General features: G+C 44.5%; 9 protein-coding genes across 9 annotated transcripts; all 9 read right to left on the reverse strand.

Annotated features, from left to right (window-relative positions):
- Window positions 1–447: 447 nt before the first annotated feature.
- On the reverse strand, window positions 448–1,386 carry LOC102446860 (olfactory receptor 8U9-like). Its single transcript, XM_006130342.2, has one exon. It carries the CDS (start codon window positions 1,384–1,386, stop codon window positions 448–450), a length of 939 nt encoding a protein of 312 aa, XP_006130404.1.
- A 10,185-nt stretch (window positions 1,387–11,571) lies between these two features.
- LOC102446621 (olfactory receptor 8U9-like) lies at window positions 11,572–12,510 on the reverse strand. Its single transcript, XM_006130341.2, has one exon. The coding sequence runs from the start codon at window positions 12,508–12,510 to the stop codon at window positions 11,572–11,574; it is 939 nt and encodes a 312-aa protein (XP_006130403.2).
- Window positions 12,511–16,813: 4,303 nt separating this feature from the next.
- LOC142829342 (olfactory receptor 8U9-like) lies at window positions 16,814–17,745 on the reverse strand. Its single transcript, XM_075928832.1, is given in 2 exon segments — window positions 16,814–16,986; window positions 16,989–17,745. Coding segments are annotated over 2 exon segments (930 nt in total).
- Window positions 17,746–23,738: 5,993 nt separating this feature from the next.
- On the reverse strand, window positions 23,739–24,500 carry LOC142829343 (olfactory receptor 5AS1-like). Its single transcript, XM_075928833.1, has one exon. The coding sequence runs from the start codon at window positions 24,498–24,500 to the stop codon at window positions 23,739–23,741; it is 762 nt and encodes a 253-aa protein (XP_075784948.1).
- Window positions 24,501–31,416: 6,916 nt separating this feature from the next.
- On the reverse strand, window positions 31,417–32,352 carry LOC142829344 (olfactory receptor 5G9-like). Its single transcript, XM_075928834.1, has one exon. It carries the CDS (start codon window positions 32,350–32,352, stop codon window positions 31,417–31,419), a length of 936 nt encoding a protein of 311 aa, XP_075784949.1.
- A 7,014-nt stretch (window positions 32,353–39,366) lies between these two features.
- On the reverse strand, window positions 39,367–40,170 carry LOC142829345 (olfactory receptor 5AP2-like). The gene has a single exon (XM_075928835.1). It carries the CDS (start codon window positions 40,168–40,170, stop codon window positions 39,367–39,369), a length of 804 nt encoding a protein of 267 aa, XP_075784950.1.
- A 6,712-nt stretch (window positions 40,171–46,882) lies between these two features.
- LOC102445679 (olfactory receptor 5AR1-like) lies at window positions 46,883–47,821 on the reverse strand. The gene has a single exon (XM_006130337.2). It carries the CDS (start codon window positions 47,819–47,821, stop codon window positions 46,883–46,885), a length of 939 nt encoding a protein of 312 aa, XP_006130399.2.
- A 5,447-nt stretch (window positions 47,822–53,268) lies between these two features.
- On the reverse strand, window positions 53,269–56,932 carry LOC142829346 (olfactory receptor 5AR1-like). The gene is made up of 2 exons (XM_075928836.1): window positions 56,024–56,932; window positions 53,269–53,328 (listed from the first exon to the last, which is right to left on the reverse strand). Exons 1-2 carry the CDS (start codon window positions 56,930–56,932, stop codon window positions 53,269–53,271), a joined length of 969 nt encoding a protein of 322 aa, XP_075784951.1.
- A 9,922-nt stretch (window positions 56,933–66,854) lies between these two features.
- LOC102445176 (olfactory receptor 5AR1-like) lies at window positions 66,855–67,793 on the reverse strand. Its single transcript, XM_025188317.2, has one exon. The coding sequence runs from the start codon at window positions 67,791–67,793 to the stop codon at window positions 66,855–66,857; it is 939 nt and encodes a 312-aa protein (XP_025044102.2).
- Window positions 67,794–71,108: the final 3,315 nt, after the last annotated feature.

Genomic DNA, 71,108 nt, shown 5'->3' on the forward strand with positions numbered 1-71,108 from the left:
AGATGAAGGAGGATCATTGAAATCTCCTTTCTCCTCCTACTGCATAAACCAGGTGACGGTCTCTACCACAACCCCATGGAGCAAATGTAGAGCTTCAGGGTAGAGGGAAGATGTGTCAAACTCACACAGTTCATATTTGCAATAACATTATGAAGCCAAACCAGCTACAAAAATAGGGAGCTAGATTTGATGCTGCCTTCATCTTTCCCAGTTCAAACAGCTCCATGCTTCCAAAGCATGTCCCATATATACTCACACATGTCAAACAGGTGCCTCCCTAAATTTTGCTGGAGCAAAAGTCTAATGAAGCCTTATTGGAATAATAACAACAATATAATAATTAACAATACCACGATAGGTTCTGCAGAAATACATTGCAATTGGCTGGCAATTGAATTAACCTCATTCGCTCCCCTGATCACTAAAATAGAACTCAGTGAAATAGATTTACAGATGGCTTAGGTGTTTATTCACTGCTTTCCTCAGGGCATCTTTAACCTCCCTGTTCCTCAGGCTGTAGACAAGGGGGTTCAACATGGGGATCATCACTGTGTAGAACACTGAGGCTATTTTATCTGTAGTCAGGGAATAGCTAGAGGAGGGACGTAAATACAGAAAGAATTGACAGCCATGGAACATGCCCACCGCGCACAAGTGGGAAGCGCAGGTGGAGAAGGTTTTGCGCCGGCCCTCGGCGGAGCTGATCTTCAGGATGGTGGAGACGATACAGACGTAGGAGAGGAGGATTGTCACAAAGCTGGTCGCTACCACGTAGCATATGGAGGCAAACATCGCAATCTCACTGATGCTGGTGTCAGAGCAAGAGAGGGGCAGAAGCGGAGGGACGTCACAGCAGAAATGATTGATGATGTTGGAGCTGCAGAATGACAGCTGGAACGTACAACATGTTTGTATCATTGCATCTGCCAACCCCACAGCGCATACCCCAGCCACGAGCTGGTTACAAAGCTGCCTGGACATGGTGATGCTATAGAGCAGCGGGTTACAGATGGCCACATAACGGTCATATGCCATCACAGCCAGCAAGAGACACTCTACATCTGAAAAAGTGACTAGGAGGTATATTTGGACAGTGCAGGCCAGGTGCGAAATGCTTTTCCTCTCTGCTAAGAAATTCTGCAGCATCTTAGGGACGATTGTCGAGGAATAGCAGAGATCACAGAAAGACAAACTCCGGAGGAAAAAGTACATGGGGGTGTGGAGTCGGTGATCAATCGTGATTAAGAAGATCATCCCCCCGTTCCCTACTATGGTGACAACATAAATCAATAGGAAGAGCCAAAACAGGGGGACCTCCAGCTCCAGACGATCAGTCAGTCCTGAGAGAATGAACTCAGTCACCACTGAGTGATTTCCCTCTTCCATCTTCTCTGAGCCGAGATCAGACAGTGACAGGGATGTGGGCAGGTGGATGGCTCAGGCAACTTATCCTTTCCCTGTAATGAAGTAAGTGAAGAAAAGTGGAGATCAGTTTCTTAACAGACACCAGCACCATTTCGGGAGATGCATTACTCCGTAGAGCCAGATGTTCACAACTCTTCCATTTCCTGTGAGCAGAGATCCAACAGCTACAGGGGCACATTGATGTTCTGTAGTAACGAAGAAAAGGACGAGAGATCAGTTTCTTAATGGACGCTGGTACCAAATCGGGGAAGAGTTAATTCTATGCAGCCAGAGGTTCACGGCTCGTCTTTCCAGTTGTTCCATGCAATGGACACACTGTACAAATACAAGGACATGCAGATGAACACCCTCCCACAAAGAACAAGCCTGTTCACTAATCTGAGCAGCAATCAGTAATTCATCTCACTGCTGTTTCTCATTTCAGAGTGAAACGAGAGCCAATCTTTCTCTCTTTTTGGCATGGGAGCTCTGTGGCTCAACATGTCCGTTCAGGGTAAAGCTTGTGCGCTGTGCTCAGTAAGCTTTTTGGTATCTAATAATGTCATTTACATTAATCTGTATGGAAATCCAAAGACATAAAGCAATGCACTGGCTTCCAGCTGTTTTTCACTGTCAAAGAGGTCGCTCCTTTACCTCAAATGGTAGGGATGAGGTTCTTAGAACTGGAGTTCTTGAACTCAAACCTGATGATCACCATGGTGTGTGTCTGTGTACTGTCTATGTCTGTAGTGCAGGACAACAGCATGGACCTGCTGAGGAGAGACAAGTGACGTTGTTTTCTCATCGACAGAAACTGACAGATTAGAGAATTTGGGCGCTTTTATACTGAGATTTGTGATCTATGAGACGTTATCCCATTAGCAACTGGGAATTCTGAGCTCAGAGAGAAACAACATCTAATTATTGTGCCCAGCGACTTGTAGTGTAGCTCATGCTTTGGGGATTAATTTGCCCCCCTCTTTCCTCCTGTGTTATTAAATGATGCAATTTCTTCAGAGAGATGGAGTTTGTAGTTTGGGATAAGTTATTCCTGCAGTTTTCAGTCCACCCTGGTTTCTGAGTAGAACCTATCAAGAAATTGTTAACTTGGTTTTTTGATGGTGGATACTGAAAGTTCATGACTGAAAACTTGATATTATGATACAAAATTAACACAAAGTCCCTCATATTATCACTCTCCTCTATAGACCAGACTCCCACATTACTGAGTGCCAGCCCACTGCTCCATCAAATAGAACATTTTTGCTTCTGATGGCATGTGAGAAAGCGGTATCCAACCCCTCATTCTATGCTGTCGAGTATCAGAGGGGTAGCCGTGTTAGTCTGAATCTGCAAAAGCGGTGAGGAGTCCTGTGGCACCTTATAGACTAACTGAAGTGTTGGAGCATAAGCTTTCGTGGGCAAAGACCCATTTCGTCTTGACATGCATCTGACGAAGTGGGTCTTTGCCCACGAAAGCTTATGCTCCAACACTTCAGTTAGTCTATAACGCGCCATAGGACTTCTCGACGCTCATTCTATGCTGTAATGCAACCTTCTTCAGATTCACCATATAGGTCTCAGAAATAGCTTCCAATACTGGTATTTGAACTACTCAAGAGAACTTAGTGAATTCCCTCTTTGAAGATACACTTCAAATTGCATACAGAGCCATCGTATGATCCCTTGTTTTGGTTGCACATATAAAGGCCTGTCTCAAATGTGAGGCTGTCGCAATTGACTCCTTTACTTTTAGTCCATTTGCTGCTGCTTAAATTAAAGGCAAGAACCACAAGCAAATTAGAGGCATAAGAAATCATTTTGTAATTGTGAATGTCTGTACAATTATTCTCACCCTTCTGCACGATTATGGTTAATTTTGTACAAAGTATGCCTTGTAAGGTGTCCTTTGAATACTCATAACCCGCTGATCATCATTGTCCTTGTGAATTGTGTGCTGCAACATGGAGTGTAAAGTTACAAGATTCTACTCTAAAACATTAGTGAGATGTTTTGAGATTAGAGAAGCCAGAACAAAGCAGTTGCTCAGAGACAAAAGGCAAATTGATGCCCTTATCCATGTGTCAAGAAAATCAAATGAGCGCCAACTGGTCTTTTCCATCATTAGCTTCTCTGAGGTCTTGCTTATGCTGAAAAATTAGACCAACTGACTTCTGACTGACAAAGGAGGAGAATTTTTCAAACCCCATGAGGGAGAGTTATTTATCCCTTGGCCTCAATAGAACCTCTCAGTGATGTGGATGTAGATTTCATATATGTGAAAAAGCATCTAAACTATGGTACTGCTGTAGCACCAGAACTGAGTCATTAGAGAGGATTTGGTGTAGACGTTCCCTGTTACTTTTCTCCCTTCCCCAACAGTTCTTTGTTGTTATTGGTTAATGTCTTGAGAAAAGTTAATATTTCTCCTCTTAGAAAGGCATGACAGGGCTTGTGGATGAGGGGGAAGAGGTAGGTGTTTTACACCTTGATTTCAGTAAAGTATTTGATACAGTCTAGCGTGACAGTATCATTAATAAACTAGGTAACCACAACCTAGTTGGGGCAATACTAAGGTGGGTGCATAACTGTTCCCAGAAATTAGTTATCAAAGGGTCATTAGAAGGGATTCTTCCACTCTACTTTGTGCTGAGTAGGCCTCAACTGAACTACTGTATCCCGTTCTGGGCACCAAGTTTCAGGAAAGAGGTGGACAAATTGGAGATGATCCAGAGAAGGTCAACAAAAATGAGTGAGGCCTGGTCTACTCTAGGGGATACATTCACATTAAGGGTACGTCTAAACTACATGCCTCTGTCGTCAGAGGCATGTCGATTTGTTGTTTTGGCAAAGGCAAATGAAGCCGCGATTTAAATGATCGCGGCTTCATTTACATTTACATGGCTGCCGCGCTGAGCCGACAAACAGCTGATCAGCTGTTTGTCCGCTCAGCGCGCTAGTCTGGACACTCCCCTGCCGACATCAAAGCCCTTTGTCGGCAGCCCCGGTAAACTTCATCCCACGAGGAATAACGGAGCTGCCGACAAAGGGCTTTGATGTCGGCAGGGGAGCGTCCAGACTAGCGCGCTGAGTGGACAAACAGCTGATCAGCTGTTTGTTAGCTCAGCGCGGCAGCCATGTAAATGTAAATGAAGCAGCGATCATTTAAATTGCGGCTTCATTTGCCTTTGCCAATGTGTCTAATCTACATGCCTCTGCCGACAGAGGCATGTAGTCTAGACACAGCCTAAGATATGCAACTTCAGCTACTATCTTAATTGCCAGAGGGGTAGCCATGTTAGTCTGAATCTGCAAAAGCAGCGAGGAGTCCTGTGGCACCTTATAGACTAAGAGAAGTGTTGGAGCATAAGCTTTCGTGGGCAAAGACCACTACACACATGTATTTGCCACAATGGAATGACTCCCAATCATACAAAGACTGTCCCCTGAAGACACCACCTTATATACAGGTACAACAAGTCACACTGATGTTGTCAGGTTACCATCCTCTGACGTTATCAGGTGACCACCCATCACCCTGTACTTCATGATTTGATTAGATCATCTCTATCCATCATGCTGCCATTTTAGACCCTTTCTTTAACCTGAGTCTGTATCTGTGGGGAGTGGGTACCAAGGTCTTTAATGAGCTAGTGATTCCATGTGCTTTCCACTTATGACCAATACCAATTATTGTTCTGCAGTCAGTACCTAGCACCAATTAGTGTTTCGTGCTCTCAGCCCTGTTCTTGCCAAGTTCTGTGAGCTGAGGCCTGCCTCTTGCTCACAGCTTAGCTCTGCTTTATGTTAGCCATGTTTTGTCCATTGTTAGCTAGGCCTCATCTCCTCAGGCCAGGCCTGCATGGGCTTATGTTTTAGGCCTTTACCTTACTACATCGGGGTGGTGAAACACTGGAATAATTTGCCAAGGGAGGCTGTGGAATCTCCATTATTGGAAATTTGTAACAGCAGGTTGGACAAACACTTGTCAGGGATGGTGCTTGGTCCTGCCACAAGTGCAGGGCAGAGGACTCGGTGACTTCTTGGGTTTCCTTCTATTTCGGGTGTTCTATGATTCTGTGAATGGCTCACTTCCATTCCAGTGAAAGTCCAAAACACTCTCAAACAGCTGACCCTTTTGCCTATGACTTGGTGGCATCACTTTGTGATTCCTGCCTACAATGGGCTGAGAAGGATGCAAGCGGGACCAGGTCAGAACCCAAAAATCCAACACGGAGAGTTGAGCCTTTCCCTGTGGGGTAACCATGCCAACGGTACCCTTCATGTCCCTGGAGCTGCTGCCTGAGGTAGAAGGTGTTAAATGTGGCTTTGATGGCTTTGAGATTTGCTCCCTGGAGCATCTTTGCTCCCAGGAGACCTGCTGTGCAGAGCCCGTGCAATTAGTGTTTTTACCACGTCTTTTCTTGTGGAAATTGGACACAGAGGGCCAGAGCATCAGCTGGCATGGAGCGTTGTCTCCCTCATGAGGGCTTTTTAATATGATACTAGAATGTGATGAATGTGTCCCAGTAAATTTGTTGGTCAGCTCTCCAAACTTCTGCCTACGTAATTTCCCAGTGTTGGCGTAGATATCCCAGCCCAGACTCATCTGGTATAACTCCAGATAAATGCCAGTAATTTTAGCAAAGCAATAATGGAGTATCACTGCTATAGCTGAGGTTATAGAATCATAGAATACTAGGACTGGAAGGGACCTCAAGAGGTCATCAAGTCCAGTCCCCTGCCCTCATGGCAGGACCAAATACTGTCTTGACCATCCCTGTTAGACATTTATCTAACCTACTCTTAAATATCTCCACAGATGGGGATTCCACAACCTCCCTGGGCAATTTATTCCAGTGTTTGACTACCCTGACAGTTAGGAACTTTTTCCTAATGTCCAACCTAAATCTCCCTTGCTGCAGTTTAAGCCCATTGCTTCTTGTTCTATCCTCAGAGGCCAAGATGAACAAGTTTTCTCCCCCCTCCTTATGACGCCCTTTTAGATATCTGAAAACTGCTATCATGTCCCCCCTCAATCTTCTCTTTTCTAAACTAAACAAACCTAATTCCTTCAGCGTTCCCTCATAGGTCATGTTCTCTAGACCTTTCATCATTCTTGTTGCTCTTCTCTGGACCCTCTCCAATTTCGACACATCTTTCTTGAAATGCGGTGCCCAGAACTGGACACAATACTCCAACTGAGGCCTAACTAGTGCAGAGTAGAGCAAAAGAATGACTTCTCATGTCTTGCTCACAACACACCTGTTAATGCATCCCAGAATTATGTTTGCTTTTTTTGCAACAGCATCACACTGCTGACTCATATTCAGCTTGTGGTCCACTATAACCCCTAGATCCCTTTCTGCCATACTCCTTTCTAGACAGTCGCTTCCCATTCTGTATGTGTCAGAATAAGACTGACCCACAACATACCCAAGGTAATATGCGCCAGGCCCTGGTACATAGGATTTGGGGCCTGCTCTCAAAACCACTACTCCAAACGAAGAAATTTTGGGCAAATCTTTTAAACACCATAAATCTCAGGTGCTCTATTAGGACAATAGATTATATTAAATTAACACTCAGCTGTAACATGTTCTGAGAGCTATAGACTATAAATGCTGGGTGTCACTGTGACTATTTCACACTTTCAGGTCTGGTCCAATGTCACACACAATTCTTCTCCACGGTGCCTTCTCCCCTTCACCTGGTTTCATCTAGACATTAGTCTAGACATCAAGACTAGCCATCAAGAGATCACACCTGGGCTTTACCTCTGGCAGCTTTGTGAACATGCTGCTTTTCAACACAACACCACAGAGCACTAACCTCTAGGTCACAGGGCCTACTGATGCTGAATGGAATGTGTGTCTTGTACTGTCCAGCACCTCCTGCACAACACCCACTCGTATAAAGTCTGTACTTTTATTATGAGGAAATGGCCTGTGCCAATCCCGTTCCCAAGTGGAGGTTCCCAAATATTTCAGTACAAAACCAGAAGAGCCTCAATAATAACAATAATGAGACAGAAAACTGAAAATTTGTTAAAAAGGAATAAAAGTTAAAATGCAATTCATGCCTAGCTTAGGAAAGATTTCTCTTACCACCTGCTTTTGCAATTTTACTAGCTGGATGCCTTCCAGCCAGACTCCTTTCCTTTATTTTCCTTCAGATGTGTAGATGTGATGAGCAGAAAGAAAGGGATGAAGAGGAGCTTGGGCATTTGCCTTTGCCTGTTATAGTCCTATTTCTGTTGGGCAAGGATCATCTCTAGCTGGGAGTTCAAGGGACAAAAGTCTGAGGGGACAGAAAACCCCACCAGTATATCAAAATGTAGATTTCCTACTTATACCATTCTTCCTGCCCAAGAATGGTCCTGTAACCAGCTGCGATATAATTTGATTTGATTGACACTTAGCTGTGACATCAGTTTGCCTTTTGTCTATGAGGAACTCAGTAATGTTATACAGTAGGATCTTATTATTTTACATACACGTATTACACCATGACAATGATGATCAGCAGATTATGATCCTTATATAAAGAATGAGGGGCTCTGTTGCCGCTCTTACATATTGGTTTTACACTACTATCTCTATACTGTCACGAGTAGGAAAGTTTGTCCAGTAGGTAGAGACTTAGTCTAGCACTCCATAATTTGAAGCTTAGTTCCCAGCTCAACTGCCTACCTTTAGTGCATTCACGAAGGAAGATATTTACTTTTTCGGTCCTTCAGTTCTTCATCTGTATAATGGAGATAATGCTGCACTAGCTAATATGGAAATTCTGACAATCAATACAATACTCATTTTGAGGTGCTCAGAAGTACTTCATTGACAAGAGCCATATAAGAACTTACAAACTTTTATGACCCCTGTTATAAAGCAGGCAAATAAAATTACCTCCATTCAGAGATAGGGAGGAAAAGGAGGCAGAGAGAATGTAAGACCCAGATTTTCAAATGTGTCCAAAGGCACCCTGAATTAGTGACAACTTTTGAAAACTCTGCTTCTGGGTGGTTGAAATTAGATGAGGTAACTACATATTATACAGACTGTCAGATTTTTTTAAATATTTCAAACAATTTCTAAATTCTCATAGGAATATATTTAATTACTCAGCATTAAATAATGAGAGTGAAAAAGTTGCTAAAACAAATGGTCATTTTATTTAATTTTGCACGTATGCGTAATCAAATTATGTGGCACCCCAGGAGAGAAATATCAAACCACCTTTAGTGTAAACGTCAACAGATAGTGGATCACCATGTCAATTCTTTAATATTGCCTACAGAAGCTGCGATCATCCAATGTGAGAGTTTTGAGGGTCTGCTCCTTCATCCAGTGTGTAGCAAGATGTAGAAAGGGCTTGGAAATTCATAAGCTCCATAACCTATTTTCCTTATTGTCAACATTTGGTGCAGTGACCAAGACACAAAGGAGTCGAGAAATGGGTGCATTTTTTTTGGATTAATCATTTATTGTCAAACCAATGATGCTTTGGTTCACTTTAAACAATTCACAAATTCTCCTAGTAACTTTGTCTCAAAACCATGTGCGTGTATCTGGGGAGGAATTTAGCTGCTGGTCACATGACAGTCAAAGGTAGGAGGCAGTGATACACCCTCCCTTTTTACATTTTTACCCAATTGTTACAGTTTTCACATGTGAGGTGGGAGATCCAGTTCCAATACCTGTTTTTGTCCAATTCCGGGTGAAAGATGTGTACTAGGGCAGGGGTGAGGAACCTCAGGCCCAGGAGCCATCGGCTTGCCTGGATCCAGCCCCTGAGGCTCAGTGCCCCTCCAGCATTGGGGAGTTTGTACTGGCACTCCAGCCTCTCTGCTTCCCCCCTGAGGGCTGGAGCTCACAACATCTACTAGCCTGCCCCCACAAGCTCTGGTGTGTGAGGGGAATGAGGAAAGTGTCTTTCTCCTCTTTAGTCGGGGGCCACAGTGAGGGTTTTATTCCACTTCTCACTTGGGTGCAGCCCTTGACTGCTTTTTCTGTGGGTCAGTGGCCCCCAGCTCAAGAAAGTTTCCCCACCCCTACACTACGGTTTCCTGCCTCTCCATAATGAACCACAGCCACTGACTTCTGTATTGTTTCAGTCTGGGTTGCTCTCAGTCTCTCTTTTCATATATGTTCTGCTGAGGATAAGTAATAGACTACTCTTTGGAACAGAGCCATGAAGATGAGCATCTCCCCTGTTGGGTGGGTACCCCTAGCAACCAGTCTACAGAATCGCTCTCTCTTTCTGGACCTGTGGTTCTTCCTGTTGGTCAACCAAAAGTCAACAGGTCCAATGGGAGAGACTGGAGCTAGGTCTAAAGAACTGATTAACCCGGCACTGCTGCAATAAATGAAGCGGTGTTAATTTAGCAAGTCTGGAGAAGACAAGCCAGGTCAATGGGAGAGCACTTGCCTACCGATGTCTGTACCCCACTCCCCTCAGAGACTGTTTTCCCTCATGGATTTTTCTTGGGGCTTGTCTATACTAATGTTATCAGGAGATGTAAGTTACATTATTTCAGTTAAGTAACTCCCCTGTGGACATAGCATGTTATGGACACCACTGTCAATCAAACTAAGTTGAACCAACTTGAAGTAGCATAACTTAGCTCACGTAATAGCACTGTCATCAACTAGTCCTGAGAATGGGCTCTGTTCAATCCTGGATCAGTCACCAGTGCATTGTCCGGCAATGTGGGAGTCCCTCTGTCTTAACAGATTAGACAGAGGGGGACTGACCTGTATCTCCCACATCCCATGTGAGTGCTCTAACCACTGGACTAACGTTTACAAGAAAAAGAGCAGCAGCACCGTCTCTTCCAGTCCCATCCATTTTGCTCATGAAATCTTCTTTCTCCTAACAATGCATGGACAGAAACCAGGTGATAATATTTTTCACTGCTTTTACATTGAGCAAGACCCAGGAAGGAAAAGAAATACTCCATTTCCTGGTTGTGTAAAACGTCGCCTTTGCTTTTAATGGAGATTTTGGTCCATGTTTACCAATTGTGTAGGGAATTTTCAGACATGGTTCAGATTGAAATGAATATTTCCTAACCCCCCATGAACTCAAAAATCAGCTTTTGGTCCAGCTCTGTCCATTTCTCACTTACAGCCCTCTGAGCTGTACAATTCCCACAGTCCCTATTCTTCAGAGGCTAGGAATCTTTCCTAAAAGGCTGAGAGCCAGAACTCAGAGTGAACCTTCTAGTGAGGAACAAGTATCAAGTTTCTGTCTGAAATGTATGCTGTAGAGAAAACTCACCTTCTTGTGCTAGTTGGGATTCAGTTCAGTGTAGACTCTCAGGGTGTGTCTAGACTACATGGTTCCATCAACGGAGCCATGTAGATGAGTTTGCTAGACATAGCAAAATGAAACGGCGATTTAAATAATCGCCACTCCATTTACATCAAAATGGCCACCACGCTGTGCTGATCACATGTTTGTCGGCACAGAGTGGTAGTCTAGACAGGGATCACCCGACCCCGGAGCCCTTTGTTGTCAGATCCTGTAAGCCTTATGTTTCACGAGACATAAAGGATCTGACAACAAAGGGCTCTGGGGTCAACTGATCCTCGCCAAGACTACTGCGCTGTGCCGACAAACTGCTGATTGGCACAGCTAGACACACCCTCAAAGAGAAAACACGGACACCGCACTTCTTAGAAATGGTCCCCTTTATCTTACATCTTTTGTTTTCCCCTTAAAATAAAGGCCATGGTGAATGAAATCGCCTTTCTCCTAACAGTGCAGGGACAGAAACCAGGTGACAATCTCTACCACAGCCTCCCCCTGGAGCAAGTGAAGGACCACAAAACACCAGGAGGATGTGCCAAACTCTCTTTGTTTCAACCACAGAAATCACACACTTAAAGAGGAAGCTAGATTTGATGCTGCCCCCTTCTTTGCCAGGACAAACAGCTCCTTGCTTTCAAAGCACATCACATATATACATACACATGTGAAACAGGCACCTCCTTGAATGTTGCTGGGGCAGAAGTCTAATGAGGCCTTGTTGAAATACAAACAAATAAATAATAATAATATAATATTTAACAATACCACAACAGGCTCCCCTGAAATGCATTGCTGGGAATTGAATTGACCTGGTTTGCCCCCCTCCTCACTCAAATCAAATCCAATGTAAAAAATTCACAGATGGCTTAGGAATTTATTGATTACTTTCTTCAGGGCATCCTTCACCTCCCTGTTCCTCAGGCTGTAGATGAGGGGGTTCAAAAAGGGGATCACCACAGTGTAAAACACCGAGGCTATTTTGTCTGTGGTCAGGGAATAGCTGGAGGAGGGACGTAAATACATGAAGAGTTGAATGCCATGAAACATGCCCACTGTGATCAAGTGACAAGTGCAGGTGGAGAAGGTTTTGCGCCGGCCCTCGGCAGAGCTGATCTTCAGGATGGTGGAGATGATACAGACATAGGAGAGGAGGATGGTGACTAAACTGGTGGCTACAATGTAGCATATGGAGGCAAACATCGCAGTCTCACTGATGCTGGTGTCAGAGCAGGAGAGTGGCAGCAATGGGGGGATGTCACAGCAGAAATGGTTGATGATGTTGGAGCGGCAGAATGACAGCTGAAATATACAACATGATTGTATCATTGCATCCACCAACCCCATAGCGCACACCACAGCCACCAGCTGGTTACAACGCTGCCTGGACATGATGATGCTATAGAGCAGTGGGTTACAGATGGCCACATAACGGTCATACGCCATCACAGCCAGCAAGAGACACTCAGTATCTGAAAAAGAGACAAGGAGGTATATTTGCATAGCACAGGCAGCGTGAGAAATGCTTTTTCTCTCTGCTAAGAAATCCTGCAGCATCTTAGGGACAATTACTGAGGAATAGCAGAGATCACAGAAAGACAAACTCCGGAGGAAAAAGTACATGGGGGTGTGGAGTCGGGGATCAATCGTGATTAACAAGGTCATCCCCCCATTCCCTACTATGGTGACAACATAAATCAGTAGGAACAACACAAACAGGGGGACCTGCAGCTCCGGATGGTCTGTCAGTCCTGAGAGAATGAATTCAGTCACCACCGAGTGATTTCCCTCTTCCATCTTGTCTGAGTTGAGATCTGGCAGCTACAGGGATGTGGGCAAGTCAACAGCTTGTGTAACTTATCCCTTCTCTGTAAAAAAATAAATGAAGAATGGAGATCAGTTTCTTAATGGACATTAGTACAAGATTGGTGAAGGGCTTAGTCCACAGAGCCAGGTATTCACAGCTGGACAATCCTGTTGTTCTATACAATGCACACACTGTACACATACTGTGACACACAGATTAATCCTGCTCCCCATATGAACACTGCTGCCAAATACGCCCTAGAACACACTGGTAGGAGCTGAGGCTGAAGCGGAGGCTTCTGTTGCTGGAGGTTTTGATGTTAAAACCTGCTGATTACTGTGGTGTCTGTGTGTGTGACTGTGATGGAGGACAACAGCACGTATAGCCTGACAGGTGGGAGATGCGGAAGCATTTCCCCATCGACAGAATCTGCCTTTTTGGAGCATTTGCGGAGGGGGGGGGGTTTATAGGGGGATCTGGGATCTATGGGACATGATCCCTGGAGCAACTGGGAATACCTGAGCTCAGAGACACAACTAATTAATGCACTCAGTGAACTGACGTGTAGCTCATACCCTGGGAATTTATTTGCCTCCTCTGTTATTAAATGATGCAGTTTCTACGAGAGTTATGGAATATGATTTTAGGGCTAATTTCATCCCACAGTTTACAGTACTGAGTAGAACTGATCAACAAATGTTGATTTGTTTTGTTGTTTCTGGACACCAAAAGCTATTGACTGATGTGACATATGCAGTGCCCAGCTGGAGGCCATATCCCAAAACCCTACCTCATTCATGAACCCCCTCCTGCACCTCAAGCCCCGCCCTAGTCCTGAGCACTATTGCATCCAAAAGCCCTCGCAGAGCCTGCACCCAGAACCTCCTGTGGCACTGCAACTGCCTGCCCCAAGCTCAGCTCAGAGCCCCTCTCGCACTCCAGACCCCTGAATACAAGACCAGAGCCTGCACCCCCAACTCTCTGCTCCAACCAGCCTGGTGAATGTGAGGGAGGATTTGGGAGGGAGGATGGAGTGAACGGGGCAAGGCCTTACAGAAGAGGCACAAAAGAATGGGGCAAGGGTGTTTGGGTTTGAGGTAGATCTTGGATTGCACGTAAATTCAAAAAAAGATCTTGTGCTTGAAAAGGTTGGAGACCACTCCTCTAGACTCTGAGAAGTCAACGCTCCAGATCCCTAGTCAGTGTAGCGCCATTCAACTGCAGGTTGGCTGAATGGAACTTCAGCACCCTGGACGGCTCAGTGCAGGCAGGGACCAGGGGAGTAGATGCACAATTCTGGTTGGGTCTATTTGCCAGGAGGTAAAGGCTCAATGTGAGCTGGGACCCTGAGGAAGTGGCCCAGGGAACTCCATGCAGCTTAGTTACATTGAGATGATCTGTGGCTGCAATTGTTAGGATCCCTGGGCTGGGACCTGGAGGAGTGGAAAGGCCACCGAGGAAGTGGCCAGCAGCAAAAAGCAGCTGAACAACTTGTGGCCCAGCTGGAGAGCTAGGGCCAGCAGGACACAGGGAGGCAAAAATGTTGCTTCCATGGATGACACCTCTAGCTCCATGGGCTGGGATGGTTTGGAGACAATAGACACAGCCAAGCAAACCAGGTGTGTCTGAGTGGTAGGTGCCAGCTGTTGAAGATCCCCAACATCATAAAAAGGCTCCCTTGGTGACTGTTTTCACAGTAAATCCTTTTCTCTACCCAAAGCCAGGTCAAGCTTGGGAAAAGAGATTGGGAATTATCTCCCAGGCCCTGGGATACTACACCTTAGGGAGGTGCTCCACTCAACCCTGCTTCATTCCTTGATAGATACCACTCAGGTATCTATTTGGACAATGGATTGTATTAACACTCCGCTGTAATGTGTTCTGAGCACTATAGATTATAAATGCTGGGTGCAACTGTGATTATTTCACACAGTCAGGTCTGTACCGATGTCACACATGTTTCTTCTCCATAATGTCTTTACCTCTTCACCCGGATGAATATAGACATCGGTATAGACATCAAGCTTATACAAAGAGCTCACACTTGGGCTCTATCTCTGTCAGCATCATGAACATGCTGCTTTACAACCCAACAGCACAAAGAACTAATCTCTAGGTCGTGGGGCCTAGTAATGCTGAATGAAACGTGTCATTTATTGTCCAGCACCTTCCAGGACACCAGCTCATATAAATTCTGTCATTTCATTATGAGAAAATGGCAGGTGCACATCCTGTTCCCAAGTAGCATTCCCCAAATATTTCAGTGCACAACAAGGACTTCACCAAAGCAATAATAGATATTTATTGAGCATCACAGCTTCTTCCAGTCCCATCCATGTTGTCAGTCTAGCCTGGCAGTGTCTTTGCTTTTACATCGAAGAATAGCCAGGAAGGAAAAGACATGTGTAAAGTGTTCCTTTCTCATTGTGTAAAGTGGTTCCTTTGATTCTAAAGACTCAATGTTCTTGAGTCAATGTTTTCAATTTGCCAAATGTTTAGGGAATTTTCAGACATAACATGTTTTCTTCCTCCCCAAAGGAAATTGGCTAAATGTTTAGGGAATTTTCCGATATGGATCAATTTTGAGATGAATATCTTCTAAGCCCCTGTGAACTAAACAACTCAGCTCTGTCCATTTCTCTCTCTCAATTGCATGAGTCGTTCCATTCCCACAATCCCTACTCCAGAGTCTATGAATCTTTCGATCAAGCTAAGAGCAAGAACCACAGAGAACCTGCTGATAAAGGACAGATTTTCTGTTATGTTTTAACTTTTTTAAAATTTGTTTTCTAGAGAAAACTCCCCCTTTCTTTCTTAGTTTGGATTTAGTTCAGTGTGGAGTGTCAAAGACAAAGCACAGACACAGCATGCTCTCTTGAAAATGTTCACCTTGCTTTTACCTCTTTTGTTGTCTCCTTAACTTACAATAAAGGCCATAGAATCATAGAATACTAGGACTGGAAGGGATCTCAAGAGGCCATTGAGTCCAGTCTCCTGCCCTCAAGGCAGGACCAACTACTGTCTAGACCATCCCTGATAGACATTTATCTAACCTACTCTTAAATATCTCCACAGATGGAGATTCCACAGCCTCCCAGGGCAATTTATTCCAGTGTTTGACCACCCTGACAGTTAGGAACTTTTTTCTAATGTCCAACCTAAACCTCCCTTGCTGCAGTTTAAGCCCATTGCCTCTTGTTCTATCCTCTGAGGCAAAGATGAACAAGTTTTCTCTCTCCTCCTTATGACACCCTTTTAGATATCTGAAAACTGCTATCATGTCCCCCACCGCCTCAGTTTTCTCTTTTCTAAATTAAACAAACCCAATTCCTTCAACCTTCTCTCATAGGTCATGTTCTCTAGACCTTTAATCATTCTCGTTGCTCTTCTCTGGACCCTCTCCAATTTCTCCACAACTTTCTTGAAATGCGATGCTCAGAACTGAACATAATACTCCAACTGAGGCCTAACCAACGCAGAGTAGAGCGGAAGAATGACTTCTCGTGTCTTGCTCACAACACACCTGTTCATGCATCCAAGAATCATGTTTGCTTTCTTTGCAACAGCATCACACTGCTGACTCATATTCAACTTGTGGTCCACTATAACCCCTAGATCCCTTTCTGCCGTACTCCTTCCCAGACAGTCGCTTCCCATTCTGTATATATGAAACTGATTGTTCCTTCCTAAGTGGAGCACACTGTGACTGAAAACATCTTTCCCTTCTTAGTGCATGGACAGAACCCAGGTGATAATCTCTACCACTACCACATGGAGCACAGGAAAGGCTGCACAGTAGCAGGAGGATGTGCAGAACTCCTTTTGTTTCAGCCACGGAAATCACACAGTTCACACTTGCAATTGCCTAATGAAAACAAACCAGCTATCAAAAGGAGGAAGCCTGATTTGATGCTGCCCTCTTCTTTCCCAATACAAACAGCTCTTTGCTTTCAAAGCACATCACAAGTATAATCATACATGTCAAACAGGCACCTCCTTGAATGTTGCTGGGGCAGAAGTCTAATGAGGACTTATAATAACGAGATCTCCTGATGAAGTGTGTCTTTGCCCACAAAAGCTTATGCTCCAATAAATCTGTTAGTCTATAAGGTGCCACAGGACTTCTCATTGTTTTTACAGTTTCAGACTAACATGGCTACCCCTCTGATACTTGTAACAATATAGTAATTAACAATAGTACGACAGGTTCTGCCAGAATACATTGCAATGGGCTGGGATTGAGCTGACCTGGTTTTCTCCCCTCCTCACTAAAACAGAAGTTAGTGAAAAAATTCATGGATGGCTTAGGAGTTTATTGATTACTTTCCTCAGGGCATCCTTCACCTCCCTGTTCCTCAGGCTGTAGATGAGGGGGTTCAAAAAGGGGATCACCACAGTGTAAAACACTAAGGCCATTTTGTCCGTGGTCAGGGAATAGCTGGAGGAGGGACGTAAATACAAGAAGAGCTGCCATGAAACATGCCCACCGTGATTAAGTGACAAGTGCAGGTGGAGAATGTTTTGCGCTGGCCCTCGGCAGAGCTGATCTTCAGGATGGTGGAGACGATACAGACATAGGAGAGGAGGATGGTGACTAAGCTGGTCGCTACAACGTAGCACATGGAGGCAAACATTAGAATCTCATTGGTGTGAGTTTCAGAGCAGGAGAGCGCCAGCACTGGGGGGATGTCACAGCAGAAATGGTTGATGACATTGGAATTGCAGAATGACAGACTGAATGTACATGTTTGTAGCAGTGCATCCATGAACCCCACCGCACACATCCCAGACACCAGTAGGTTACAACGCTGCCTGGACATGGTGATGCTATAGAGCAGTGGGTTACAGATGGCCACATAACAGTCATACGCCATCACAGCCAGCAAGAGACACTCAGTATCTGAAAAAGAGACAAGGAGGTATATTTGCACAGCACAGGCAGAGTAAGAAATGCTTTTCCTCTCGGTTAAGAAATCCAGTAACAACTTAGGGACAATTACTGTGGAATAGCAGAGATCACATAAAGACAAACTCTGGAGGAAAAAGTACATGGGGGTGTGGAGTCGGGGGTCAAAAGTGATTAACAAGATCATCCCCCCATTTCCCACCAGCGTTGTAACATAAATCAGTAGGAACAACAGAAACAGGGGGAGCTGCAGCTCCAGACGATCTGTCAGTCCTGAGAGAATGAACTCAGTCACCTCCGAGTGATTTCCCTCTTCCATCTCTTCTGAGCTGAGATCAGGCAGCTCTAGGGATGTCAGTAGGTGGATCACTCTGATAACTTATCCCTTGTCTGTAATGATATAAGGGAAGAAAAATGGAGATCAATTTCTTAATAGACACCAGTACCATTTTGAAGAATGTATTACTCAAGAGAGCCAGATGTTCACAGCTGGACATCCCAGCTATTCCATGCAATGCACACACTGAACACATACAACGACATGCAGGTTAATTATACCCCCAGTACAAATACTCCTGTTCACTAGTCCTAGCCAGATGTTGACAGATGGCCATGCCAGGTCTTCTATTCAGTGTCCACACTGTACACATACAAGGAAACCCTGGTTAGTCACATACACCCACACAAACATCCTTGTTCGCAAATCCTACCAGCAAACAGCAACTTGTGACTCTGCTTTGAGACAACCAAGGTGAAATCATCTCAGTGTGATGTGATTATGCCTTAGCTCAAGAAGGGATAAGAGCAAAGGAGTGTCAATCTCTCTACTCTCTTTGGGCAAGGAGTGCTCAGTGACTCGGCATGTTGGTTTGGGGTAAAGCTTGTGTGCTCTGCTACTTAAGCTTTATCACATCGAAAATGGCATTTGCATTAGGCTGTATGAAAACCCAAATATGCCCTAAAACACACTGGCTTCAGTGACTAGGTAACTGTCTGTTTTTCTAACCAAAAAGTCATTCCTTTAGCATATGAGCTAGGAGCTGGAGCTGCGGCTTCTATTGCTGGAGGTCTTGAATGCAGTACTTGCTGATCACCCTGGTGTATGGATGAGTGTGGCTGTGATGCAGGACAATCACACGTACCTGTTGACAGGAGAGAGATGCGGTGGCGTTTCTCCATTGACAGAAACTGCCAGTTTGGCACATTCGTGGGGTTTTATGTAGAGATCTGTGGTCTAGCCATGATCGCAGCTCGGAAGCAACTGGGAATATCTGAGCTCAGAGAGACATGGCACCTAATTAATGCCCTCAGTGAACTGAAGTGTCACTCATGCCCTGTGGATTAATTTGGCCCACTCTTTCCTCCTCTGGGATGAAATGATGCAATTTCCTCAGTGATCTGGTGCATGATGTTAGGGCTAATTTCATCCTGCTATTTACAACGTAAACTGTGTACTGAGTGAAACTGATAATGAAAGTGTTGATTGGTTTTCTTGTTTGTGGATCCTGAAAGCTTCTGACTGATGCTGAAATATCACAGGATGCCTCAGTATCCACATATCCTCGTTCTCTTCCCTGGGCTGGGCTGTCTCTCTCTCTCTCATGTGCTAATCACCAGGGTATTCTATGTTCTTCCCTTGCTAGGTCATGCCCCAAAACAAGAAAGATAGGTGCTTCATGGAGACCATAGACCCTTCTGATCTCCATTGTGAATTGGGTGCTGCTCTGAAAATATGGACACCAACCATGTTTCCTCTCATGTTTGCCATCTATCTGCAGACTGGATTTTGTTATGCGCTAATATCAAGGGGCTGTGCCTGTGTGTGCCACCAGTGCAAACAGAAAACCAAGATATGATATATAATATGAATAATATATAATATTAAAAGCTCATTTGTATGGAAGAAAAAAAGAATAGTAAAACAAGCAATCGTTAATGTGTATGGCTTAAGATTTTTATTTAATATGGAGCCCATGTGTTTTATCATCCTTTTGCGCAACTCAAGCTGTAAAGACACCAAAATGTGGCAGGCTGTAAATACCTGAATAAATAAAGCCAAGTCACATGGCCATTAATTGAGAGCATTGAAACATGGAACCGAGGCCCAAGTTAATGACCTACTCCTAGCACAGAGCATTAAATCTTCAAGGAAAGCTGCCCTCGAAAAATGAACCATCTGCCAGTACACTAGCATACTATGGACATTTTCAGTTCACAAAACTATCCCTCTTGCAGGAGTACTATCTGCACACAGAGGTCAACTTTAAGATTCTAAATGAATCGGAGTCATCTAGACATAGTCATGCTCTCGTGGCAAATATTCATACAATATGCCCTGCAATCCGAGCTGCCTGGCTTCAGCCAGGTACATGGCGCAGGGAGCCGGGTACGTGGCCTGTGTGGGGTGTTTGCATGCCGTGAGCCAGTTCCACCACCCCGCGACCGCGGGAACCATGAGCTGCAGCTGTAGTGTGGCCACGCTGGAAGTGACAGGAGGGAAAAGGGGCAAGGCCTGGGGGATGGCAAAGGGATTATGTTGGGGGGACATGGGAACATTGGGATGGAGGGTGGGAGGTTTAAAAATGGAGAAACAGTTGGGGAAGGAAGGACACGGAGTGCGAAGAAGGCATGGAAGGTATTGGGAAGCAGGGGAGGGAGTCTTACAACCGGCAGAAGTACCGCTGAAGAAAGGGGTGAACGGGCAGACTGTCACTGGGAGAAAATGGGGAGAGGAAGCAGTCCAGGGTGGGGTATGTGATTATAGCCCGAGGGCTGGCGTGTTTTAGCGGGAAGCCCCGTCAGCTGGACAGGACCGCAGATAGTTCCTGTCCTTAGAGCCCTGAGCTGGGGCCCGTGAGTGAGGGTGGGTCCAGGCTCTCCTCTCCCCTCCACCAATAGCGGGAGCACTGTATCAATTGATATCTCGGCAGGTGTTGTACCGACTGCTACAAGAGTCGGTAAGGAGTTGCAAACAAGATTTGAGCAGGGACTCATGAATCGAGACTAAAGGGGGGCGAGGGGGAATAAACACACTTGTTAACAGTCCCACATAGGCTGTGTCTAGACTGGCAAGTTTTTCCGCAAAATCATCTGCTTTTGCGGAAAAACTTGCCAGCTGTCTACACTGGCCGCTTGAATTTCCGCAATAGCACTGGCGATCTCATGTAAGATTGTCAGGGCTTTTGCGGAAATACTATGCTGCTCCAATTTGGGCAAAAGTCTTTTTCCGAAAAACTTTTGCGCAAAAGGGCCAGTGTAGACAGCAGAGATTTGTTTTCTGCAAAAAAGCCCCGATCGTGAAAATGGCGATCAGGGCTTTTTTGCGGAAACGTGCGTCTAGATTGTCCACGGATGCTTTTCCACAAAAAGTGCTTTTGTGGAAAAGCGTCCTGCCAATGTAGACGCGCTTTTCCGAAAATGCTTTTAACGGAAAACTTTTCCGTTAAAAGCATTTCCGGAAAATCATGCCAGTGTAGACGTAACCATAGGTTACAGCTACATAGCAGGGCCAAAAGCAAATTAAGCTTTACAACTTAAGCAATGTCAATTGCATAGCTGAAATTGAAAGAGCTTAATTTTGCTTTTGGCACTGTCTACACAGCAGGAAGTCAAAGTAAGAACACTTTTCCATCAATTTCCCTTACTGCTCATGAAATGGGGGTTCCAGGAATCAGAGGAAGAAGTCTTCCATCTTGCCATTATTTCAGAATAAAGGCTTGTAGTGTAAATGTGCTCTTTGTTATTTCAGAATAACGTTAGTTATTCCAAAATAAGGCTGCTGTGTAGACATACCCATATAGAACAGTACAAATAAGGAATAAAGTGACACAGACAGCAACCTTCCTCCCCTCCCCCACACACAAAGCCACAAGTGATAGCACTGAAAATGCAAAGGGAAGTGAAACACCAACTGGATGGCTCTGGGATTTTGCACCCATGTTTAGAACCCACCATTTGCGAGTTCAGTGGAGCTTTATGGTAACAGGCAAAGATTTCACATTCTGTGTCACCAACACAAAAACTCAGAGTAAACCGACTCGTTCCGGTTTTACAAGCTCTGGGGAACATACACACCTGGCTTTGGAGTTTGCAGACAGAGCGTTGCTTCAAAGATCTTGTAAATAAGGATTTAATCCTACAAAGCTCTTTGGCCCCCCCACCGAACCTGGTGCTGCTGGCTATTTCTGAGTGAACAAGAGTTCTCTGAAAGGCCAATATTCAACCAGATACCAAAGTTCTGGCCTTAACGGTTTCCAACACATCACTGTTCCTCTATTGCCATGTGAAAGAAATATATGCCAGTAGGTAGAACATTCATGTAGCACTCTGTAATTTGGAGCTCAGTTCCTGACACAACTGGACACCTTGTGTGACCTTAAAGCAAGGCATTTACTTTCTCGGTGCTTCAGTTCATCATCTGTAAAATGGAGGTAATACTGTTCTTCCTAATATGCACGTTCTGAGGAGACGTGCAATCAAGTTTGCAAGGTGCTTACAGGCACTACATTGATGAGGCCCATTGAAAGACCTGCAAACAGTTCTGAACCCTACAATGAAGCTGGCAAATCTGGTTACTCCCATTCACCGATGGGCAAAGGGAGGCAGAAAGAATTTAAGACCCACATTCCCATAGCTGTCCATAGGCTCCCTGAATTAGAGAGTATTTTTGGAAAATACTGCCTCTGGAGAGTTCTGCTGAAGAGAGGCAGCTACATATCGTACAGACCAGCCTATTTTCTTATTTCAAACCGGTCCTACACTCTGAAAGGAGTATTTTGAATTGTATCATCATTCAATAGGGAAAGTAAAAATAAAATTGCTAATAACACTGATTCCTTAAAAAATATATTCACAGTGAATGAAATCATATGGGAGCCTGGCATCGAAGTATCTATGGGTATGCCTACACTACCACCCTAGTTCGAACTAGGGTGGTTAATGTAGGCAACCGAAGTTCCACGAGGAATAACGGTAGTTCGGAATAGGAAGCCTAATCTGAACTACCTAGTCCGTGCCGCGTGTAGCCGCAGGCACGGAGTCCGAACTAGCCGGCATTTAAAAATGGCGGCGCCCGGCAAGATGCAAATGAAGCCCGGGAAATTCAAATCCTGGGCTTCATTTGCAACTTCGGTTGCCTACATTAACCACCCTAGTTCGAACTAGGGTGGTAGTGTAGACATACCCTATCTACCTTTACTGTTAGTATCAGCAAATACTGGAGCATCTTATCAGATCCTGAATGTTCCCTGTAGAACCTAAAATCACTAATGGAGTGGTGAGGATCCACTCTCTTATGGTACGTCTGCACAGCAACATTATTTCCAAATAACTTAGTCCATGACTACAGAGCAGGCAGTTATTTCAAAATAAGGGCTTGCTGTCTGGCTGCGTCTAGACTGGCAAGTCTTTCCGCAAAAGCAGACGCTTTGCGCAAAAACTTGCCAGCTGTCTACACTGGCCGCTTGATTTTGCACAAAAGCACTGACGTTCTACTGTCTGAAATCAGTGCTTCTTGCACAAATGCTTTGACGTTCCCGTTCGGGCAAAAGCCCTTTTCTGGAAATGTTTTTGCACAAGAGGGCCAGTGTAGACAGCTAAAAACTCTTTTGCGCAAAAAAGCCCTGATGGCGAAAATGGCGATCGGGGCTTTCTTTCGCAAAACCGCGTCTAGATTGGCACGGATGCTTTTCCGCAAAAAGTGCTTTTGCGGAAAAGCGTCCGTGCCAATCTAGATGCTCTTTTCTGCAAATGCTTTTAACAGAAAAACGTTTCCGTTAAAAGCATTTGCGGAAAATCATGCCAGTCTAGACATAGCCACTGTGTTACGTCAAAATAATGTCAGTTATTCCAAAATAACATTGCTGTTGAGACATACCCTCAGATTTGTGTTGAGTTGAACAGAATGTGTTTTTCCATCTTGTTCTAAGCACCCGACCAGGCAGCTGCAGAAATCATACACTTCAAACTTACAACTGCAAACCCAAACTAACCCCACTACAAAGAAGTGGGGGGAAAGATTTCCTGTTCCCCTCTTCTTTCCCAATGTAAACAGCTCCATGCTTTAAAAAGCACATCACATAGTTTTATACATGTAAAACAGGTGCTTCATTGAATTTTGCTGGGACAGGAGCTTAAAAAAACTGTGATCTTATAGAGAGCCTGAAGGCTTTGTTGGGATACAAACAAATGAATAATAATGACAATGTAATAAAGGGTCACCATTGGCTGTGCAAAATGCCATCACAATGGGTTGGGAACTGAATTCACCTGATTCAACTCCCCATTAATAAGGCTGTACTGCGTTAATCAGATTCAAGACTTGGCACGGAGTTCATTGATTGCTTTCTTTAGGGCATCCTTCACCTCCCTGTTCCTCAGACTATAGATGAGAGGGTTCAACATGGGGAGGACCACCGTGTAAAACACAGAGGCTATATTGTCTGCCTCCATAGAGGTGAAAGTGGGATGGAAACACACGAAGAGTTGAGAGCCATAAAACATAATGACCGCAGTCAAGTGACAAGCGCAAGTGGAGAAGGCTTTCCGCCGGCTCTCGGCAGAGCGGATCTTCAGGATGGTATAGATGATACAGACATAGGAGAGGAGGACACTCACAGTGCTGCTCACCACAATAGAGTCAATGAAGGTGAACAGCACAATCTCGTTGATACGCGCGTCAGAGCAGGAGAGTGCCAGCAGTGGGAGAATATCACAGAAGAAACGATCAATGACATTGGAGCGGCAGAATGACAACCGAAATGTCAAACAAGTGTGTATCATTGCATCTACCAGCCCCACAGCACACACCCCAACCAAAAGCAGGTTACAACGCTGCGTGGACATGGTGACCATATAGAGCAGCGGGTTACAGATGGCCACATAACGGTCATACGCCATCACAGCTAGCAACAGACACTCAATGTCTGCCAGAGAGGTAAACAAATACATTTGCACATAGCAGCCAGTGTAAGAAATGCTCTTCCTCTCCGCAAAAAAATTCAGTAGCATCTTAGGGGCAATTGTCGAGGAATAAAAAAGATCACAAGCAGACAAGATACTGAGGAAAAAGTACATAGGGGTGTGGAGTCGTTTGTCAGTTATGATTAACAAGATCATCCCCCCATTCCCTACCAAAGTGAGAGCATAAATCAGTAGGAGCAACACAAACAGGGGGACCTGCAGCTCTGGACGATCTGTCAGTCCTGAGAGAATGAACTCAGTCACCACTGAGTGATTTCCCTCTTCCATCTTCTCTGAGCAGAGATCAGGCAGCTAAAGGGATGTGGGCAAGTGGATGAAGCAGGAAACCTACCCCTTTGCTATAGTGAAGTAAATGAAGAAAATGGAGATCAGTTTCTTAATGCACACCAATTCAGGATGAAGAAAGGTCTTAGTCCACAGAACCAGATGTTCACAGCTGGTTGTGTCAATTGTTCCATACAATGCACACACTGTACAGATAAAAACATACACAGGCTAATCAGGCCGGACTCACCTACATTCCTGTTCAGTAATCCAAGCAACAGCGACTTCTGAAACTACTTTGAGAGTATAAGTGTGAAAAACATCTCAGTCTGATGAGATTATTCCTTTGACCCTCATTTACTCTCACCCCTCCTTGAGCAATCTTCCCTCTGGGGGGAAAGTGAGCTCTGTGCCTTGGAATATTGTGAAGCCTTTCATCCTCTGATATTGGCATTTACATTCATTTGCGTTGAAACCCAGAGATATAAAGGAACACACTGGCTTCTCTGACTACAGAATTGCCTAATTTTTTCCAAACAAAGGGGTTGTTCTTTTTTGTCAAGGGTTAGGAGTCGGGCTGCTCTTTTTAGTGCTGGATATTTTGAGTTCAGTACCTGCTGATCTCCATGCTGTATGTGTGCGTGTGTAGCTGCGATGCGGGACAACAGCTCCCACCTCCTGAGGAGAGAGAGACGTGGTGATGTTTTCCCATCCACAGTAACTACCAGTTCGGAGCATTCGAGAAGTTTTATAGTGCGATCTGTGATCTAGGGCACATGCTCCCTGAAGCATCTGGGAATACCTGTGTCCAGAGAGACACAACAGCTCATTAATGTGCTCAGTGGTCCAAAGTCACTTCCAGTGTAGCTCATACCCTGGAGATTAACTGGCCCATTCTTTCCTCCTGTGACATGGAAAGATGCAATCATAGAATACTAGGACTGGAAGGGACCTCGAGAGGTCATCGAGTCCAGTCCTCTGCCCTCATGGCAGGACCAAATACTGTCTAGACAATCCCTGATAGACATTTATCGAACCTGCTCTTAAATATCTCCAGAGATGGGGATTCCACAACCTCCCTGGGCAATTTATTCCAGTGTTTGACCACCCTGACAGTTAGGAACTTTTTCCTAATGTCCAACCTAAACCTCCCTTGCTGCAGTTTAAGCCCATTGCTTCTTGTTCTATCCCCAGCAATGTCTATAAGAGTTACAGTATATGAGGTTAGGGGTGTTTTTCAGAGAAAGCTGCTAATGTACTGAGCTGATCCACAAAGGGTTGATATTATTGTTGTTGTTGGAGGAAACCAAAATCTCAATAACATTGCGGGGTCTTTGGATACCCCATCCCACCATTCTCTTTCATGGCTCTGGGTTTTTCCACCAATGTTTAGAGCCCATGATTTTGACTTCAGTGGAACTCTGTGGAAACAGGCTACGTTTTCACATTGTGTGTCACCAACACAAAAACTCAGAGCAAACCAGCTCACTACGTTTTTACAAGCCCTGGAGAACATTCACGCCTGGCTTTGGAGCTTGCAGACAGATCCTTGCTTGAAAGAGTTTGTAAATAAGGATTTTATCGTACAAAGCACTGTGGCCCCCCCATCGAACCTACTGCTGCTGGCTACTTTTGAGTGAACGGGAGTTCTCTGAAGGGCCAAAATTAACCAGATAACAAAACTCCGGCCTTAATGGTTTCCAAGACACCACTGTTCCTCTATTGCCATGCGAAGGAAAGATATGCCAGTAGGTAGAACATTAGTGTAGCACTGTGTAATTTGGGGCTTAGTTCCTGATACAACTAATCACCTTGTGTGACTGTAGTCCCCTTACTAAAGGGGCCGCTGACTTTTTCTGGGAGGATTCTGTGTGCTGCAATCTAGCCCTAGAGACTACACTCCCATGAGCCCTTGAGGAAAATCGGTAAAGGGGCTTGTCTGGGCATGTTGGGAAAGGTGGGGTCTCTATTTTGGAACAGAGGAGCCAGGCTGCTGTGGAGGAGCCTTAGGCAGTCCAGGAAGCTGTTGTGTTGCAGCTACAGCGTGGGATTGAGAGTCTGCGGGGCTTGGATCTAGCAGGCTGCTTAAGGGCTGCTGATTGCCCTAGAGGGGAAAGACTCTGGCTGTGCCTGTGGCTGAGAAGGACTACACAAAAACCAACACACAGGAGGAGGCTGTAAGTAAATGGGCTCTTTGGGAAAGTGCTGCCTGGGACAGACCTCAGAGATACAGATTAAGTCTGGGTCCAAAGAGAGGCAGAGTGTCCAGCTCAGGGAACTAGAGCTGCTGGCATTTAGTGGAGCGTGCTCCAGTGCCAGAGGGATTTTGCAGGTGGCTGCTCAGCTTGGACTAACACACACAGGACCCACACAGTGCTGTCTCCATATCCAGCTATAGCCCTTCAAGCACGCCCACGCAACCAAGTGTCTGGGACTCTGAGTCCAGAGGGGTGCACACTCTGGGGTGGGATAAATGGTGGCAATGCAAATGCCAGCTAGATAAGTTCCTGTTATTTCTGTGTGCTTTGTTAATTGATTTTATTCACTGTTAATCTGTTAAATCCTGTTTCTTTAACTTATTAAGTAAAGATGTGTTCATTCTATGTAATCAAGTAGATGTATATTATTTATAAGTGTTGTTCTGGAGTTAGATCCAGATTACTGCTGCAATAATTTTATTCCTGGAGGCTCCCAAGGCACACGATTAAGAGGCTACGTCTACACTTTCAAGTAGGAATAAGAGAGCCTCCGGAAAAGGGCTTTATTCCGGAGGATCGCGCCAGTCTAGATGCTTTTTTCCGGCTTTTCCCCAAGCTGGAAAAAAAGCGGCGGACATGTTTATTTAAATCCGTGGGGGATATTTAAATCCCCCGCGGATTTCCGTATTCTGACTTACCTGCTTTGCATGACTTTTCCAGAATTAGGGGCCAGTGTAGACGTAGCCAGAGTATACAGGGCCAGCCAGGTGGAGACACCACCATTGTATAACTTAGGGAGCAAGGGACTACAGCAAGGAGTGGACAGGGAATCCCCAAATAAACAACATCGCCACTGGGGTACTCAGGATCTCCTTTTATGTAAAAACCATCAGGTGTCCCGGCACACGTGTGAGTGTGACCTGCTCCTGAGTAACCCGAGGAGGAAAAAGGGGATTACATGACCTTAAAGCAAGTCATTTACTTTCTCAGCACTTCAGTTAATCATCGGTATAATGGAAGTAATACTATACATCCTAACATGGAAGTTGCGAGGACACATGCAATCAAGTTCATGAGGTGCTTACAGGTACTACATTGATGAGGGCCATTGAAAGAGCCGCAAACAATTCTGAACCCTACAATGAAGCTGGTAAGTCTGGTTACTCCCATTCATAGATGGGCAAAGAGAGGCAGAAAGAATTTAAGATGCACAGTTCCATAGTTGTCGATAGGCACCCTGAATTAGTGAGTATTTTTGAAAATGCTGCCTCTGGAGAGTTCTGCTGAGGAGAGGCAGCTACTCATTATGCAGACTGGCCAATTTTCTTATTTCAAACCATTCCAGCATTCTAAAAGGAGTATTTTGAATTGTATCGTCACTGAACACAGGAAATAAAAATAAAATTGCTAATAACACCTCTTCTTTAAAAAATATATTTACAGTGAATGAAATTTTATGGGAGCCTGGGAGTGAAGTATCTATCTTGCTTTACTGTTACTAACGGCAAATACTGTCCTTGTTTCCCACCCGCCTCCTTTTTTTCTTACCCCTTCGCCCCTATTTATTTTGGGTCTGCTCATCCTAAACTCAAAACGCTGGTCATCTGAAGGAGTGAGCTGTGCCTACGAAAGCTCATGATGCCATCTACATGTTTTATTAGTCTATAAAGTGATACCAGACCAGTTTTTGTTTTTTAAGTTTATTCTGTACAGACTAACTCAGCTATCCCCGGAGCAAATACTGGAACATCTTATCAGATCTTTAATGTTGCCTGTAGAAGCTAAAATCACCAAGTTTAGGGGAGGTGAGGATCTACTCTCTCAACGTAGATCTAAACAGAAACATTATTTCAAAATAAATAATGTTATTTCAAAAGAACTTAGTCCACAGCTACACAGCAGGCAGTTATTTCGAAATAATATTGAAATATTGTCAAGCTGGAGGACTTCTTACTCTGACTCCTGTAACCCTCATTGTGCAAGGTGTGAGGGAAGTCGGAGGAACAGGGCTCTGTGTCGAGATAAATGCTGTGCAGATGCTCCCAATTCTGAAATAAGCTATTTTGAAAAAAGCTATGCAACTGACATAGCTAAATTTGCATAGCTTATTTCCAGTTAAGCTGTGCTGTGTAGATGTACCTTTAGCCACTTAGTATCCTGCTAGAGAAATGACCTTGGAATTCAAAGGCTCCACACTTTAGCTTCATGACCATCTCATCAACAGAGCATCATATGTATGTTTCATATGTATAAAAATATGTGATGTGCTTTGAAAGCATGGAGCTGTTTATATTGGGAAAGAACAGGAGAGCAGGAAATATTTTCCCCCACATCTTTAGTTGGATACTGCTGTACGTCAGACTACAGTACGTCAACTGGGATTAGAGAAGCTTAGATCAGCTTTCTCCATTAGCACAGACCAGCCCTGAGAAAGATCCAGGACTGGACATAGCCCAGATGCCACAACACCGTTTGGCAATGTGAGAGACCTAGTCTCAAATATTTTCTCTCCATCAGACAGAGGAGAGATTGACTTGTGTCAGCCCATATAAGTGCTCTAATTACTGGTCTACAAAGGAAACAGAAATATCACCACCTCTTCCACTCCTATCCATTTGGTCAATACGGGTACTTTGTCTTTCCTTTTGCATTGAAAAGTGTCCGGGAAAGGGAGAAAAGATTCCAAAGGATATTTTCTTCAGTTTTATCAATTTCCTAAACATTTAGGGACCGTCTACACAGCAGGACAAAAGTTGAATTAAGCTATGTAACTTCAGCTACATCAATTGCATTGCTGAAGTCAGAATAGCTTAATTCCATTTTGGCGCTGTCCACACAATAGGAGGTCGAAGGAATAACTCTCTTCCTTCAACTTCCCTTACTCCTTGAAAAAAGAGGGTTACCATGAGTTGGAGTATGAAGTCCTCCAGCTCAATATTTTTTCAAAATAATGGCTTGCTGAGTAGAAGCACATTGGCTGTGTCTAGACTGCATCCCTTTTCCGTAAAAGGGATGCAAATTAGACACATCACAATTGCAAATGAAGTGGGGATTTAAATCCCCCTGCTTCATTTGCATAAACATGAACATGTTCATTTGCATAAACATGGCTGCCGCTTTTTTCCGGCTCAGAGCTTTGCCGGAAAAAAGCGCCAGTCTAGACGGGAATCTTTCGGAAAATAAAGCCTTTTCTGAAAGATCCCTTATTCCTCTAAAAAAAAGGAATAAGGGATCTTTCGGAAAAGGCTTTATTTTCTGAAAGATCCCCATCTAGACTGGCGCTTTTTTCCGGCAAACCTCCGAGCTGGAAAAAAGCAGCAGCCATGTTTATGCAAATGAAGTGGGGGGGGGGAAATTAAATCCCCGCTTCATTTGCAATTGCGATGTGTCTAATTTGCATCCTTTTATGGAAAAGGGATGCAAGCTAGACACAGCCACTGTGTTATTCCAAAATAATGTTGCTGTGGAGCTGTGGCCTGAGGGAATATTCAGATCTGGGTTGGGATGAACAGAATTTTCTTTTTCATTGTTTTTCTAGGCACCTGATCAGGTAGCCGCAGAAATCATACACTTTACACTTACAACTACGAAACCAAACAAACCAAAGATGTGGGGGAAAAGGTTTCCTGCTCCCTTGTTCTTTCCCAATACAAACAGCTCCATGATTTCAAAGCACATCACAAATTTTTATACACATGAAACAGGCGCTTCCTTGAATTTTGCTGGGGCAGTAGATTAAGACCCCCCTGATATTAGAGAAAGCCTGAAGGCTTTCTTGGGATGCAAACAAATGAATATGTTGCAAAAAAAAGCAAATATGATTCTAGGTTGTATCAACAGGTGTGTTGTAAGCAAAACTCGTGAAGTCATTCTGCCGCTCTACTCTGCACTAGTTAGGCCTCAGCTGGAGTACTGTGTCCAGTTCTGGGCGCCACATTTCAAGAAAGAGGTGGAGAAATTGGAAAGGGTACAGAGAAGAGCGACAAGAATGATTAAAGGTTTAGAGAACATGACCTATGAAGCCAGGCTTCATGAACTGGGCTTGTTTAGTTTGGAAAAAAGAAGATTAAGGGGGGACATGATAGCGGTTTTCAAATATCTAAAAGGGTGTCACAAGGAGGAAGGAGAAAATTTGTTCCTCTTGGTTTCTGAGGACAGGACAAGGAGTAATGGGCTTAAAGTGCAGCAGGGGAGGTTTAGATTGGACATTAGGAAAAAATTCCTAACTGTCAGGGTGGTCAAATATTGGAATAAATTGCCAAGGGAGGTGGTGGAATCTCCCTCTCTGGAGATATTTAAGAACAGGTTAGATAGACATCTGTCAGGGATGGTGTAGATGGAGCTTGGTCCTGCCTTGAGGGCGGGGGGCTGGACTCGAAGACCTCTCGAGGTCCCTTCCAGTCCTATGATTCTATGATTCTATGAATATGAATGGTAATGTAATAAAGAGCCACCACTGCCTCTGTAAAATGCCATCATAATGGGCTGGGAATTGAATTCACCTGTTTCTGTTCTCTATTACTAAGGCAGTACAGAGTTTTCCGGACTCAAGACTTCATTTGGAGTTCCTTAACTGCTTTCCTCAAGGCGACCTTCACTTCCCTGTTCCTTAGGCTGTAGATGAGGGGGTTCAAAAAGGGGATCACTATCGTGTAAAACACGGAGGCTATTTTGTCTAATTCCATGTAGCTGAACATGGGATGGAAACCCACAAAGAGTTGAGAGCCATAAAACATGACCACCACAGTCACGTGGGAAACGCAGGTGGAAAAAGCTTTGTGCCGGCCCTCGGAAGAGTGGATCCGCAGGATGGTGGAGATGATACAGATATAGGAGAAGAGGACACTCCCAGTGCTGCTCACCAAAATAGTGTCAATGAAGGCATACAGCACAATGTAATTGAGGCTGGTGTCTGAGCAGGAGAGTGCCAGAACTGGGAAAATATCACAGAAGAAATGATCGATGACATTGGAGTGGCAGAACGACAACCGAAATGTCATACACGTGTGTATCAATGCATCCACCATCCCCACAGCACACACCCCAGCCACCAGCCGGTTACAGCGCTGCCTGGACATGGTGACTGTATAGAGCAGTGGGTTACAGATGGCCACATAACGGTCATACGCCATCACAGCCAGCAAGAGACACTCAATATCTGCCAAACAGATAAACAAATACATTTGCACATAACAGCCAGTGTAAGAAATGCTTTTCCTGTCCGCAAAAAAAATCTGCAGCATTTTAGGGGCAATTGTGGAGGAATAGCAGACATCACAAGCAGACAAGATACTGAGGAAAAAGTACATGGGGGTGTGGAGTTGGTGGTCAATTGTGATTAACAAGATCATTCCCCCGTTTCCCACCAGGGTGATAACATAAATCAGTAGGAACAACACAAACAGGGGAACCTGCAGTTCTGGATGATCTGTCAGTCCTGAGAGAATGAACTCAGTCACCACCGAGTGATTTCCCTCTTCCATATCCTCTGGGCAGAGATTGGGTAGCTACAGGGAAGCAGACAGGAGGATGACTTGGGGAAACGGTCTCTTTGCTGTAATGAAGTAAATGAAGAAAAGAGTGATCAGTTTCTTAATGGGCACCGGTTCAGGATCAAGAAAGGTCTTAGTCCACTGAGACCAATGTTCACAGCTGGTCGTGTCAATTGTTCCATAAAATGCACACACTGTAGAATAAAAACACACACCCCTAATTATCCCACCATCATCACCATTCCTGTTCCCTAATCCAAGAAACTAAACAGTGTCTTGTTCAAACTGCTGTTGGAGAATCAGGGTGCAAAACATATGAGTCTGATATGATCATTCCTCTGCTGAAAGTCGGGTGAGAGTAAATGAGGGTCAATCTTCCCTCTATGGAGAAAGTGAGCTCTGTGCCTTGGAATATCGGTTTGAGTTGAAGCATCCTCAGAGTGCTGATTAAACCTTTTATCGTCTGATCTCAGCATTTATGTTCATTTCCATTGAAACCCAGAGATATAAAGGAACACACTGGCTTCTCTGACTACAGAATTGCCTAGTTTTTCCCAAACAAAGGTGTTGTCCTTTTCGGTCAAGGGCCAGGAGTTGGGCTGCTCCTTTTAGTGCTGGAGATTTTGAATTCAGTACCTGCTGATCTCCAGGCTTCATGTGAATGTGTGTGTGGCTGGGATGCAGGACAAAAGCTTGCACCTCCTGAAAAGGGACCGAGACGGGGGTGTTTTTCCATTCACAGCAACTATGAGCATTCGGTGCCTTCGGGAAGTTTTATACTGCCATCTGTGATGTAGGGGACATGGTCCCTGAAGCACCTGGGAATACCTGTGTCCAGAGAGACACAACACCTCATTAATGTGCTCAGTGGTCCAAAGGCAACTTCAGTGTAGCTCATAGCCTGGAGATTAATTGGCCCACTCTTTCCTTCTGTGATATGGAATGATGCAATGCATATCAGAGTTACAGTGTTTGAGGTTAGGGGGATATTTCAGTTAAAGCTGTTAATGTACCAAACTGATCCACAAAGGGTTGATTTGTTTTGTTGTTGGAGGAAAGCAAAATTACAGTAACATTGCAGGGGTCCCTCGGATACCCCATCCCACCATTCTCTTTCATGGATCCCAGGCAGGATTCCATCCCCCATGATATAGGATGATTTCCCTTCCTGCTGAACTTCCCTGGAATGTCACCCATGTCCCACAGCCACAATTTAGGGAGGAGAGGAGTTTGGTAGTTTGATGGACAACTGCTAAATTACCTAGAGCAGGTAATTCAATGAAAAAATTAGTGGAAATAAAAATTTAATTTCTCATCAATGAAAATGTTACAAGAAAAAAAGCTTTTCAGCGAGCCTTATCAAGAAGCTGGGAATAAAAGGAACAGGGAGTTAGATAGGTCTGAAATATACTGATTGCTGGCAGCTTTAGCTGGTATCTTCTCAGTCATTCCTGGTTTTGGAATGACCTCATTGCTCTGACCCCCAGTAGGAGGAATGTTGGAATGTAAAACCTGTAAGACATTATCTATCTATCTATCTATCTATCTATCTATCTATCTATCTATCTATCTATCTATCTATCTATCTATCTATCTATCTATCTATCTATCACATGCCAATAACCAGGGTATTCTATGTTCTTCCCTTGCTAGGTCACTGTAGTATATATTATATCCAGGTTTTTTATTTGTACTAGTGGTCACTGTAGTGACCTAGCAAGGGAAGAACATAGAATACCCTGGTTATTGGCATGTGATAGATAGATAGATAGATAGATAGATAGATAGATAGATAGATAGATAGATAGATAGATAGATAGATAGATAGATAGATAGATAGATAGGAACTCCCTGTTCCTTTTATTCCCAGCTTCTTGATAATGCAGGAAAGTTAGGTGCTTTATGGAGACCATAGGGTGACCAGAGTCACTCAGGAGCAAAGCGCGACCTTCAAGTCTCCATTGTGAATTGGATGTTTCTCTGAAAACCTGGACACCAGCCATGTTCCCTCTAATGTTTGCCATTTATCTGCAGACTGGATTTTGTTATGCACCAATACAAAAATCCACTAGTACAAATAAAAAACCTGGATATAATATATAATATTCAAAACTCATTGGCTTCTATCGATCTATCTATCTATCTATCTGGTATTTATGCCCGTCCTTTGCTGAATTCCTCCCCAAAGTAGGAAAGATAGGCGCTTGATGGAGATCACATGATGACCAGAGGAGCTGAGGAAGTGACCTCAGCTATCTGCTCTCCATTGTTAATTGGATGTTTCTCTGTACATCTGGAAATGACCAATGTTCCTCACCATTGTTTTGCCAGTCATGTTGAGACTCAAATTTTGTTTCATGCAACATCAATATCAATGTACTCTATTGTTTGCCACTAGTAGAAACAAAAATTAATTCTATCTATCTATCTATCTATCTATCTATCTATCTATCTATCTATCTATGATCATTGTTGTGGCTAAGAGGAAGAAAGAAAGAATGTTAATACAAGAGATAGTGAACAAGCTTTGTGTCAAAAAAATTAATGAATATGAACTCAAATCAAAAGAAAAGTAGCAACTCAAGCTAGTAAACATCACACAATGTGTCATACTAGAATCAGATGTGTAAGTAAATTCAAGTCACCATGGTTCCTATGTGACAGCACACAAAATATGCTCCAGATGTCCAATTTAATCACCTACTCCTACCACAGAGCACTAAATCTGCAGGGAATGCTGCTTGGCTCCACTAATTAGGTGTGCTAGACAGACACACACCTTACAGGTAACTATGGAAATGACTTTTGTGAATGGAATCATTGTTAAAAAAATAGGGTGCTTGAAAACAATGGGTCTGGTTTTGACAGAGGAGATGAAGGTCTTGAATTTTCCAGGCTGATATACCAGAAGTAGCCTTCAACTTTATTTCATATCAAACAAATATTCAAAAATAGAAAAATAGAAAATTGGGACAACCTTGTTCAATCCTGGGATCTCACCTGGGACCCTTCATGGCCAGGATTTTCATCTTGTGAAATGGCCCAGTAATTACACCAACTGCTCCCGGGCGTCCTGTGCACTTAAATATTAATAGTTATACTGCGGGTCCCAGGACAGGGTAGTTTCTGAAATAAAGATGAGCCCTTCCTTCCTGCATAGAGGTTTTCCTAGGGGAAGCCACCTCTCCCGTCCTCGCAGCCTTGTAAGTCTTGGGAAGAGGCAATGTGCATTCTTCCCGGCTTTGTAGTGATATCACCCAGGGAGAGAGGGCCTCCTAACACTGGGTATGCTGCTCAGCTTGTGCCCACTAAGAATGCTGGATCTGTTAACATGGATGCGATACCTCACACTGAGAGCCCCAGGAAGCACTGGGGAATAATTAGTTCAAATTATTCTGGGAAGCAATTATTCTGAAATACCAGTACCAGGGTGTCCACACTACCGTTATTTCAAAATAACTATTTTGAAATTAGTGCTATCCTTGAGAAAAAAAACAGGAGTACAGATTTCAAAATATGTGGCCCGTTATTTTGAAATAATAGCTTGGATGCTCTGCTCATTAATTCGACCTAAGGGAAGGAGGAGTTCAAATAAAGCCCTAGTGTAGAACAGGGCATAGAGACCAACAAAAATATAGTCTCATGAGCTCTTGTGGGTAAGACCCACCTCAACAGATGAGTTGGAATGGAACAACTAGTTCTCGTGTGTTTCATGTTCAATATGTTGAAATCGCTGATGTGGTGTCTGTCTTACATTTCACAGTGTGTATCCTGCAGTAGAGTTGGAATTGGTTTTGTGCTTGATATGTTGATATGATTTTGTTGTAATGTGTCATTTGAAAAATAAGCATTTGCTGATCAGCATCATCCTGATAAAATACGTTAGGCAACAATCTACGTGAAAATGTATAATTTCACTCTGTGGTGTTATAAACACATGTTCCAAACTGAGGTTGGCAACAAGGTGTGTCTTAAACAAAGGGATGTCTGCTGTGATTAACTTTGTATTTGAGGAGTAAATGGTCATCGAGCGGGAAAAGGATACTCAGAAAGTATGAGATAACATGATCTTGGTAGCTAATTGACCAAGTGGGAAATTATCAGTGGGAAATAGGTCAATGGAGGGATGATAGGAGTTACTATAGAGAACTATCGGGTGTCTGGATGGTGAGTCTTGCCCACATGCTCAGGGTTTAGCCGATCGCCATATTTGGGGTCGGGAAGGAATTTTCCTCCAGGGTAGATTGGCAGAGGCCCTGGAGGTTTTTCGCCTTCCTCTGTAGCATGGGGTACAGATCACAGCTGGAGGATTTTCTGCATCTTGGGGTCTTCAAAGTATTTGAAGGCTTCAGTATCTGAGATATAGGTGAGAGGATTATTCTAGGAGGGGTGGGTGAGATTTTGTGGCCTGCACTGTGCAGGGGGTCAACTAGATGATCATAATGGTCCCTTCTGACCTTAAAGTCTATGAGTCTATGAGAAAGGAGAGGAAAAACAGCAGGGAACATCCTTCCACATAGACATTTTGTCCCCTTGCAATCAGGAGGAAATGCTAATGATGATCCGGGTGTAACTAGCATGCTGGAAGGTGGCTTGTGAATAGCCCACGTGGAAGCCACTTTAGCAAGGTATTGTAAGGCATGCAAAGCTGCAGGTATGGGTGACACAACTGCTGATTAATCTGAGCTACAGCATGTACGTCACAGCCACCCACTTGGAAATTATCCCAGGAGCACTAGAGGTGTGGTTCTAACAGTGTTAGATTAATAAGAAGGAGCAAGGGTGCAGGGATGGGCCCATGCACTGACCCATGGCTGCATATGCACAAGGACACTGTGGTCATAACCTGCCTCCAAGGAGAGCCATTGTAGGCCCAATAATGTCTCCTTCCTCACTGTCATAGTAGAAAACCTCCCGCATATGGGCACAGTTCTTGGCTGGTGTTACTGGGACTATGGGGCATGTTAGTATCCTCCTGTCGCATGTGGTGCAAACCTCTGACTCCTTGAAGGTTTGATTGTAATAGGAGGAAAATCAGTTATATTCTCTCGTGTAGCCTAAAGGGGAGGACTACTATAATAACAATTACGAGGTGCTCAGAAGAAAGGAAAGAAAAGTTCCGTTTCCAATTATGTTAAATGTTTCCAACAGCTGAAAAAGAAATGTTGATCCATGTTTTCCATTTGCCAAATATTTTGGGAATTGTCAGATTGGTATCAGATTTAAATGAATTTATTTTTAATTTTTGTAACGGCCCCTTGATTCCAACATCAGTCAATTGCCAGATTCTATCAATTTCTGACTCACAATCCTCTCAGCCATTCCATTCCATGAGGAGTAGGAATAGGAAGCCTAATCCGAACTACCTAGTCCGTGCCGCGTGTAGCCGCGGGCACGGAGTCCGAACTAGCGGGGATTTAAAAATGGTGACGCCCGGCAGGATGCAAATGAAGCCCGGGAAATTCAAAATCCGGGCTTCATTTGCAACTTCGGTTGCCTACATTAACCACCCTAGTTTGAACATACCCTTAGTCTGCACCTACACAGCAAGCAGTTATTTCCAAATAATGATGAAATACTGTCAAGCTGGAGGACTTCTTACTCTGACTCCTGGAATCCTCATTGTGCAAGGAGTAAGGGAAGTGGGAGGAAGAGCTTTCTATGTCGACGTAAGCGCTGTGTAGATGTTCCCAAATCAGCTATTCTGAAAAAAGCTATGCAACTGACGTAGCTCAATTTGCATAGCTTATTTTGAGTTAAACCCTGCTGTGTAAATGTACCCTTAGCCACTTAGTATCCAACTAGATAAATGGCCTTGGAATTCAAAAGCTCCACACTTTAGCTTCATGACCATCTCATCAATGGAGCATCATATGGACACTGCTGTATGACAGACTACAGTACGTCGACTGCGATTAAAGAAGCTTAGATCGGTTTTCACCATTAGCGCAGATCAGGCCTGAGAAAGATCCAGGATACCATAGCCCAGATACCAGAGCACTGTTCAGCAATGTGGGAGACTCACTGTCAAATTCCTTCTCCCCATCGGACAGAGCGGAGATTGGCCTGTGTCTCCTACAACCCATATAAGTGCTCTAATCACTGGTCTACAAAGGAAGCAGCAATATCACCGCCTATTCCACTCCCATCCATTGGGCTAATAAAGGCCTTGTGTGTCTTTCCTTTTGCATTGAAAAGTGTCCAGGTAAAAAGAAAAGATTCCAAAGGATATTTTCTTCCGTTTTATCAATTTCCAAAACATTTAGGGCTCGTCTACACAGCAGGACAAAAGTTAAATGAAGCTACATAACTTCAGCTACATCAATCACATACCTGAATTCGGAATAGCTTAATTCCATTTTGGCACTGTCTACACAACAGAAGGTTGAAGGAACAACACGCTTCCTTCGACTTTCCTTACTCCTTGTGAAATGAGAGTTACCATGAGTCGGAGTAAGAAGGCCTCATTATTTCAAAATAGCACAGTATGCCTCTACACAGCAAGCCGTTTTTGAAATAATGTTCATTATTCCAAAATAACGTTGTTGTGCAGATGTACCCTCAAGAAATATTCAGTTTTGGTTTGTGTTGAACAGAATGTGTTTTTCCATGTTTTTCTAAGTACCCAACTAGGCAGATGCAGAAAGCATACACTTCAGACTTACAACTGCAAAACCAACCCAACCCCACTACAAAGAACAGGGGGAAAAGATTTCCTGCCCCCCTTGTCTTTCCCAGTACAAACAACTCCATGCTTTCAAAGCACATCACATAGTTTTTATACACGTGAAAAAGGTGCTTCCTTGAATTTTGCTGGAGCAAAAGCTAAAAAAAAAACCTGAATTTAGAGAGAGCCTTAAGGCTTTGCTGAGATGCAAACAAACAAATAAAAACAATGTAATAAAGAGCCACCACTGGCTGTATGAAATGTCATCACAATGGGCTGGAAATTGAATTCACCTGATTCCATTTCCCATAATTAAGGCTGTACTGAGTTAATCAGATTCAAGACTTAATTAGGCATTCCTTGACTGCTTTCCTCAGAGCGTCTTTCACCTCCCTGTTCCTCAGAGTGTAGATGAGGGGGTTCAACATGGGGAGGACCACCGTGTAAAACATAGAGGCTATTTTGTCTTCCTCCGTAGAGTTGAAAGTGTGATGGAAACACACAAAGAGTTGAGAACCATAAAACATAACCACAGCAGTCAAATGACAAGCACAGGTGGAGAAGGTTTTATGCCGGCCCTCGGCAGAGCGGATCTGCAAGATGGTATAGATGATACAGACATAGGAGAGGAGAACACTCACAGTGCTGCTCACCACAATAGAGTCAACAAAGGCAATCATCACAGTTTCATTGATGTGGGTATCAGAGCAGGAGAGCGCCAGCAGTGGGGGAATGTCACAGAAGAGACGATCGATGACGTTGGAGCGGCAGAACGACAACCGAAATGTCAAACATGTGTGTATCATTGCATCCACCAACCCCACAGTACACACCCCAGCCACCAACTGGCTACAACGCTGCGTGGACATGGTGACCATATAGAGCAGCAGGTTACAGATGGCCACATAACAGTCATATGCCATCACAGCCAGCAAGAGACACTCAATATCTGCCAGACAGATAAACAAATACATTTGCACATAACAGCCACTATAAGAAATGCTTTTCCTCTCTGCAAAAAAATTCTGCAGCATATTCGGGGCAATTGTCGAAGAATAGCAGAGATCACAAGCAGACAAGATACTGAGGAAAATGTACATGGGGGTGTGGAGTTGGTGGTCGATCGCGATTAACAAGATCATGCCCCCATTTCCTATTATGGTGAGAACATAAATCAGTAAGAACAGCACAAACAGGGGGACCTGCAGCTCCGGATGATCAGTCAGTCCTGAGAGAATGAACTCAGTCACCACCGAGTGATTTCCCTCTTCCATCTCCTGTGAGCAGAGATCAGGCTGCTACAGGGATGTGGGCAGGTGGATGAAGCAGGAAACCTAACCCTTTAGTATAGTGAAGTAAATGAAGAAAAAGAAGATCAGTTTCTTAATGGGCACCAATTCAGGATGAAGGAAGGTCTTAGTCCACAGAACCACATGTTCACAGCTGGTTGTGTCAATTGTTCCATACAACGCACACACTGTACAGATAAACACACACACGGCTAATCATGCCACCCTCCCCACCATTCCTGTTCAGTAATCCAAGAAACTAAACAGTGACTTGTTGAAACTGCTGTGGGAGAATCAGGGTGAAAAACATCTCAGTCTGATGCAATTATTTATTTGTGCCAGGAGGGGTGCGAGAAAATGAGGGTCAATGTTCCCTCTTTAGGGAAAGGGACCTCTGTGCCTTGGAATATCAATTTGGAGTAAAGCTTGCTCAGAGTGCTGATGAAGCCTTTTATCATCTGAGATCGGCATGTACTTTAGTTTGTATTGAAACCCAGAGATATAAAGGAGCACACTGGCTTCTCTGACTACAGAATTGCCTAGTTTTTCCCAACAAATGGGTTGTTCTTTTTGGTCAAGGGTTAGGAGATGGGCTGCTCCTGTTAGTGCTGGATGTCCATGCCCTATGTGTGCGTGGGTGGGATGCAAGACAAAATCTCGTACCTCCTGAGAAGGGACAGATGTGTTGGTGTTTTTTCCATTCACAGCAACTACTAGTTTGGAGCGTTTGGGAAGTTTTATACTGAGATCATTGATCTAGCGGATATGCTCCTTGAAGCTACTGGGAATACCTGTACCCAACGAGGCACAATACCTCATTAACGTGCTCAATGGTCCAAAGCCACCTCTAGTGTAACTCGTAGCTTGGAGATTAATTGGCCCACTCTTTCCTCCTGTGATATGGAATGATGCAATGTCTATCAGCGTTACAGTGTATGAGCTTAGGGGGATATTTCAGTGAAAGCTGTTGATGTATCGAACTGATCCACAAAGAGTTGATTTGTTTTATTGTTGGAGGAAACCAAAATCTCAGGAACATTGCGGGGATCCCTCAGATACCCCATCCCACCATTTCCTTTCATGGTTCCCAGGCAGGATTCCATTCTCCACAATACAGGATGGTCTCTCCTCTTGCTTAACTGCCCTGGAAAATGATCCCAGTCCCACAATCACTGCTGTGTATGAGGGTGTGACGGGATGTGCGATGACCCCGTTGAAGCACCCACACCCCGCACCTGAGAAGCGCCTAGTCCCAGCGCTGCGGGAAGCAGGCGGGCATGCCAGGAATGTACGTCAGCCACGGTTCATGCCTGCGCCAGGGCACTTCAAGCCAGCCAGCTGTCTGGTGAGAGAGCACCCACCGGCATCCCAAGTGGCTTTGAAAATTGGTGTGCCCACCTGTCGGGGGATGGGGAGAGGAGAGCAGAGGAGAGATGGAGCAGAGGAGGAGAAGCAGAGTGGAGCCGAGGGGGAGAAGCAGAGTGAGGCAGAGGAGGAAGAGCAGAGTGGAGTGAGTAGGGTATGGGTGATAGGTGGACTGTTGGGAGGACCGGAGCCAGGACAGGACAGTTCTGGGGTCCTGGCAAGATGGGCCTAGGGTGGCTCAGCTGGATGGGAGGAAGTAACTCAGAACGAGGCACAGGACAGCCCATGGGCCGGTGAGTTGGGGGAGCAGCCCCACCAGCCGAATGAGCGGCAACAGCACTTGTTCTTAGGGTCCTGGGTTGAGGTCTGAAGCGAGGGTGTGCCCAGTTCTCCCTCCCCTCCCTGCATGAAGGCGACCCAGAATGAGGCAAAGGGACAAGACCAAGGCCGTCCCTCTCTAAGGTGGGCACCCTCAACTAGAGGCGGGGGTTAGGGAAACTGAGAGGGGAGTCCCTTCCCTGCTGGAGCGGGGAGTGACTTGTGACAGGTGGGGGAGAATGTGAGTAATTGGTCCTAGCACCTAGGTGGAGGGTGTAATGTGTTGGGTGAGAAAAGAAAAGAAAAAAAGTGGAAACAAATTATTCTTCGTTGAATGAAGAGTAACGGTAGTTTGAATTAGGATCTTTAATTCAAACTACCTACACCATGCCGCGTGTAGCCACGGGCACAGAGTTCGGACTAAGGGGGATTTAAAAATGGTGGTGTCTGGGAACATGCAAATGAAGCCCTGGGTATTTAAATCCCGGGCTTCATTTGCAACTCCGCTTGCCCTAATTACCCTACCTACCTCGAACTAACGAGCTAGTGTAGACATACCCAAAGGTAGGTGCTTGATGGAGATCACATACTGACCAGAGGAGCTCAGGAGGTGACCTCAGCTATCTCCTCTCCATTGTTCATTTGATGTTTCTCTGTAAATCTGGAAATGACCAATGTTCCTCACCATTTTTTTGCCAGACATGCTGAGACTCAAATTTTGTTTCATGCAACATCAATATCAATGTACTCTATTGTGTGCCACTAGTAGAAACAAAAAAATTATATAAAGATCATTGGTATGGCCGAAGAAGAAGAAAGAAAGAATGCTAATACAAGAGATAGTGGACAAGTTTAGTATTAAAAAATTAATGAATATGAACTCGAATCAAAAGAAAAGTAGCAACTCAAACTAGTAAACATGACACAATGTGGCATACTAGAATTAGATGCGTAAGTAAATTAATGTCACCATGGCTATTATGAGAAAGCACACAAAATATGCTCCAGAGGTCCAATTAAATAACCTGCTCCCACCACAGAGCACTAAATCTTCAGGGAATGCTGCTTAGCTTCCCTAATTAGGAGTGCTGGACTTAATTCCTTTGGTATGGCCACACAGACACACACCTTACAGGTAAGTATGCAAATGACCCCTGTGAATGGAATCACTGTTAAAAAAATTATGTGCTTGAAAACAATGGGTCTAGTTTTAACATAGGAGATGAAGGTCTTGAATTGTACACGCCGATACACCAGAAATAGCCTTCAACTTTATTTAATAGCAAACAAATACTCAAAAACAGAAAAAATAGAAAGTGGGGACAACTCAATTCTTCTCCCCTTCAATCCTAGGATCTCTCCTGGGACCCTCCATGGCCAGGATTTTCATCTTGTGAAATGGCCCAGCTGCTCCTGGACATTGTAAATATCAACAACAATCTTCCTACAGGTTATAAGCATATAGGAATGGCCATACCAAAGGTCTATCTCACCCAGTATCTTGTCTTCTGACAGTGGCCAGTGCCAGGTGCCCCAAAGGGAGGGAACAGAACAGGGAATCATCAAGTGATCCATCTTCTGTCACCCATTCCCAGCCTCTGACAAACAGAGACTAGGGACACCCTCCCTGCCCATCCCGGCTAGTCCCAGGACTTGGTAGTTTCTGAAATACAGAAGAGACCTTCCTGCACAATCCCCTGAATAGGGATTTTCCTAGTGGAAAACTTTTCTGTGTGCCCAACAACCTTTCCAGTCTAGGGAAGAGGGAATGTGCATTCTCCCCTGCCATCTAAAGATGTCATACAGGCAGAAAGGAACACATTAGACATGTTATATTCCTTGTCTTGGGCCCATTGATGACATTGAGGGCTTGTTTCCACTTTGCCTTAGTCTGGCAGAGACGGCTAGAAATTCTTAAAGAAGTAACCCTCACACAGACACAACCCATTAGACCAGATCTCCTGCTGGTAAAGGGATGTCTCTCTCCATTGTAGTAGAGGATTCAGGCCTTCCACTGGTGCGAATCTCAGCATCTTTTCAGCTCAGAGTGGGACCTTACCCCAATACAAAATCACGTGACATCTTTATATCAAGACTGCAGCGCTATCTAAAGGAGACATTCTAGTTGTAATGAGGGGCTGAGATTCCATTTCCAGTATTATCTGAAGGTCAGACTAGAAATAGTGGGTCTACAGAAAATCTGCATAACTTAAATGAAGCCATCGAGCCAATTCCCAGGTCATATAAATCGGCATAGATTCATAGACGTCAACAATCCAGATCCCTAGCTGGTATAAACCAGTGTCGCTCCACTGAACTACTGGCTGGCTACAGTGACTTTCAGCACCATGGACAGCTCTGTGCTGGCAGGGACTCGGAGATGAGAAAGTGCTGCTGGCTGGCCACTGGGCCCGAAAGTACTTTTGACCTGAGGTAAAGGTGAAGCATCAATGAAGGCTCATTCTGCGGGTAAGGGGCCCAGGAAAGGGAAATGGTTGAGTTAAAGGGACGCCTTGATGTTTCTTATTTGTTCTTCTTAAGGTCCCATTGGGACCCCGAGATGTGGATACGCCACAGAGGAAATGACCTTTGATTGGACAGCAGGAAAAGAGAGCTCCATGATTTATTGGCCTAGCTGGACAGCTAGCACCAAAAGAATCAAGAGAAGGCAGAACTGAGAACCGTTGTCTCCAGGGAAGACATCCTGTGGGTTTGGCCCAATATCAGGGCTGGGGCAGTTTAAAGACATACCAAACTACAAGGGGTGCTTGTGAAAGGTGGGTATGGGGCTGTTACATGGACCCCTAAAGTCATAAAAGAGTCCCTTGGGGACTGACCTAATGGCCAGGCACCCCTTGTCCTGACCCAGTAATCCAGTTAATCTATGAAAGAGAGAAAGTGCATTGTACGCCTACCCGCTACGGATGTTACACAGGAAGGTGGGGACATCATTGAAACGTGCTTCGTTCCTTTAGAGACGCAATTGAGGGTTCTGAGAGGAGAACGTGCCACTTGGCTTTACATGTCCCCAAAATGTAGGGCTGTCGTCTTCCCTTAATGAACAACCAGTCAGGACGGTCAAATCCAAAGAAGGACGTTGATGGATGATTTAGACCCCATGGAACGCTTTTTTTTGTGAACTGGCTGAGATTTGGAGGAAGATCCAGACCTCACTGAGATTAGACCACAAGTGAACAAGGTGCAAATCTATGTTCATGCTACTGGGTCCGCTCCACAACTGGGTCCCCAGGTTATGTGCCTCTTGGGATGCATAAGAACAGCCATACTGGGTCAGACCAAAGGTCCATCTAGCCCAGTGTCCAGTCTACCAACAGTGGCCAATGCCAGGTGCCCCAGAGGGAGTGAACAGAACAGGTAATCCTCATGAGATCCCTTCCCTGTCCTCCATCTTCAGATAAACAGAGGCTAGGGAGGTTTAGGTTGGATATTAGGAAAAACTATTTCACCAGGAGGGTGGTGAAGTATTGGGTTGGGTTACCTAGGGAAGTGATGGAATCTCCATCCTTAGAGGTGTTTAAGTCTCGGTTTGACAAAGCCCTGGCTGGGTTGATTTAGTTGGGATTGATTCTGCCTACAACAGGCGGCTGGACTTGATGACTGCCTGATGTCTCTTCCAGCTCTATGATTCTATGAATTCCTACCTATCCTGGGGTATGTCTACACTACCACCCTAGTTCGAACTAGGGCGGTTAATGTATGCATCTGAAGTTGCAAATGAAGCCCGGGATTTAAATTTCCTGGGCTTCATTTGCATCTTGCCGGGCGCCGCCATTTTTAAATCCCCTTTAGTGCAGACTCCGTGCCCGCGGCTACACGTGGCACGGAGTAGGTAGTTCGGATTAGGCTCTCTAGAATGAGGTGTACTGGTAGTTCGGAATAGAGAGCCTAATCCGAACTATCTATAGTTGGCCAATATCCATGGCAGAAGGGCATCGCTGGCACTTGATAATGCAGGCCACATTAGAGGATGAACCTCTGATGTGGTGGCATATGTGGTTAGGTCCTGTGATGGTGTCACTTGTGTAGGTGTGTGGACAGAGTTGGCAACAGGGTTGTTGCAGGGGTAGGTTCCCGGATGAGTATGTTTGAGGTCCGCTGCATGATTGCTGGAAAGAATTTGTTTCAGGTTAGGTTGTTGCCCCCAACGGAAACCCCTCCAGCGCATCATTAACTATCTACAACCTATCCTGAAAAATGACCCCTCCTTCTCACAGGCCTTGGGAGACAGGCCAGTCCTTGCCTACAGACAACCCCTAACCTGAATCAAATTCTTTCCAGCAACCACACAGCACCCCTCCATAATACTCACCGAGGAACCTAGCCCTGCAATCATCTTCATTGCCAACTCTGTCCACACACCTACACAAGAAATGTCACCGCGTCTCTTCCTTGTTTTGTAGTTCCCTTCACTTGAAATAAAGGCCATGGTGACTGAAATCTCCTTTCTCCTTCTAGTCATGGACCCAAACCATGTGACAACCTCTGCCACAACTCTACAGAGCACATAAAAGGCTGCTGAGCCACAGGAATGTAGGAAAAATTTCGTCCCATGCTTCATGGTTCCCAATTGCATAATAAAACCATAATCGCTATGAAGAAGAGGGAGCTAGATGTGATGCCTCCTCTTCTTTCCCAATACAAACAGCTCTAGCCTTTCAAACCTCCTTCCCTTTTATAAGTACAATCTCCTATTGAGACCTGAATTTCACCAGGCCTTGCTGGAATACAAACAAATTAACCACAACAATATAATAATGAACAATAATACCGCGGCCTCTAGGAAGTGACATTGCAATAGCTTGGGAATTGAATTCTCCTATTTCTGCTCTTCATCTCTAGAGTAGAACTAAGTTGAAAAGATTCAATGATTGCTTAGGAGTTTATTCATGGTTTTCCTCAGGGCACCCTTCACCTCTCTGTTCCTCAGGCTGTAGATGAGGGGGTTCAACAGGGGGATCACCAGTGTGTAGAAAACTGAGGTAATTTTGTCGGTATCCATGGAATAGCTGGAGGTGGGTCGTAAATACATGAAAAGGAGAGTGCCATGAAACATGCCCACAGCACACAAATGGGAAGTGCAGGTGGAGAAGGCTTTGCGCCGGCCCTCGGCAGAGCGGATCCGCAAGATAGTGGAGATGATACAGACGTAGGAGAGGAGGATGGTCACAACGCTGATCACCACAGTGTAGCACACGGAGGCAAATGTCACAATCTCATTGATGCGGGTGTCAGAGCAGGAGAGCGCCAGGAGTGGGGGGGTGTCACAGAAGAAATGTTTGACAACGTTGGAGCTGCAGAATGACAGCCGGAGTGAAAAGCAGATGTTTATCGTTGCATCAACCAACCCCACCCCATACACTCCAGTCACCAGCTGGTTACAAAGCTGTCTGGACATGGTGACCGTATAGAGCAGTGGGTTACAGATGGCCACATAACGGTCATACGCCATAACAGCCAGCAAGAGACACTCAATGTCTTGAAAAAAGATACAGAAGTACAATTGTATATAGCAGCCAGTGTACAAAATGCTTTTCTTCTCAGATAAGAAATTTTGCAGCATCTGAGGGGCAATTACTGAGGAACAGCAGAGATCACAGAAAGACAAATTACAGAGGAAAAAGTACATGGGGGTGTGGAGTTGGCGGTCAATCATGATTAACAAGATCATTCCCCCATTTCCCACCATGGTGATAAGATAAATCAGTAGGAACACCCCAAACATGGGCACCTGCAGCTCTGGACGATCTGTCAGTCCTGAGAGAATGAACTCAGTCACCACTGAGTGATTTCCCTCTTCCATCTCCTCTGAGACAAGATCAGGAAGCAACAGGGATGTGGGCAGGTAAATGAAGCAGGCAACCTTTCCCTTTGCTACAGTGAAGTAAATGAAGAAAAATGAAGATCAGTTTCTTAATGGGCACTGGTACCAGATCAGGGAACAGCTTAGTGCACAGAGCCAGATGTTCATGAATGGCCATTCCAGGTGTTCCGTACAATGCCTACACTGTACAAATACAAGGACACACATGTTAATCACCCCCCGTATCCAAACACTCTTGCTCACTAATTTAACAGGGACTTGTGCCTTGCTATGAGAGAATCAGGGTGAAAGCCATCCCGGTGTGAAAAGATTATTCCTTAGTTCAAGACTAAGAGTAAATGAGTGTCAATCTTTGCACCCTGGGGGCAAGGACAAATCTGTGGCTCAGTATGTGACTTTGTGGAAAGTGTGCAGTGCTATTTAAGCTTCCATGCATCTGACCGTGTAATTTACATTGGTTTGTATGAAAACCCAGACACATTATCATAGAATCATGGAACACTAGAACTGGAAGGGACCTCGAGAGGTCATGAAATCTAGTTCCCTGCCCTCATGGTAGGACCAACACAGTCTAGATCATCCATGGCAGGTGTCTGCCAACCTGCTCTTAAATATCTCCAATGATGGAGATTCCACAACCTCCTTAGGCAATTTATTCCAGTGTTTAACCATCCTGACAGGCAGGAAGTTTTTCCTCATGTCCAACCTAAACCTCCCTTGTTGTAGTTTAAGCCTATTCCTTCTTTTCCTATCCTCAGAGGCCGAGAACAATTTTTCTCTCTCCTCCTTATAACACCCTTTTAGATACTTGTAAACTGTTATCATGTCCCCTCTCCGTCTTCTCGTTTCTAAACTAAACAAGCCCAGTTCTTTCAATATTCCCTCATAGCTCATGTTTTCTAGACCTTTAACCATTTTTGTTGCTCTTGTCTGTACCTTCTCCAATTTCTCTACAACTTTCTTGAAATGTGGTGCCCCGAATTGGACACAATACTCTAACTGAAACCTAATGAGCTCAGAGTAGAGCAGAAGAATGATTTCTCATGTCTTGCTCTCAACACTCCTATTTAATGCAGCCTAGAATCATGTTTGCTTTTCTTGCAACAGTATCACACTGTTGACTCATGTTTAACTTGTGGTCCACTGTGACCCCCAGTCCCTGTTCTGTTCTGCATTTCTCCTTCAGAGACAGTCTCTTCCCATTCTGTATGTGTGAAACTGATTGTTCCTTCCTAAGTTTCCATTTGTCCTTTTTAAACTTCATCCTGTTTACCTATAACCATTTCTCCAGTTTGCTTCTCCATTTTCTATCTCCACATTAGACGTAACAAATGGGTATTGGCAAATACCATTAACCCCTTTGGTGAAGGAGAAGACAGTGTACACACTTTGGACTTTATGGGTACGTCTACACTACATGCCTCTGTCGGCAGAGGCATGTAGATTTGTTTATTCAGCAAAGGTAAATGAAGCCGCGATTTAAATGATTGCGGCTTCATTTACGTTTACATGGCTGCCGCGCTGAGCCGACAAACAGCTAATCAGCTGTTTGTCGGCTCGCCGCTAGTCTGGACGTTCCCCCTGTCGACATCAAAGCCCTTTGTTGGCAGCCCCGGTAAACCTCATTCCACGAGGAATAACGGGGCTGCCGACAAAGGGCTTTGATGTCGACAGGGGGAACGTCCAGACTAGCGGCGAGCCGACAAACAGCTGATCAGCTGTTTGTCGGCTCAGCGCGGCAGCCATGTAAATGTAAATGAAGCCGCGATCATTTAAATCGTGGCTTCATTTACCTTTGCCTACAACCCTAATCTACATGCCTCTGCCGACAGAGGCATGTAGTGTAGACACAGCCTATCAGTTCACAATGATGCCATTTGGTTTACATGGGGCAGCAGCCACCTTCCAGTGGCTCATGAACCAGATGCTGAGTCCACAGATTGAGCAGACAGCACCTTACACTGACTATGGGTGGTACGATCCCAGGAGGTTATGAAAGACACTAACTTGAGTCAGTAGCCTATTTTTCCCAAGCAAAGGGCTTGTTCTCTTAGCTCAAGGGATAGAGGCTGGAATGAAGGTTTTTTTAGTGCTGGAGATCTTGAAACCTGAACCTGCTAAACACCATCAAGTCTGTCTCTGTGTGACTGTGATGCAGGAGAATAGCACGTACCTGCTGACTGCAGAGAGAGACGTGCCGGCGTTTCTTCGTTCACCAAAACTGATGCGTTGGTGCAATTGGAAGGTTTTATACTGAGATCTGTGGGACACGCTCCTGAAACAGCTGGGAATAGCTGAGCTCAGAGCGGACTAACACCTAATTAATCCATTCAGTGAACCAAAGCCGTCCCCAGTGTAACTCATACGCTGAGGTTTAATGGTCTCACTCTTTCCTCCTGTGTAACTAAAAGATGCCATTTCCACCAGAGTTACAGTGTATGAAGTTCGGGGTATACTTCATCCTGAACTTTTTAGCCGAACCAGGTACTGAACAGATCTCATCAAAAAAGGGCAGGTGGAAACCAAAATTTTTGCAAATCCCATGGGGTCCTGCAGATACCCCACCCTGCCATTCTCTTTCATGGTTACCAGACTCAACTCTATCCCCTATGTTACAGGATGGTTTCTCCTCTTGCTGATCTGTCCTGGAACATCACCTGAGTCCCACAGCCTCAACCTGGGGAGGGTGGTTGGTTTTTTTTGATGGAAAGATGATAATTCCCATGCAAAAGATAATTCCATAAATTATCCCACCATGGTACCAGGCTAAACCTCCATGACATCCTTCCTGAAGGCAAAAGTTTTGCCCACTCTGGGTCCTTCTGACACTAGCTCTCCATCTGGGCCACAAAGCCATGCAGGTCCTTCTAACCCATGGGCCACTTTGGCTCAATCAGAGACTCCACTAATGTGTCAACATTACCTTTAAAGACAAGTTTGACATTAAAGGAACAGAAAGTCAGATAGAACTGTGGCATCCTAATTGCTCCAGATGATCCCAGCTCATTTTATCAATCGATGAATCAATCACATAGAAATTCCCATGGTATTCCATGTTCTACTCTTGCCAGGTGACTCCCTGAAGTAGGAAAGATGGGATCACTTTTTTGTTTGATGTAGTCCACATGATGACCAGAGGAGCTGAGAAGGAGACTACTGGCAGCTGCTCTCCATAGTTAATTGGCTGGCTCTTTATAAAGTTAGAAATCACCAATGTGCCAGGTAATTCCTCCCCTCTCCCCACCATTGTAAGGATGCTATTTTGATCTGCACCTCACCAATATCGATGTGATATATTGAGTGCCACCAATAGACATTTTTTAAAAACAGATAAAATATATATATTAAAATGTCATAGGTCTTGTGGAGCAAAGAATATTAATACGAGAGATAAATAAATTGCTTTGCATAAGATATGTATTTAATATTCCACGAGGCATAATGAAGCGGTCGACAAGGGCTTCCCTTGTTGACCATGGAGCGTACAGACTACCGCGTTGTGCCCCCAAACAGCTGATCGGCACAGCATGGCAGCCATTTTGATGTAAATGTATCAGTGATCATTTAAATCTCCATCCTCCTTGGAACCCCCTTCAGGCAGTTGAAGGCTGCTATCAAATCCCTTCTCCCTCTTCTCTCCTGCAGACTAAACAAACCTATGTCCCTCAGCCCCCCCATAGGTCATGTGCTCCAGCTCCCTCCTCATTTTGGTTGCCCTCTGCTGGACTTTCTCCAATGCATCCACATCTTTTCAGTCCCCCTGATAAAGTGGGCAATTCAATTCCTGTGCTCTCCAATGCTGGGATCTCACCAGTACAGGATCCTACTTGGCCAAAATTTTCATTTTGTGAAATGGCACAGTCATAACACCAGGATGTTCCTGTAAGTCCCAGGACAGGGTATTTTCTGAAATACTGATGAGCCCTTCCTTCCTGCATGGACATTTTCCTAGAGGAAGCCACCTCTCCCAGCCTAGCAGCCATGTAAGTCTTGGGAAGAGGCAATGTGCATTCTCCCTGGCCTTCTAGTGATACTACAGAGGAAGACCGTGTCTCCTAACACTTGGTATGCTCCTCAGCTTAAGCCCACTGAGGATGCTAATGACTTGTCTGCATTGTGCTTTGATCTGTTACATAGGCTAGACATGCTCAAAGAGCACACCACATAGACACCACTCATTGGATGAGCTCCCCTGCTAGTCAAAAATGGATGTCTCCACCTTGGAGTCATTGGACTAGCTTCCCCACTGGTATAAATCAGCCAAAATCCACTGAATTAAAGGGACCCCGATCTTCAGCTGGTGCGACTCTGCTTATATTTTCAACCATGAGTGAAGCATCATAACAAGACAAAAACCACATGGCATCTTTAAATGAAAACTGCATAGCTATCTGAAATAGCTGTTCTACTTGTAATTAGTGGATGAGGTTCCATCTCTTGTGTTAGTCATAGGCCAAGCAAGAAATCATGACTCCATAGGGAATCTGCATAACTTAAAAGAAGTCAATGAGCCAGTTCTCAGGTGGTGTAATTAATTAGCTTCTTAGATGTCAATGGTCAAGACACCCGGCCAATGTACATCAGCGAAGTTCCATTTATTTCCTCATTGGCTAAACTGACCTTCAGCACCATGGACAGCTCAGTGCTACCAAGGCAGTGAGCAAGCCTGCCTGGCCAGCTGTTGGGCTTAAAAGGACATTTGCCCTGAGGTAAAGGTGACAAATAAGTGGAGGCTCTGGTTGAGCCAAAATGGCCCAGGAGCTAGAAGGTCCTACATGGCTTGATGGCCCCAGATGGAGAGCTAGGGTGTGTCTAGACTACAGGGTTTTGTCGACAAAAGTGGACTTTTGTCAACAAAACTATACTTGTGTCTATCCTACAGCTGCATTCTGTCAACAGTAAGTCGGCAGAATGCGGCAGTTTTGTCAACAGCAGTAAACCTCATTCTACGAGGAATAACACCTTTTGTCAACAGAGTTCTGGCGACAAAAGGCGCTATTGCATCCACACTGTGCTTTTTCAAAAGAGAGTGTCTAGACTCTCTGTCGAAAAAGCAGCTTGCTTTGTCAACAGAACTGGCTGTAGTCTAGATGTGCTTTGTCAAGAGTATCTGTCGATAAAGCCTCTGTCGACAAAAGCCTGTAGTCTAGCTATACCCCAAGCATCAGAAGGACCCAGAGAGGGCAAAACTGGAAGAAAGTCTGGGGGGTTTGGCCTGGTACCATGTTGAGACTGTTTAAATATTATGGACACACAAAACCAGATGGGATGCTTGTGAGAGGTGAGTGCCGTGCTATTACACAGACTCCAAAAGTCATCAAAGGGCTCCCTTGGAGGCTGTTCTAACAACAACCCTTTGTCCCTATCAGCAACATGAGAAGCCTACCAATATCCCAACGGAGGGTGGTGCTTCACTGAAACCAGTTTCATTCCTGAGCAGATGACACGGAGAATTTTGAAAGGGGCACTTGCTGCTTTTTAAGCATCTCCCCAAAATGTAGGACTATAGTTTTCCCTTTAGGAATAAGGATGTAGGGATGTCAAATCTAAGAACTAATGGAAGAGCACTCAGTCCACTGAATTTGTCCTTGTCCCAGGTACCTTTAGAAAGTCTTTTTTGTGAACTGTCAGAGATTTAGAGCCAGACTTAGCAGAGTTTAGATCAGAAACGATCAAGTTTCAAATCCTTGTTAACTCCTACTGTGTCCCCTCCACCACTGGGCTCCCAGGTTATGCACCACTTGGGAAGCAGATGGAACCAGCTATGAACCATTGCTGTGTTTCTTTGGAGGGAGGTGGCCTGGGAGGGAAGTGTTTCATGGCAATAATATACATTCCCATTCTCACATTAGAGGATGTTACTCTGCAGTGTAGGTGTTCTTCCCATGGAGTTTTTTTATGGTGCTTCTGATTATACGAAGATAAGGATGTGAATATAAAAACATAAGAATGACCACACTGAGTCAGACCGAAGGTCCATGTAGCCCAGTATCCTGTCTGCCGATAGTGACCAATACCAGATGCCCCAGAGAGAGAGAACACAGCAGATAATCCTCATGTGATCCCTCCCTTGTCATCTATTACCAGACAAACAGAGGCTAGGGACACCATTCCTACCCATCCTGGATAATAGCCATTGATGGACCTAACCTCCGTGAATCTATCTAGCTCTTTTTTGAACACTGTTAAAGTCCAACTATGAGTGGGTGTCAGCCGACGGTCAGGGCAGTGTGTGTGTTACTGAGAAAAGGTTTAATGTCTTGTGTAGTCCAAGGAGGAGGAGGACTACTATAACAACAATTATGAGGTGCTCAGACGCACTACATTGATGAGAGCCACAGAAGGCCCTAAAAACAAGCACATTTAATCCCTTTGAGAGATGGGCAAAGGGAGGCAGAACATAGATAAAATCCATATTTTCTTACTTCTGCATAGGACCCTGAATTAAATAATGCTTTAAAAAATGCTTCGTCCTGTAGTTGGAATGAGAGGAGGCAACAAGATATAGAGCAGACTGGCAGGGTTTTTTATTTCAGACTATTGCCATATTTTTAATTTCCCATCATTAAATGTGGACAGTAAAAATAAAGTTGCCACCACAAATGGTCATTTAAACAAACAATACTTACAGTGGGAGCCTAGGAGGTCATTGCTGTTAGTATCAGCAAATATCAGAGTATATTTTCAGCTCTTTAATGTTTTCTAGAGACACTAAAACCACCAAGTCTAGAAATTGTGAGCATTGCGTTTCTTAGTCCATTAACATCAACTTATAGAAAGGGCCTGGGAACGTCTCCATAATTCAGTGTCGTAACTCTCCCATCAACATAGCATCATGTGGGTACTGCTGTAAGTCATGTTAACTTAAACTAGTGGACCTTAGACTGACTAGCAGCATTAGCAAAGACCAACCCTCAGAAAGATTCGGGAGAGGACATAGCCCACTTGGCAGAGCACTATCCGGCAATGTGGGAGACCCAACTTCCAAATAGCTTCTCCCCATCAGAAAAAAAGTGAGAATTAAGCAGAAATTGACCTGGGTCTCCATCCTCACAGGAGAGCTCTACTCCTTGGATTAAAGAATACAAGGAAGCAGAAATATTACTGACTCTTCCAGTCCCTTCCATATGGCCAGTATAAGCCCTTCATTGTCTTTGCTTTGACACTGAAAATTCCCCAGAGGAAAATAAACTGTTCCATTTCCAATCATGTTAAATATTTCCATCTGCTGAGAAAGAAATTTGGGTCCATATTTTCCATTTGCCAAACACGTCAGGAATTGTCAGATTGGGATCAGATTGAACTGTATTTCTTTTTCAACTTTTGTAACCACCCCCTAACTAAAAATTCAAGCAATGGCTGGACTCTATCAATTTATCATTCACAATCCCCTCAGCCATTCCATTCCTACCAGCCCTGTTCTTCAGAGTCTAAAATACCACACAAGAGAACAGAGAGGAAGATCTCTTAGGGAATCTACTGATATTGCATAAATATTCAGTGATTTTTCTTTCTGTTTAATTTATATGGTACGGAAAACCGACTGTTTCCATATTAAGCCTTATTGAATTCAGTTCAGAATAGCACAAATGAGTCACATTTGAGACCCACTCTTGGAAACATTACCCTTGTTAATACTTGTTTTGTTGTTCTTTTAACTTAAAAAACGGCCACACATGCATGAATTAATACCAGGCTATCGCTCCAATGACCCGATAAAGCACATAGACTACAGAGTAACAGGAGGTTTTGCGAAACACCTTTTGGTTAATTCATAAGATATCACACACTTCAGCCTTTCAACTGTATAATTAATCCAGACTCAGTACAAAGAAGAGGGGGAAAGATTTGATGGCCTTCTTTTCTTTCCCAATACCAAGGACTACATGCTTGCAAAGCGTGTTACTTATATATTTTATGCTCACACATATGAAACAGGAGGCTCCTTGAATTTGGCTGAGGCAGTAGCCAGATGAAGTTTTGATCTCTGCTGGGGCTGGCAGACCTTATTGGAATGCAAATTTATGTTAATAACAATATGATCATGGCCAATGCTACCATTGGATGATGCACAATGACATTGCAATGGGCTAGGAATGGAATTCAACTGTCTTTCTTTCCACCATAGAATCTGTATTGAGTCAAAGAGATTTATGAAAGAGTGACAGGTTTATGTATTGCTTTCTGCAGGGCGCCCTTCACCTCCCTGTTCCTCAGGCTGTAGACAAGAGGGTTCAGCAAGGGGACCACCAGCATGTAGAACACTGAGGCTATTTTGTCTGTTTCCATGGAATAGCTGGAGGTGGGACGTAAATACATGAAGAGTTGGCTGCCATGGAACATGGCCACCACCGTCAAGTGACAAGAACATGTGGAGAAAGCTTTGCGCCGGCCCTCGGCAGAGCGGATCAGCAAGATGGTGTAGATGATACAGACATAGGAGAGGAGGATGGTCACCACGCTGAACACTGTAGTGTAGCATACAGAGGCAAACAGCACTATCTCATTCATCCAGGTGTCAGAGCAGGAGAGCATCAGCAGCGAGGGAATTTCACAGAAGAAATGTTTGATAATGTTGGAGCTGCAGAATGACAGCTGGAGTAAAAACCAGATGTTTATCGTTGCATCGGCCAACCCCACACCATAGACTCCAACCATCAGCTGGTTACAGCGCTGCCTAGACATGGTGAGCGTATAGCTCAGTGGGTTAGAAATGGCCACATAACGGTCATACGCCATCACAGCCAGCAAGAGACACTCAAAATCTTGAAAAATGATACCAAAGTACAATTGTATATGGCAAGCAGAATACGAAATGCTTTTCGTCTCAGATAAAAAATTCTGCAGCATGTTAGGGGCAATGACTGAGGAACAGCAGAGATCACAGAAAGACAAACTCCGGAGGAAAAAGTACATGGGGGTGTGGAGTCGGGGGTCAATTGTGATTAATAAGATCATTCCCCCATTTCCTACCAGCGTGAGAACATAAATCAGTAGGAACAACATAAACAAGGGGACCTGCAGCTCCAGACGATCTGTGAGCCCTGAGAGAATGAATTCCATCACCACTGAGTGATTTCCCACTTCCATTGTCTCGGAGCCAAGATCAGGCAGCTATGGGGATGTCGGCGGGAAGATGACTCAGGAAAAATAATCCTTTACTGTAATGAAGGAAGAAACAAAAATTGAGGATCAGTTTCTTATTGGACACTGTTAGGATCTCAGGGAAGGGCTTTGTCGACAGAGTCAGATTTTCACAGCTGGTCATTCCATTTCTTTGATCAATTTCACTGTACACACACAAGGACATGCAGGTTAATCATCCCCCCTAGACACTAATTTAAGCAGCAAAGTCTGACTTGTGAGTCCATAGTGAACCACCATCCCAATGTGACAATCTTATTGCTTAGCTCAAAAGGGGGTGAGAGTAAACGTGTGTCAATCATTCCATCATCTTTGGGCAAGGGCAGCTTTGTGGCTCAGCATGCTGGTTTGAGAAAAAGCTCGTGTGCTGTAATAATAAAGCTTCCAGGCATCTCACTATGTAATTCACATTGGTTTGTATGAACACCCAGACACATTGGGTCCATCTAGACTAGCAAGATTTTGCAAGAAAGCGGCCGCTTTTGTGCAAAAACTTGCCAGCTGTCTACACTGGCTGCTTGAATTTGCGCAAGAGCACTGTCATTCTAATGTACGAATTCAGTGCTTCTTGTGCAAATACTTTGACACTCCTGCTCCGGCATAAGCCCACTTGTGCAAGAATACTTGCACAAGCGGGCCAGTGTAGACAGGCACCTTAATTTTTTACGCAAGAAAGCCCGATGGCTAAAATGGCCATTGGAGCTTTCTTGAGCAAAAGCGCTTCTATACTGGGAACGGATGCTTTTGCGCAAACGCATCCGTGCCAATCGAGACGCTCTTTTGCGGAAATACTTTTAACGGAAAAACTTTTCTGTTAAGAGTATTTCCGCAAAATCATGCCAGTCTAGACACAGCCATTATGAAACACACTAAATTCAGTTATTATGCAGTAACATATTTTTTTCCCTAAACAAAGAGCTTGTTCTGGTTGTTCTAGGTGTTGGGGTGAATTTTATTAGTGCTGGAGATCTTGAAACCTGTACCTGCCAAACACCATCAAGTCCATCTAGGTGTGACTGTGATGCAGGAGAATAGCACTTACCTTCTGGCAGCAGAGAGAGACTTAGAAGTGTTTCCCCATTGACAGAAACTGCCTCTTTGGAGCTTTTGGAAGGATTTATACTGAGGTTTTTGATCTATGGGACATGTTCCTGAAACAACAGGGAATACCTGAGCTCAAAGTGGAATAACACCTAATTAATCCATTCAGTGAACCAAAGCCCTCCCCAGTGTAATTCATACCCAGAGGAATAGTTGTTTCACTCTTTCCTCCTGTGTTACTAAATGATGCAATTTCTACCAGAGTTACAGTGTATGAAATTCTGGGTAAATTTCATCCTGAAGTTTTTAGTTGAAACAGGTACTGAGCAGAGCTTATCAACAAAGGGCATGTAGAAACCAAATGAGGTCCTACAGATACCCCATGTCTTCATTCTCTTTCATGGCTCCCAGACTCAATGCCTTCCCTTCCCCCAACCCACTGTACAGAATGGTCTCTTCTCTTGCTGATCTGCCTACAGATATCACCGAGTCCCACAGCCACAGTTTGGGGACGAGGGAAGTTTGATATTTGATGGAAATCTGATTATTCCTATGCAAAAGATAATTCCATAAAAATAGATGAAATGCCTTGATTTTGAAATAATCCCCTTATTAATGCCTTATTTTGAAATAAGTGGAACATCCACCTCACCTACTTTTTTTGAAATCTGTACTCCTGCTTTTCTCAAAGAATAATGATATTTCAAAATAATTATTCTTAAATAACTGAAGTGTGCACCCTTCAGCATTGCTATTTTGAAATAACAACTTCCTGGAGTAATTTCTATCAATTACTCCACAGTGCTTCCTGTGGCTCTAAGTCAAGGTACAGTGTTCACGGTGATGGAGCTTGTCTGAGACTCATTTGGAGACTCCCCTGTGTTGTGGAGACAGTATTTCTATTTTCTTATTCCAGGAGTTATAAAATCTATTTGAGTTATTTTGAAATAGTTTCCTAGTGTAGACATGCCCTCAGAATAAAATGAGGAGCCCTGTGGCTCTGTAGGGCATGTCTAAAGTAGGAACAATGTTCAAAATGACTAAAATCAACTTAATAGCACCCAATTTAACAAAATCAAAATAGTGTGTCCCAACTCTGTGATGGCTTTTAATTAGTCCAGTGCAGGCAGGCTCCATTAATGTGGATTTGCTACCTCAGATGTAAATCCCCAGGAAGCCCTGTGGAGTAATAAGTTTGAATTACTCTGGCCAGTAGTTTTTTCGAAATAGCAACACCAGACTGTTCACACTATCTTTATGTTGAAATAACTATTTTGAAATTAGGTACAGGTGAGCAAAGCCCACAGGTAAGTGGAGAACATGCAGACCTAGGAGATAGGTCTATAATGGCAGAGAGAAAGGAAAGTCAGGGCAAAATTGGGAGGCAAAGTCAAATCAGTATCTTAGGGTATGTCTAGACTACATGGCTCCATCGACGGAGCCATGTAGATGAGTTTACTAGACATAGGAAAATGAAGTGGTGATTTAAATAAGCAATGCTTCATTTACATCAAAATGGCCACCGCGCTGTGCTGATCAGCTGTTTGGTGGCACAATGGGGCAGTCTAGACAGGCCTCGGTCGATAAGGGAAGCCTTTGTCGACGGTTCCGGTAAACCTCATTTCTCGAGGCATAATGGAGAGGTCAACAAAGGCTTCCCTTGTCGACCACGGTGTGTCCAGACTGCCCCGCTGTGCCGCCAAACAGCTGATCGGCACAGCGTGGTGGCCATTTTGGTGTAAATGAATCAGAAATTATTTAAATCGCCGCTTCATTTTCCTATGTCTAGTAAACTCATCTACATGGCTCCGTTGATGGAGCCATGTAGTCTAGACATAGCCTTCGATGTCTATACTCAAATGCGAGAAGTATGGGTAACAAGCAGGAAGAACTGGAAGTGCTAATAATAATAAATACAATTATGACATTGTTGTTATCACAGAAACTTGGTGGGATAATACACGATATTGGAACGTTTGTATAGAAGGGTATGGCTTGCTCAAGAAAGATAGACAGGGAAAAAGAGAGGAGATGTTGCCTTATATATTAAAAATGAACACACTTGGAGTGAGGTGGAGATGGACATAGGAGACGGAAGTGTTGAGAATCTCTGGGTTAGGCTAAAAGGGATTAAAAACAAGGGTGATGTCATGCTAGGAGTCTACTATAGGCCACCTACCCAGGTGGAAGAAGTGGATGAAGCTTTTTTTAAACAACTAACAAAATCATCCAAAGTCCAAGATTTGATGGTGATGGGACACTTCAACTATCCAGATGTAAGTTGGGAAAATACCACAGTGGGGCAAAGACTATCCAATAAGTTCTTGGACTGCATTGGAGACAACTTTTATTGAAAAAGCTACCGGAGGGAAGCTGTTCTAGATTTGATCCTAACAAATAGGGAGGAATGGGATAAGAATTTGAAAGTGGAAGGCAGCTTTGGTGAAAGTGATCATGAAATCACTAAGGAATGGTAGAAGGGAGAACAGCAGAATAGAGACAATGGATTTCAGGAAGGCAGATTTTGGTAAGCTCAGAGAGCTGATAGGTAAGGTCCCATGGGAATCAAGACTGAGGGGAAAAACAACTGAGGAGATTTGGCAGTTTTTCAAAGGGACATTATTAAGGGCCCAAAAGCAAGCTATTCAGCTGTGTCGGAAAGACAGAAAATATGGCAAAAGACCGCCTTGGCTTAACCACGAGATCTTGCATGATCTAAAAATAAAAAGGGAGTCATATAAAAAATGGAAACTAGGACAAATTACGAAGGATGAATATAAGCAAACAATACAGGAATGCAGGGGCAAGATTGGAAAGGCAAAGGCACAAAATGAGCTCAAACTAGCTACGGGAATAAAGGGAAACAAGAAGACTTTTTAAAAATACATTAGAAGCAAGAGGAAGACCAAGGACAGGGTAGGCCCACTGGTCAGGGAGGAGGGAGAAACAGTAACAGGAAACTTGGAAATGGCAGAGATGCTTAATGACTTCTTTGTTTCAGTCTTCACCGAGAAGTCTGAAGGAATGACTAACATAGTGAATGCTAGTGGGAAGGGGGTAAGATAAAATTAAAAAAGAACAAGTTAAAAATCACCTAGAAAAGTTATATGCCTGCAAGTCACCAGGGCCTGATGACAAGCATCCTAGAATACTCAAGGAGCTGATAGAGGAGGTATCTCAGCCTCTAGTGATCATCTTTGGAAAATCATGGAAGACAGGAGAGATTCCAGAAGACTGGAAAAGGGCAAATCTAATGCCCATCTATAAAAAGGGAAAGAAGAGCAACCCAGGAAACTACAGACCAGTCAGTTTAACTTCTGTGCCAGGGGAGATAATGGAGCAAGTAATTAAGGAAAACATCTGTAAACACTTGGAAGGTGGCAAGGTGATAGGGAACAGCCAGCATGGATTTGTAAAGAACAAATCATGTCAAACCAATCTGATAGCTTTCTTTAATAGGATAACAAGTCTTGTGGATAAGGGAGAAGCGGTGGATGTGGTATACCTAGACTTCAGTAAGGCGTTTGATATGGTCTCGCATGATATTCTTATCCATAAACTAGGGAAATACAACTTAGATGGGGCTACTATAAAGTGGGTGCATAACTGGCTGAATAAGCATACTCAGAGGGTAGTTATTAATGGTTCACAATCCTGCTGGAAAGGTATAACAAGTGGGGTTCTGCTGGGGTCTGTTTTGGGACCGGCTCTGATCAATAACTTCATCAACGATTTAGATATTAGCATAGAAAGTACGCTTATTAAGTTTGCAGATGATACCAAGCTGGGAGGGGTTGCGATTGCTCTGGAGGATAGGGTCATAATTCAAAATGATCTGGACAAATTGGAGAAATAGTTTGAGGTAAACAAGATAAACTTTAATAAAGACAAATGCAAAGTGCTCCACTTAAGAAGGAACAATCAATTTCCCACCTACAGAATGGGAAGCGACTGTCTAGGAAGGAGTACGGCAGAAAGGGATCTAGGGGTTATAGCGGACCACAAGCTGAATATGAATCAGCAGTGTGATGCTGTTGCAAAAAAAGCAAACATGATTCTGGGATGCATGAACAGGTGTGTTGTGAGCAAGACACGAGAAGTCATTCTTCTGCTCTACTCTGCGCTAGTTAGACCTCAGTTGGAGTATTGTGTCCAGTTCTGGGCACCGCATTTCAAGAAGGTTGTGGAGAAATTGGAGAGGGTCCAGAGAAGAGCAACAAGAATGATTAAATGTCTAGAGAACATGACCTATGAAGGAAGGCTGAAAGAATTGGGTTTGTTTAATTTAGAAAAGAGAAGATTGAGGGGGGACATGAGAGCAGTTTTCAGGTATCTAAAAGGGTGTCAAAAGGAGAAGGGAGATAACTTGTTCATCTTGGCCTCTGAGGATAGAACAAGAAGCAATGGGCTTAAACTGCAGCAAGGGAGGTTTAGGTTGGACATTAGGAAAAAGTTTCTAACGGTCAGGGTAGTCCAACACTGGAATAAATTGTGCAGGGAGGTTGTGGAATCCCCATTTCTAGAGATATTTAAGAGTAAGTTAGGGAAATGTCTATCAGGGATGGTCTAGATGGTATTAGGTCCTGCCATGAGGGCAGGGGACTGGACTTGATGACCTCTCGAGGTCCCTTCCAGTCCTTGTATTCTATGATTCTATGATTATTCCTTGAGGAAAGCAGGTGTATATATTTCAAAAGAAGCAGGTTGTTATTTTGAAAGAATAGGCTTGGTAGTGTGGATGCTTTGCTTATTAATTAAACCTAAGTGGGGTTATTTAGAAATCAAGTCCAAGTGTAGACCAGAGCTTAGAGACTAACAAAAATATACAGTATCAAGAGCAGCTATGGGTAAGACCCAACTCATCAAATGAACATCAAACACAAGAGAACTACTTGCTCCACACCAACTCAATATAATTAAAGAGCTGATGTGGTGTCATCTTACATATGACAGTGTGTAGCTTGTGGTAGAAGTGGACTTGATTTTATGCTTCTTTTTGTTTTGTTATCTTCTTCAAGTATGCCTCACAATTTGTACTCACTTAAACTATATCACTTGCTGGTCAATACATTTTTTAATTGTTTTATCTGATGTGTGTGTGCAAATTGCCTGGGAAATTCAGTTGCATGCATATTTTTGCCGTTAAGGAGATAATGGACAATGTAACCTATATTGTCTAGGAGAGGAGTTGGCAGCAGAAGATGTACATTTCAGGAGGGAAGTTGAAGAGTGGAGTATGTTGGGGTAACCTTGAAGCAAACTCAAGCCTGGTGAGAGCCTGGGTGTAATCTGAGTGTGGGTGGCAGTCTGGAGAGAGATGATCTGGGTGTAATTAGCATGCTCAAAGGTTGTTTATGAGTGGCCCATCTGGAAGCCACTTCCGAAAGGTAATGCAAGGCGTGCAAAGCTGCAGGTATGTGTGACACAGCTGCTGATTAATCTGAGTTGCACTAAGGTACGTCAGAGCCACCCATCTAGAAATTATCCCAGTAACATCAGAGGTGTGGTTCTAACAGTGTTAGATTAATATCAAAGGGCAAGGTTACCACTGAGAAGGGCCCATGCACTAATCCACGGCTACAAATGCACAAGAACGCTGTGGTCATAACCTTCCTCCAAGGAGAACCATTGTAGGGCCAGTGATGTCTCTTTCCTTCTTCACTGTGGTAGCTCCTGTCTCAGGTCTGTGTTACTCGGTGCTACAGAGCACATTGGTGTCCCCTTTCCCCATGTGATGCAAATCTCTGAAATCTTGAAGTTTTGATTATATTAGGAGGAAAACCAGCTTTTGTGTAATCCTTTGGGGAGGGTGTTGCATATAATGTACAGAAAGTCACCCTTCCCTGAGCAGCAATAGAAACAACCAAGGGCAGTCAATCTCTGTATTCAGAAATTGATACATCTGTCACTCCATGTCTGTGCCCAGGAGAAAAACGATGTCCCTCCTTCAAGTGCAGGGGTTATGTCATAATGCCATTACATACAGTGGAGAATGCAGGCACCTGTGTGTATGTTGGCCCTCCTTCCAATACAGAAGGGAATAGAGATAGGTGTATAGTGAGTGAGAAACTGAGGGTGGAAAAAGTAAGTAGAAATATTATTGGGGGGCCTGTGTAGCTCTGCTCACTGAACAGAAAAGGGGACTGTTCCTGCCACTGCAGTGGTGAGCACAGAGACCTCACTGGGGGCCAGGGAAAAAGGTCAAAGATAAGAGCTCTCAAAGCGAAGGCAGTGTAGTGGTGGTGTGGGGGTGTGGGGTTGCCTCACTCCAGCAGGGAAATGGTTAAAAGCAGGGCAGAGGGAGTGTAGACATGTCTGTGGTCTAGTGCTCTGTAATTTGGGGCTCAGTTCCTGGCTCAATAGCAGAGCTCTCGTGTGACCTTGAAGTAAGACATTTACTCCTTCTGTGCTTCGCCTCCTCTGTTGTGAAAGGGAGATACCATGGCCCTACCTAACACGGAAGTTATGGCAATAAAGACAATAATGATTATGAGGTGCTTGGAAGAAATTCATTGAGGAGGGTCAGAGAAGGGCCTACAAACAAGCACAGTTGCTCACACTGAGAGATGGGCAAAGGGAGGTGGAAAGAATGTAAGAGCCACAATTTCTCACCTCTCCATAGGTACCCTGGATTAATGGATTTTTTGAAAATGTTGTCCCCTGTAGTTGGAATGAGAAGAGGGAACTACATAGTGAGCAAATTGACCCGTTTTTTATGTAATACCATTCCCATATATGTAATTTCCTATCATTAAATGTGGACAGGAATAATAAAGTTGCTACCACAGTCATTTAAAAATGCTTTACAGTGAATGGAATTCCATTGGAACTTGGGAGGGAAGAACCTATCTGCCGCTACTGTTAGTACCAGGAAATACTGGAACATCTTTTCCGGTCTTTAATATTCACTATAGAAGCCAAAATCACCATGTCTAGGGGTTGTGAGCATCACATTTCTTAGTCCATTAAGACCAAGCTATAGAAAGGGCCTGGGTATTCAAAGACTCCATAATTCAGCTTCGTAACTCTCCCATCAACATAGCATCATATAGACATTGCCGTAAGTCAGAATAAGTCATATTGATTGTAAACTAGTGTATCTTAGACTGACTGGCAGCATTAGCATTGACCACACTCAGAAAGATTCAGGAGGGTACATAGCACATTTCCCTGGTCATTATACAGCAGTGTGGGAGACCCCATTTTCAAATAGCTTCTTTCCATCAGATACAGTGATGAATTGGCCTGTGTCTCTCCCACTCACAGGAGGGCTCTAATCATTGGATACAAGGGAAGCAGCAACATCATTGCCTCTTCCACTCCCATCCATTTGCTCAGTCTAAGCCCTTCGTCGTCTTTGCTCTACATTGAAAATCCCCTAGAAGGAAAGAAAATGTTCCATTTCCAATTATGTTTAATGTTTCCATCATCTGAGAAAGACATTTTGGTCCACGGTTTCCATTTGCCAAGTATTTTGGGAATTATCAGATTGGTATCAGATTGAACTTTGAATTTCTTTTTCTTTTTTTGTAATCACCTCTTAACTCAAAATTCAATCAATGACCGGACTCTATCCCTTTATCACTAGGGGGACGTCTAAACTACATGGCTCCATCCATGGAGCCATGTAGATTTGTTGTTTTGACGAAGGCAAATGAAGCCACGATTTAAATGATCGCGGCTTCATTTACATTTACATGGCTGCCGCGCTGAGCCGACAAACAGCTGATCAGCTGTTTGTCCGCTCAGCGCGCTAGTCTGGATGCTCCCCTGCCAACATCAAAGCCCTTTGTCGGCAGCCCCGGTAAACCTCATCCCATGAGGAATAACGGGGCTGCCGACAAAGGGCTTTGATGTTGGCAGGGGAGCGTCCAGACTAGCGCGCTGAGTGGACAAACAGCTGATCAGCTGTTTGTCGGCTCAGCGCGGCAGCCATGTAAATGTAAATGAAGCCGCGATCATTTAAATCGCGGCTTCATTTGCCTTTGCCTGTGTCTAATCTACATGCCTCTGATGACAGAAGCATGTAGTCTAGACACAACCTCACAGTCTCTTCACCCATCCATTCCTTCCACCCCTGTTATTCAGCGTCTAAAATACCACACAACAGATTAGAGAGGAAGACCAAAAAGAAAGGAAGACCTCATAGCGAATCTGCTGATATTTTATAAGTATTTAGTGATTTTTATTTCTGTTTAATCTATATGGTAGAGAAATGTATCCCTTTCCATATTACTCCTTATTCAATTCAGTGTGGGATAGCACAAATGAGGAACACACTTGATGCCCTTTCTTAGAAACATTACCCTTGTAAATATTTCTCTTCTTGTTCCTTTAACTTAAAAAAGGGCCACTTTTCTAACCCTTATGCATGAAGAAAACCAGGATCTCTCTCCAATGACCCAATAAAGCACATAGACTGCAGAGTAACGGGTGACTGTGTGAAACACCCTTTGGTTTCGTCATAAGAAATCACACACTTCAACCTTTCAGCTATATAATGAATCTAGCCTCAGTAAAAAGAAGAGGGGGAAAGATTAGATGGCCTTTTTTTCCCCAGTACCAACGACTGCATTTTTGAAAAGCATGTTACATATATATGTTATGCTCATTTATGTGAAAAAGGTGTCTCCTTGAATTTTGCTGGGGCTGTAGCTTAATGAAGTCTTGGTCTCAGCTGGGGCTGGCAGATAATGTTGGAATACAAACAAATATATAATAATAATAAAATGATCATTGGACACTGCAAAGTGACATTGCAAATATCTAGGAATGGATTTCAGCTATTTTTCTCTCCACCGCTGAATCTGTACTGAGTTTAAGAGCTTTATGAAAGAGTGACAGGTTTATAAATTGCTTTCCACAGGGCGACCTTCATCTCCCTGTTCCTCAGGCTGTAGACGAGGGGGTTCAACAAAGGGATCACCAGTGTGTAGAACAACGAGACTATTTTGTCTGTCTCCATGGAATAGCTGGAGGCAGGACGTAAATACATGAAGAATTGGCTGCCATAGAACATGACAACAACAGTTAAATGACAAGTGCAGGTGGAGAAGGCTTTGCGCCGGCCCTCAGCGGAGCGGATCTGCAGGATGGTGGAGATGATACAGACGTAGGAGAGGAGGATGATCACAAAGCTGCTTACTACAATGTAGCACACAGAGACTAACAGCACAATCTCATTGATGCGGGTGTCAGAGCAGGAGAGCGCCACCAATGGGGGGGTTTCACAGAAGAAATGTTCGATAACGTTGGAGCTGCAGAATGACAGCTGGAGTAAAAACCAGATGTTTATCACTGAATCAGCCAATGACAACCCATAGACTCCAGCTATCAGCTGGTTACAATGCTGCCTGGACATGGTGAGCGTATAGCGAAGAGGGTTAGAAATGGCCACATACCGGTCATACGCCATCACAGCCAGCAAGAGACACTCAACATCTTGAAAAATGATACCAAAGTATGTTTGTAGATAGCAGCTAGTGTAGGAAATGCTTTTCCTTTCAGATAAGAAATTTTGCAGCATCTGAGGTGCAATTACTGAGGAAAAGCAGAGATCACAGAAAGACAAATTCTGGAGGAAAAAATACATGGGGGTGTGGAGTCGGGGGTCAGTTGTGATTAACAAGATTATTCCCCCATTCCCCACCAGGGTGAGAACATAATTCAGAAGGAACAACCAAAACAGGGGGACCTGTAGCTCTTGACGATCGGTCAGGCCTGAGAGAATGAACTCAGTCACCCCCGAGTGATTTCTCTCTTCCATCTCCTCTGAGCTGGCATCTGGCAGCTACAGGGATGTGGGCATGTGGATGGTTCGGGGAACCTGTCCCTTCTCTGTAATAAAGTAAGTGAAGAAAAATGGAGGTCAGTTTCTTTATAGGTAGCAGTACGGCATCAAGGAACGGCATAGTGCACAGAGCCAGATGTTCACAGCTGACCTTTCTTTTTATTTATCAATTTCACTATACACATACAAGAACATGCAGGTCAATCCTCTCCCTTCCCCACTTCCATCACTAACATAAGCAGCAACGACTGACCTGTGAGTCTATTGAGAACCACCATCCCAGCGTCACCAGGTTATTGCTTAGCTCAAAAAGGGGTGAGAGTAAATAAGTGTCAATTATTCCACTCTCTTTGGGCAAGGGGAGCTCTGTGGCTCAATATGTCGGTTAGAGGAAAAGCTTGTGTGTTGTAATAATTAAGCTTCCAGTTACCTGGCTGTGTGATTTACATTGGTCTGTATGAACATCCACAGACACATTATGAAAGAAACTAAATTCAGTGATTATGCAGTAGTCTATTGTTTCCAAAACAAGGAGCTTGGTTGTTACCTTTGGAAGTTGCGGATCTGGTGATTTTTTTTATGTTGGACATCTTGAAACCTGACAAACACCATCAAGCCCACCAGTGTGTGACTGTGATGCAGAAGAATAGCGCGTACTTGCTGACAGCGGAGAGATACATGGCAGTGTTTCTCTATTAACCACCAGTTGGGAGCTTTTGAGAAGATTTATACTGAGATCTGTGATCTAAAGAACATGCTCTCTGAAACAACTGGGAATAGCTGAGCTCAGAGTGGAATAACACCTAATTAATCCATTCAGTGAACCAAAGCCCTCCCCAGTGTAACTCATACCCTGGGGAGTAATTGTCTCACTCTTTCCTCCTATGTTACTAAATGATGCCATTTCTACCAGAAAAAAACAGCAAGCAAATGGTCTGGTAGCACTTTATAGACTAAGAAAACATGTAGGCTGTGTCTAGACTGCATCCCTTTTTCGTAAAAGGGAAGCAAATTAGACATATCGCAATTGCAAATGAAGCGGGGATTTAAATCCCCCCGCTTCATTAGCATAAAAATGGCTGCCTTTTTTCCGGCTTGGAGCTTTGCCAGAAAAAAGCACCAGTCTAGACGCGGATCTTTTGGAAAATAAAGCCTTTTCCGAAAGATCCCTTATTCCTTTTTAAATGATCCCTTTTTAAATGAGGGATAAGGAATCTTTCGGAAATGGCTTTATTTTCTGAACAATCCGTGTCTAGATTGGCGCTTTTTTCAGCAGTTGGAGGCTGGGGAGAGGAGTGAGAGGACGAAAGGAAGGTGGTGGAGAGGTAGAGAGGAAGAAAGGGAGAGAACAAGTTGGACCAGCATTAGGTAAAGGCAGCAAAGGAAGGAACCTGTGTGCCCCTGGCTCGGGCTCCCTACCACTGAGACCCGCTGCAAAACCCCAGTAGTGGCTTGGAAAAGAGGGGCCCTTGCCACACGTGGTGCCAGGAGTGGGATTACGGCTGTGAGGCCTCACAGCAACCCAAATCTAGCTAAGTTGGCCCCTCACAAAGCAAAGTACCCATGGATGACCTGGTAAAAGCACTGGTGCAGGCCACGGCGGCTCAACAAGAGGCTAATTGGATGCAAGCAGCTGCCCTGCAGGAGTCGGTGCGGATCCAACAAGAAACCAACCAGTTGTTGATGAGCCAAGTAGCCCAGGACAGGGCCACCCTGCAGGAGGTGGTGACCCAGCTGAAAGCCCTGACAGTCCAGGTATGTAATCAAGATGGGGCTCAACCCTTGCAGGCCAATTTCTACTTACAGAAAATGACAAAAGACGATGAGGTTGAGGCCTATCTCTTGGCCTTCAAAAGGTCAGCTTTGCGGGAGGCCTGGCCTCAAGCTCAGTGGGCCAGCATTTTAGCCCCTTTTCTGAGCGGGGAAGCCCAGAAGGCATACCTTGACATAGTAGAGGAAGCTGCATCCGACTACCCCCAGCTGAAAGCAGAGATCCTGGCATGGGCTGGGGTCACGGTCGCAGTGAGAGCCCAGAGATTTCACAATTGGCGATATCGAGATGACCAGGGCCCCAGAACTCAGTTGTTTGATCTGGTTCATCTGGCCCGGAAGTGGCTGCGGCCTGACATCCACAACCCCGACAAGATTATCGAGGTGATTGTTCTTGATCGGTACATGAGGGGTTTACCCCCAGACCTTCGGGAATGGGTGGGCCAGAATGACCCCACGACATTTGATGAGCTGGTGGCTCTCGTTGAGAGGCAATTTACAGCTAAGGGACTTTCCCGTAGCCCCAGTGTCGAGGTGCAGCAGAGCAGAAGGTCCACCTTCCCCCCAAGGACCCGTGCCCCTGAAGTTTCCAATCGAGTCCAGACAGGAAGAAAAGAGGCAGAAGAGCGGCCGGGACGGGCAAAAGACCTTGGGGTCTGGACAGGAGAGGGTCAGGGATCAAGACCAAACAGCCCAAAACGAAAGGGGCTGTCCCGCCCAGGTTATAGGTGTTATGCCTGCGGGGAGATAGGGCATATTGTGGTTCAGTGCCCTAACGTAGACGAACCTATGCAATGTGACCTGGGGAACCTACAAAGTGTTCTAGTTAACCTCGTAGGGGTAGCAGTGGGCCCCCATCAGTATACCCAGCCCGTGAAAATGAATGGGGTAGAAACCACTGCCTTAGTAGATTCCGGGAGTGCAGTTACATTGGTCTCAGGGAAGCTAGTGGGGCAAAATCAGCTGACTCGAGCCAAGTACACTGGAATATCTTGTGTACATGGGGATACTAGTTATTACCCCACCATCCCTGTGGAAATAGAAGTACAAGGGCGGGTTACAGAGGTAACTGTGGGGGTGGTCCCAAGGCTCCCCTACCCGGTGGTCATTGGGCGAGACTTCCCCAGGTTTAGTGACCTGCTACCACGGGACTGGGAGGAGGAGGATAGCTCCCTCCCAGCCTTCCATGAGTTCTCCCAGGACCTGTTCTCGGTGCCTGGGGAGCCCCAGAAAACCCGACAGGAGAGGAGGGCCTCAAAGAAATTGGGGACCATGATCTTGACCCAAGGTCGGAAACAGACACGGGTAGAAGGGGAGGCCTACCCAACTATTATAGCCGAAGCCCTGGGACAGGATGAGCCTGAAGCAGGACCCAGCTCATCAAGGGAGGAAAGGGGGCTAGGTTCCCTGGAGCCTGAGCAGGTGAAATCCCCAAGGGAGACCTTTAGGCAGGACCAAGCCAATGATCCAATATATCAGAATATCCATAAGGAGGTGGTTGAAGTTAATGGGGTCCCAGTG

Source organism: Pelodiscus sinensis, chromosome 4 (assembly GCF_049634645.1).
Source record: "Pelodiscus sinensis isolate JC-2024 chromosome 4, ASM4963464v1, whole genome shotgun sequence".
Taxonomy (NCBI): domain Eukaryota; kingdom Metazoa; phylum Chordata; order Testudines; family Trionychidae; genus Pelodiscus; species Pelodiscus sinensis.

Excerpts from the sequence above, each read along its gene's own strand:
- LOC102446860 (XM_006130342.2), bottom strand. The coding sequence starts at position 1,386 with ATGGAAGAGGGAAATCACTCAGTGGTGACTGAGTTCATTCTCTCAGGA.
- LOC102446621 (XM_006130341.2), bottom strand. The coding sequence starts at position 12,510 with ATGGAAGAGGGAAATCACTCGGTGGTGACTGAATTCATTCTCTCAGGA.
- LOC142829343 (XM_075928833.1), bottom strand. The coding sequence starts at position 24,500 with ATGTACTTTTTCCTCAGTATCTTGTCTGCTTGTGATCTTTTTTATTCC.
- LOC142829344 (XM_075928834.1), bottom strand. The coding sequence starts at position 32,352 with ATGGAAGAGGGAAATCACTCGGTGGTGACTGAGTTCATTCTCTCAGGA.
- LOC142829345 (XM_075928835.1), bottom strand. The coding sequence starts at position 40,170 with ATGATCTTGTTAATCGCGATCGACCACCAACTCCACACCCCCATGTAC.
- LOC102445679 (XM_006130337.2), bottom strand. The coding sequence starts at position 47,821 with ATGGAAGAGGGAAATCACTCAGTGGTGACTGAGTTCATTCTCTCAGGA.
- LOC142829346 (XM_075928836.1), bottom strand. The coding sequence starts at position 56,932 with ATGGAAGTGGGAAATCACTCAGTGGTGATGGAATTCATTCTCTCAGGG. Across the intron at positions 53,329-56,023 it reads TGAAGGGCGCCCTGCAGAAA|ATGCTTAAAAAGCAGCAAGT; the intron begins GCAATACATAAA and ends CATTTTGGGGAG.
- LOC102445176 (XM_025188317.2), bottom strand. The coding sequence starts at position 67,793 with ATGGAAGAGAGAAATCACTCGGGGGTGACTGAGTTCATTCTCTCAGGC.